The sequence below is a fragment of the Echinops telfairi genome, unplaced genomic scaffold (assembly GCF_000313985.2).
Source record: "Echinops telfairi isolate 266 unplaced genomic scaffold, ASM31398v2 ScPeMD7_7468;HRSCAF=8506_2, whole genome shotgun sequence".
Classification (NCBI taxonomy): Eukaryota; Metazoa; Chordata; class Mammalia; order Afrosoricida; family Tenrecidae; genus Echinops; species Echinops telfairi.
In genome coordinates this window covers 4,294,251-4,354,390 of record NW_022111371.1, presented here as the reverse complement: position 1 = coordinate 4,354,390, position 60,140 = coordinate 4,294,251, and the positions used below count along the sequence as shown (strand labels likewise).

General features: G+C 41.0%; 2 protein-coding genes and 1 pseudogene across 2 annotated transcripts; 2 read left to right on the top strand and 1 right to left on the bottom strand.

Annotated features, from left to right (window-relative positions):
- The first annotated feature begins 23,397 nt into the window (after positions 1-23,397).
- LOC101645223 (melanoma antigen preferentially expressed in tumors-like) lies at positions 23,398-24,858 on the top strand. The gene has a single exon (XM_045284408.1). It carries the CDS (start codon positions 23,398-23,400, stop codon positions 24,856-24,858), a length of 1,461 nt encoding a protein of 486 aa, XP_045140343.1.
- Positions 24,859-41,403: 16,545 nt separating this feature from the next.
- LOC101645536 lies at positions 41,404-46,231 on the bottom strand (annotated as a pseudogene).
- A 2,661-nt stretch (positions 46,232-48,892) lies between these two features.
- On the top strand, positions 48,893-50,359 carry LOC101645855 (melanoma antigen preferentially expressed in tumors-like). Its single transcript, XM_045284407.1, has one exon. It carries the CDS (start codon positions 48,893-48,895, stop codon positions 50,357-50,359), a length of 1,467 nt encoding a protein of 488 aa, XP_045140342.1.
- Positions 50,360-60,140: the final 9,781 nt, after the last annotated feature.

Sequence of the window (60,140 nt, the reverse complement as noted above, 5' to 3'; positions counted from 1 at the left end):
ATGCCAAGGGCTTAAGTGAAGAGCAAATGTTTTGAGAATGATGAGGGTAATGAATGTGCAAATGTGCTATACACCATTGATGTATGTATGGATTGTGATAAGAGTTGTGTGAGCCCTCAATAAAATGATTTAAAAAACAAAATGAATGTGATTTGAATGGTTCTGATTGTTGTATTACACCATACCTACACAATCAAAGCAAATAGGATTGCAACTTGATTAGAGATCATTTAAATAATGTAAAAGTATCATGTAACATTAGACATTGAGTGGTTGCAAAAAGAAATCTTTGAATCTTAAACTCTGAAGAATGGTCCTGCTGATAACTTGATTTTATAGATTGCTGAGGAGTTATCTGGCTTTGAGCTCTTGAGTTGGTGGCAGAGCCCCGCACAAAACATAGTTTATCTGTAATTTCATTATTACTTGCATTCCATGACTTTACTTCCATTGATTTTAGTTCACTTGTTGTTCCCATATAACTGGGTTGGTCCCCTGCCTTCCTTTCTCCCACCTCCCTTTCTCCTGTATCCCCCCAGAACCATTGGTCTTGTTCATCTCCGAATTATTTATCCCTCCTATCTTATCTAGGAAGACATGCAGTTACATTAATAAGTTAAAAAACCTGGCAAAGCCAAATAAAAATAACAAAGGAAGTCAAAACAATAACAGCAGAAAGCAAGAACAAAATAATAACAGAAAGCCACTAACAAAAATGGAAAAGCCTATAAGTAGTTCAAGGCCTGTTTGTTGGCCATAAGATTTTCCACCCACGGAATTTGGCATTTCATGTGTTGCATGAGTCTGAAGAGGCATTTATAAATTAGTATCAGACATAGGGACTTAATGGTGGGCTTATGGACTTGGTCTGGATTGGCAGGGATGTTTCTGCAATGTACAATTGCTCTTTTATATAAAGCTCTCTTATACATATATGAGTGTCTATGAATTTGTTTCTCTAGTCAACCCAGATTAAGACAACAGCTAAATCCCAGCAAGCAGAGAGACATGGGGGAGGGATAGACTATCTTGCTCTTATACAAAATGCTAATGATAAGGTGTCATCAGACTTCAACTTGATTGACAGATTTGACTATGCCTAGCCGGCAGGGTCCAATTAACATAATCCCTAACTACCACAGGTGATGATTTGCATCACATTTTCCAAGAGTGACTCAAGATAGATCACACCCTAATCCTTCCTGTTTTAGGGTGGGTTGTTCTACAGACACAAAACTGGTGTACATACATAATTGTGCACCCAGAAAAAAATTAATCCCAGAAAGTCTTCTCAAACCCATAGGTCAGACACCAGCTGGAGGTGTCTCCTGACTGTGAAGCAGTCAGTTGAAGGGGATCTGGGGGACATAACATCCAATGGGTACAGAATCTCATGGTCGCAGAAGCAGGAAAGCAAGGGGAAAGAGAGAGACCTGTTCTTCATGTGCTCTTATACAGAGGCCACACACAAGGAGACACCATTAGATTGTGACCTGCTGAGGTTCTAGTGGAGTCCAACTTTTAGTAGGTTGACAGAACACCTAACCATTCCATGGGCTTATTAGCATAATGAACTCATGCCAAAATGGGACCTTAACCATGGGCAGAGATGCAAGGGGTACTGTACAAGTATATATACAACAAGTACTATAGTATAGTCCTAAAGGGCCATACTAATTCCCTCCATTGCACACCACCCTTCAAGCTTTTCTAGCCTTTCCATAGTTGAAGGATTAACCTTCCTCTCAATTATCAGTCTTTCAAGTAGGGCAAAGGGTGAGGTTGTGCAGGCACCTGTCATTTAGGTCTGTTGCAGGTATCCATGTGAGCTGGTCAGGTTCTCCAGATACTTGGCTCATTTTGAAATTGGCAGTTAGTTCCAGGTGCTGAAGCTCTTGATGGCTCTCAGTATCATGTTCAGATTTACCCTGCAGCATAATCCATTTACTCATTCCTTTCCCTTCAGCCATATGTTCATCTCTTTCCTTTCATTGACGATTTATTTTCATACAAACGTTTCCATCTTGGAAAAGGACATGAAGCTCAGGACTTGTGTCGGGCTAGGTTGCTGGTCACCAACACCAGACTGGCAAATGTTTCTCAGTCCATTTCAACTCTTGTTGGGTGTGGTCAAAAGGGTAAGAGAAGCACACTTTCTGGACCACTGGGCAATATAGCAATTTTCAGGGTCAATAGGAATTTTGGCAGGTGAGGAAAAAATATCTATCGGCCCCCTTACAAAGACTGGCAGAGAGACTGGGTTCTCTACAGAAGCAAAACCAGTGATGATTGAGTGTATGCCCATAGAAAAATTTACATCAAGAAATGGTTTACATCATTGTAGAAATCACTCCAGGCTATTCATGTCTGTGGGTCAGATGTAAGCTGAAGGCTTCTGGCTCCTGCAAGAAGATTAAGCAGGAAGACCACGGTCTAGTGCAGTGGTTCTCAACCTTCCTAATGCCTTGACCCTTTAATATAGTTCTTCATGTTGTGGTGACCTTGCAACTATATTTTTGTTCCTACTTAATAACTATATTTTGCTACTGTTATGAATTGGACAACCCCTGTGAAAGGGTTGTTTGACCCTCAAAGGGGTCGCGACCCACCAGTTGAGAACCGCTGGTCTGGTGGATGCAAAGCTGAATGAATCTGAGATTGGCCAAATGAATCCAAGGTCAGCAGTCCACTGGTGACTCCTGGGATGGCAGCCTATGATTTAACAGGAGGCCAAGGAACCAGAGGCAAGATCCAAATCTAGCCATAAAATTGTTGGTATCCACACATTGTCTATTTCTAAGGGGAGGCTACACCCTAAATGAAAATTCACTCATTTATATCAAGGCTGTGATCAGATTAAGGAGGAAGCCTAGTGGTTATGAGTTGGGCTGCCAACCATAAGGTCAGCAGTTTGAAGCCAGTCACTGTGTGTGGGGGGGAGTTGAGGTGTTCTATTCCCATAAAGAATTACAGTCTAGAAACCCCAGTGGCAGTTTTACCCTGTCCTAGATGGTCGCTGAGTTGTACTCCATGATGGCAGTGATTTATTGTCCCCCTAACTTCTTGGGTGCTTCACAGATGTCCCGAACTGGGCACCACCCTGAGGCAGGATAGTGGGGGATGGAAGAAAGACAAGACAGACGAAGCTGAAGACAGGTGAAGCCTTTCCCTGATGAGGGAGAAGATTGACCAGCCACTACAGCGAGTTTATTTATACAGGCAAAACAGAAGGAATTTCATTGGCAGTTCAAGAGGAGTGTGAAACAAGAACAGGAAGCATAGCTGAGCTTCTTCAGAACACGGGGCACTGCCTTAGCCATGGAAGTCATCCTCCTGTCCTACTTGTGCGTTGGCCTGCTTTGCCCCCAACACACACATACCAGGGGAAAATCCTGCCTGTCACAGGATGGTTAAGAGTTTCTTTCTCACGGATAACCCCCCCTTCTGGAACCCACAGTGGCATCCTTGGTCTTGTCCTAGGAGCGCAGGGTCCATCAGAGAAACAGCTATTTTAGTTGAGTTGGGAACAGTACAGTTGTACAAGGGTCATTTGCCACCCCTTCTTGCCCAACCACAGTCTGCTCAACACATGGCATTTCCTAGGACCTTTAAGGGGTTGACTAGTTAAAGCCGACTAACGCTCTGGGGTTTTATCTTTTTCTATACACATTTCCTGCCTTTTCATTGATGCCCACATTTATATTTTTCCTTCCCTTTGATTTCCTCGACCAAATGTCATCTCCAAGATGCTTTGAGGCCGTGAGAATTATTGGTTGTTGCTATCCTTGAGGATTCTGATCATCAGATGTTTCCACTGTTTTCCTTACCTTGAGTTGTGACCCATCAGCAAGTGAATATCCCAAAGGCTCCACTCCCACAGCTTTACCAGACTCAGGTCACCACGGTCGACTTCCTTCTCAGTCACATTTCTAGTGCCCTTGGACTTGAGGGGCCCATCCTGTGACAGTATGTCCACCAATGTTCTACATCCCATTTTGGCTCTCAGTACATCTGATGCCTTTGTGTGACCCCGCTGATATACTAAGCAACCATGCTGTGTCTCCCAGCAACACAGGAACCACGAGGGTACCAATCAAATGAATGGATAGTCTATGGGTAAAATTATTTATGTATATAAATTGTTAAAAATCTATAATTAATTGGGAGTTAAGACATATATCTTATTATTACATAGTCCAATCACATCAACCATCATTGTACAATTGTACCAAAATCCGTTTCCAAACATTCTTTTCCTTCCTGGACTGCTTGACACTGTCTTCCTTTTACAACCTCCTCCCATTCCCACCACTGTACCCCATGTCACCCCTGAAACTCTTATTCTTCTTGCTGTCCTTATAGGTTCATTAATCCTGGGTTTCATATACCGAAAAACAGAAAAGCATAGAAAATAACTTTAAGAGGGTGACCCCCAAAGACATAACACCTCTGAGATAAACTCTAATATGAATAAACAAAAAAAGCAAAACAACAATATTACACAAAATGTTGAAAACCAGATCAGGTCCAGTGTGGAGAGGCAGGAATCAACTGGCAATGTTTTAACTATTCAAGTCAAGTTTATCCCTGTGGTCTTCTATACTCTTCTCTACAATTCATTCTGTTTAGTAGCTACTTTCCTCCAATCCCTCAATTATGGATAGAGGGAGATCACCAGAGACTTATTTCCTATGTGGTTCCCAAAAATGTATTTTGGGCTGTCACTGTCATCCATAGAATTATGCAAACAGTATTCTCACAATTTAGACTCTGATACTAATCCCTCCTTGGACCTCAGATTATATGACTTTATAATCCTTCGGTGACTAATGTTGGTGTGCCTCTTCCATGTGGACTTAGATGCCATCTCAACTTAGATGCTGCTTGTTTGGAGACAAGCTTTTAATACCCCAGATGCTTTTGATCTGGAAGCCAAGCCATAGCCTGAAATTGCTAGAAAATTCTGGGGGGAAATTGGAGAAAATATAAGAAAAAGGGTATTTCGATGGAAGATATTGACAACCGCTGTTGTAAAGCTGATTGATGCTGGAGAAAAGCTGAAATTTGACCAGACTCATTTAGAAAGAGTAAGACCAGCACCAGGAAAATGAATTCTAGCTTTTCTAGCTTTAAATGGTGGCTACAGAGGATATGAAGGTATATATCCATGAGAAGATTTTTTCAGCTACTATCATTCTTGAAACTGAACCTTTCATAGGATGCAGAGTTGAAGAGATCCAATATGAAAACATTGCTAAACTGTCCTGAGTTTTAAATTTTTTAACAACATATTAAAATCCAAAGCATCCATTTGGTTTTGTCTAAGTCATTATGAAACTCTACTGTCTAAGTCATTATGAAACTCTACTGTGTTAGGGTTTTCCTTTTGTATAAAATAAATGGATATCATTCAAAATTTTAAAAAAGAAAAGAAAAAAACCCCAGGATGAATAGAGTGGGCATGGATGAAGTTGACCCAAAGTTTCAAATACAACACTACAGGAAGCTCAGGGGAGTAACAAACTTTGGCCAATCTTCCAATGCTAAGTGAGGCCTCAATGGAGTCTGTCCTATTCACCCAAACTGGGAGCTATGATGTAATGAGGGGAATTCCCATTGTTTGATTAACAGCGGTTCTCAACCTGTGGATCGTGACCCCTCTGGGGCTTGAACAACCCTTTCACAGGGTTGTTCACAATTTATAACAGCAGCAAAATTGCAGTTATGAAGTAGCAATGAAAATAATTTTATGGTTAGGGGGATCACCACAACATGGGGACCTGTATTAAAGTGTCACGGCATTTGGAAGGAGGTTGAGAAACACTGAGGTAGAAGAAGGGCGGGGGTGCTGGTGGGAAAGGAGAAAGGTAAAAGAAAGCAAAGCTATGGATACAGGTATAAACATAGGTGTGCACTTATGTAAATATATTAATTCATAAAAACAGAGGCATTGGCATAGGTACATATGTATAAAAATGCAAAATATTGAGGGAGTGGACTGATTTGGGGCCTTTGCTCAGGCCCTCCCTCAATGTAAGAACACTTTGTTCTACAACCTGGAATTCAATGATGCTCACCCTCCCGGTATAATCGCTGAAGATAAAATGCGTGCACAGGCAAATGTGAAGAAAGCTGATGGTTCCTGGCTATCAAAATATATAGCATCTGGGGTCTTAAAGGCTTGAAGTTAAACAAGCAGCTATCTAGAAGAGAAGCAACAAGTCCACATGGAAGAAGCATACCAGCTTGTATTATCACGAGGTGTGAAGGGATCAGGTAACGGGCATCTAAGACCCCAAACCAGCAAACATATTTTTGAGAACCGGGCAGGTCAGAGTAGAGACCCTAAACCCATCTGTAGACAATGAGACATTCCCTCACAGAAGGGTTGCAAGGAAGGGATGAGTCAACCATGGTGAAGTTTAGCACTGGTGATACACACAATATTCCTCTGGCTCCTCAGGCAACCTCACCCTACATTATCATGACTCCAATCTTGCCCTTCACTTCAGGCTAGGCCAGAGCATGTACACAGGTACAGATAACCCCCTCAGGAACAGAAATGGGAGTAGTAATATCAGGAGAGTAGGGGAAAGATGGAAAGAGGAAGGGGGAAGAAACCACATGGGAAGGGAACAGCGGTCCATGTAAGAGATGAAATTTATAATTTATCAAGGGGTCACGAGGGTGGGAGGGAGGGGAGGGTCAAAAGAGGAGCTGATACCAAGAGTTCTAATAGAGTGTAAATTTTTAGAGAATAATGATGGCAACATATACACAAATATGCTTGATACAATTGATGTATGGATTGTTATAAGAGCTGTAAGAACCCCCCAATAAAATGAGCTTAAAAATAATTGATGGGAAGGAGCCTTAACAAAGCCTAAAAAAACCCCATGATTAAAGCATCTAACTTTTATAAAAAATAATAATAAGGTAAATGAATATAGAAAAAAATTGAATATTTAAGCCTACGTTTATCACCCTTCCCTCTAAAGAGCATTCTGACCTTACTTATTCCAAATCAGACTGGTTTGTCTTTTAGCATCCATAGGACTTTCAATAATCTTCGACACTACAATTCAAACGCACCAATCCTTTTGCAGCCTTCTTATTCAATTTCCCAATTTTACATGCGTATGAAACAAAGGAAAATACCACAACTTGGGTCAGTTGTACAGTTGTCCTCAAAGTAACATCCTTGCTTTGCAATACAAAAGGGGACAGCAGATTTACCTGATGCAATGCATCTTTGATCTCATCACTACTGCTTCCATGAGAATTGCTTGCATATCCTAGCGAGACAAAAAACTTGAGAACATCAATCTTTTCTTCATGGACATGTTACATATGGATCTCGTTGCGAGGATTTTGGTCTTTCTTAGATTGAGTTGTAATCCACATTGAAGGCTGATATCCTTAATCTTCATCAGCAAATTCTGTTTGCCTTCCTCACTTTCAATAAGCAAAGTTGTGTCAACTACATATCACAGGTTGTTAACAAGAATACCTCCATTCCTGATGACACATTCTTCTTCATATAATCCATATTCTTTTATTATTTGCTCAGCATACAGATTGAATATGTATGGTGAAAGTCTACAACCCTGATGCACTTCTTTCCTCATTCTAAGCCATGCGGTATTTCTTTGTTCCATTCACACAACTCCCTCTCGATCCATGTGTCAATACCATGTAAGCACAATAAAAGATTCTGGAATTCCCATTCTTCTCAAGGTTATACATAATTTATGATGAATCCACACAGTCAAATTTCTTGGCATAGACAAAAAAACAAAATAAAAGAAACAAACAAAAAACACAAGCAAACCTCTTTCTGGTATTCTCTGCTTTGAGTCAAGGTCCATTTGATATCAGCAATGATAACCATTGTTCCATGTCCTCTGCTAAATCTAAACTTAATCACAGGAAGCCCCCTCTTAATGTACTACTGCAAACTTTGTTGGATGGTCCTCAGCAAAATTGTACTTGCATTTGGTATTAAGGACACCCTTCTATAATTTGAGCATTCTGTTGTGTCACCTTTCTTTGGAATATGGATCTTTTTCAGTCAGTTGATGAAGGAGTTAGTTGTCTTCAAACTATACTGGCATAGACAAGTGTTTCCAGTGCTTCATCAGCTTCTTGGACCATTTTTATTGGTAATTCATCAATTCTTGGAGCCATGGATATGACTAATATTTTCAGGTCAGCTTATATGTCTTAACCATTTGTTCTTGTCTACATGCTCCTCCTGAAATAGTGGAACGCTAACCCGTTCTCTTTGGTATTGTGAATTGGTGTAATCTTTCTATCTTTTGATGACTCCTGCCTCATTCAATATTTTGCTCATAGAATCTTTCCATATTGTCACTCAAGCCTTGAATTTTTTCTTCTTTTAGTTTAAGGTCTGCTGAGCATCTTCTTACACTTTTGTTTCTAATTCTAGGTCTTTACACATTTAAATATATTTTACTCTGTCTTATGTACCTGCCACTTGAAGTTTTCTTTAAAAATGTTTTTCAACAGATTTATTGGCATATAATTCACATATCATACAACTCAATAGTTCAATCACATCAAGAAGAGTTGCACAACCACCAACAAAGCACTTTTAAAACCTTTTCTTCATTCAGGTACTCATTGTTATTAGCTCCCCCTTTCACCTCAACCCTCTGTCATATCCGCAAAGAACCATTAATCCAGTTGTGGTAATAGCATCATTTCACGTCCACTTGATGAATATAATGTACGGGTGGAATCTAGCCTTTCAATCAGGTCAACAAGGTAACATCTGCCAAGAGGATTCTGAGAACCTCATCTTTTTCTCCTGGGAGGAGGACCACACTCTCTGCTTCACATTCCTGTTGACAAGCCATATGGAGCTATGCTGCTGGCAGCCAGAGCCCTGGAGCTGGAGGAACCACATGGAAAGCCACGCCAGCATTGAGTTGCTTCCACCACCATTGGATATTTTCCAGCCACCAAGACTTTCCAGCCACTGGCCTGTGATCTTGGCATCATTGCATGTGTTGAATGAGTCTGAAGAGGAATTTATATATTGGTATAGGACATAGGGGCTAATATCAGACACATGGATTTCATCTGGACTGGCCTGAGATGTTTTCTTAATATACAATTACTCTTTGATATAAATTTATCTCTTACACACATATGAATGACGCTGGAATTCTTTCTCTAGTCAACTCGGTCTAACACCAGTTATGGTGTCTATAGATTTACCTGTTCTGAACTTGATAGGGAAGTTAACAGGAAAAAATTAACAAACAAATAAACTGAAACTAACAACAAAAAGAAAGTGAAAACCCCTAATCACAAAGACAGTAGAAAATCATAAAAGCAACAACAAATTTAAATGGATCATAAGACAGATCCCATAATAGGGTGCTAAATTTTAAGATAACTGCATCTGCAATAATACAACTTACAAGGCATTCAGCATGATGATAAGGCTATTCACATTCCTGATGCATGGTCAGAGGAGATTCACCAGAGGCTTATCCACATGTATTTTCCATTCACTTAAAAAACAAAACAAAATTGAAACAGCTTTAAAATGGGCATGACAAAAGTTAATATATTACATCTTGACTTAATTCTGTGTGCCATAATTGACTTAACAATCCTGTTTCATAACATGGCTACTCACTTTCTTCCACTGTGACTAGAGGGGATTGACTGGAGGCTTTACCAATGAATAGACTTTTCCAATGGGTTTTGGTTTACACTGTCATCAATAGCCTTCGGAAAGCCAGGTGTTCATAATGAATGCTCTGATGGTGTTCCTTCCTTTGATTTGGATAGTATATTTTACAACCCTTGAATCACACAGGATGGAGAGCTTCTTCCATGTGGAATTCGTTGAACCCTCAATTAGGTATCCCCCAGAAGCCAGGTTCAATGTGGCCCATACAGTGCACACTACCGAAGACATTTCCCCGCTAGCATCTCCAAAGCATTTTTAGTCATTTTCACCCCAAAATGGAGTCAGTCCTTCCTCTTTTCCTACCAACAGACATGTATTTTTGTTCTCTCAGATGTGTTTGGTTCCTTTCCCCTCTTCTGACTTGTTTTCCTCATCTGCATCCCTCTTCCCTCTGAAAGGCTGTCTACCTATCACGGGAACTTCATTATAGATTTAAATGCCAGCCACTCATTAGACACGACCCCCTTCAGCTCCTTTGACTATTTGATCCCAGTTGACATTAGGTTCCCTCTGACAAAGTGTGACCTTTAAGGTACTTACCTAGAGCAGATGGTGTATGGTTCGTTGGCACCGGTCAGGCTCTCTACAAGGATGTCTATCTAGCCCCCTGGCCAGCAGACTTGATTTCCTACAAGCCTGAGCTTGTGCTCATTCCGCTGCTTGTTCTTACAGCAGTGGACTCATACAGTATTTGTCATTTTGTGATTGACTAGCTTCATTCACCAAAATGTCTTCCAGATTCTTCCACAAGTTGAGGTGTTCCCTGGTTTCAATGCTTGAAACCTGGTTTCCTGTTTTTTTTTAAAAGGATGACTCTATTCTGTGTATATACCAGAGTTTTTATTACCCAATCTTCTACTAATCTGCATTTAGGCTTCTTCCAGCTTCTTGAAATTGTGAAGTGTGCTGCAATGAACATGGGGAACATGTATTTTTGTGATCTGATTATTACTTCTTTTTGGTATATGCCCAGTAATGGTATTGCTGGGTCATATGATAATTCAGTTGCCATCTGTTTTAGGAATCACCATATCTCCTATAGTGGCTGTGCATATTTACAAGCCTACCAGAAGTGTATGAGTTCTAATTTCACCACATCCTCTCCAGCATTTGTTATTCTCGGTTTTTAAAAATTGGACTACAGTTATTAGTGCTAGATGGTATCTCATGATTGTTTTGACTTGTCTTTCACAGATGGCTACTGAATGGGAGCACTTCCTCATGTGTTTCTTTGTCATTTGATTGTCATCCTTTGTGAATTGTCTGTTCAGGTCCTTTGATTACCTTCTCAGAGGGTTATTAGGTTTTTTTTTTCTTGCTCTAGGCTTGTAGGATACCCTAGATTTTAATGATTAGTCCTTTGTTATGTCATTACTAAATATAATATCCCTACTAGTAGGTTCTCTTTTTACTCTTAATAAAGCCTTTCGATGTACACAACTGTTATTTTTAATAGGTCCTACTCATCTATTTTTGCCTTCCATGGGGTATGTTTCCTTTGTTATCTCTGATCACCTGTGCACTCCCTGAAGTAGGGCACTTAGATTTAACTATTAAAACTCTGTTCTGGGCCCAATGAGCTCTAGAATCCAGGATTCACAGTGTTCTGTGATTGCAGTGGGTCCTGGGTTCCTTTTGGGAGACAGACTGGCTTGAGATATTGCTCTCCCTCTTGGTGATTGCATAATAGGGGTGTAAGGAGGAGGCTAGCACTTTCTGCTGATCCTGCTAAGATAGCAGAGAGGGGAGACCACAGCGTACTCCACTGCATTCTCCATGGCCAAACATAAGTGAGTGAGGTCTAAAAGTATCCCAGAATGCTGTAAGTCTTTGTCCTGCCTAAATTCCTAGAGTTGACCTCAGCTGTAGATCTCTGCACCATCCAGAGGAATTCTAGTCAGGGGACTCTATGTCAGCACCATCTTCCCTGATTTTTTTCTGCAACACATTGTTTGATCTCTTGACTGCTGCTTCCATGAGCATTGATTGTGGACCCCAGCAAGTCAAAATCCTTGAAAACGTCAAGGTTTTCTCCATTTATCATGATGCTACTTAATGGTCCAGTGGCAAGGATTTGGGTCTTCCTTACACTAAGTGGTAATCCATACTGGAGGCACAATCCAGTGGCAAGGATTTGGGTCTTCCTTACACTAAGTGGTAATCCATACTGGAGGCACAATCCTTGATTTTCATTAGAAAGGGCTTCAATTCCTCTTTAATTTAGGGGTCCTAGTGGTGTCGTAGTTACACTTTGGGCTGAGATCTGTATGATCCACATTCAATACACCAGAAGCTCCTCTGGATAAAGACTGGGATTTCTACTCTTCTCAATAGTTATAGCTTCAGAAAACCACAGGGGGTCTCTATGAGTCAACATTGACTAGCTAGAGAATCAGCAAACAAAGTTGTGTCACCTGCTTGCCTCGCGTTGTTAATAAGCCTTCCTCTAGCCCTAATGCTGATCTCTTCACATCCTCCAGCTTCTGTGATGATTTGTTCAGCATATAGATTAAACAAGTATGCAGAGTGGATACAACCCTGATGCCCAGCTTTCCTGATTTTAAGCCATCCAGTATTCCGCTGTTCTTTTTGCACAGTTGTCTCTTGATCCATATACAAGTTATAAATGAGCATAATGAAGTGTTCCAAAATTCCTGCTCTTCTCAGTCATCCACAATTTATTATAGTCCACACAGTTAAATGTCTTTGCATATTCAACAAAATATAAGTAAAAGTCTTTTGCTTTCTCTGCTTTGAGCAAGACTCATCTGACATCAGTAAGGATATTCCTTATTTCATGTCCTCTTAATCTGGTCTGAACATGTGGAAGCTCCCCATCAATGTACTGCTTAAATAGTTGTTGTATGTTCTTCTGCAACATATTGACCATGTGCCATATCAATGCTCCGTTTCTGTGGTTTGAGTATTCTGTGTGTCACCTTTCTTTGGTATGGGCACAAATATGGCTCTCTTCCAGTGAGTTGACCAGGTAGCTGTCTTCCAAATTTCCTGGCATATCCAATGATTGCTTCAGTGCTCTTCATTTTCTGAAACATTTCAGTGACGGTTCTGTCAAATCCTGGAGCCTTGTTTTTAGCCAGTGCATTCTCTGCAGTTTGAATATCTTCATTCAAGCACCATTGGTTCTTGTTCATATGCGACCTTCTGAAAGGGTAGACTGGACTAGTTCTTTTTGTACAGTGGCTCCTTATATTCTTTCCATCTTTTCTTGATTATCCTTGCATCATCCAGTATTTTGGCTATGGAAACTTTCAAATTTGTAATTTGAGACTTCAATTCTTTCTTGAGTCCTTTCAGTTTCAGAGATGTTGAGGAAGTTCTTCCCTTTTGGTTTTCTGGTTCTAGTTCTTTATTTCTTTATAATATTTGGTTTTATCTTCATGGGCTGCCCTTTGAAAATTTCCATTCAACTCCTTGACTTCATCTTTCTTTCACATGCTTTAACTACTCTATGTTTAATTACAAGTTTCAGTCACTTCTGACATCCACTTTGAGCTTTCTTTTCTTTTCTGTCTTTTTAGTGACCTTTTGTTTTTTTCGTGAATGATGGTCTTAATGTTCTCCCAGAACTCAACAGGTCTTCTCTCATGAGTGTTCAACGACTCAAATCTGATTGTGGGAAAGAAATGCAGGGGGAATACACTGAAGGTCAGATGTTGACTCCTGTAGACTTGTTTTAATTTTCTTCAGCTTTATGCTGGGTTTACATGTGAGCGATACATGGTCTGTTCCACAGGCGGCCCTTGGCCTGGTTTCAGCTGCTGATATTGAGCGTCACCAGTGTATCTTCATACAGATTTAGTCCACTGGATGTCTTTTCATTTTATCTGGGCAAGTCCAAACTTTTGTGTCTCAAAAAGGTATTTGGCATTAAGAAGTTGTTGGCTTTGGAAACTTCTATCCTGTGATTTCCAGCTTTATTTCTATCACGAAGTCCATATTTTCCACCTACTGTTCTTTCCTTTGTTTACATCTTTTGTATTCCAATTACCAGTGAATCTTGGAAGCATGTTTGAGCAATTTGTGACTGAAGTTCTTGGTAGATTTCTTCAAGTTTTTCATCACATTTGTGGTTGGTGCATAAAGTTGAGTAATAGTTGTATTTATTAGATCCACATGAAGACAGATAGATACCATCTGTCTCAAATAGCATTGTGCTTCATGATGAATTTAGCAAGATTGTTTTTGATAGTGTATTCCATGCCTTTTGTATTGATTGTGCTATTCCAGGTAGAGTAAATCATATGATTTTCTGATTAAAATGGCCAATAGAATTCCATTTCAGCTCACTAATGCCTAGGATATGAATCTTCATGCATTCCCTTTTATTTTTGACTATTTCTAATCTTTGAAATTTATATTTTGCATATTCTAAGGTAAAGTCATTCGTAGATTTGAGTTGTGTTTCCTCAGCAAAGGAAGATGTGTTAGGCTCCACTCCCATAGGCTTTACTTATATCAACATGATTGACTTCTCTCCCAGAAATCATCTCCTCTTCAATCACATTTTAAGTGTCCTCAGACGTGAGGGGTCCAACAACCAGTAGTAGCTCTGACAATGTCCTATTTCCTTTGTTCGGGCTTCCTATACGTGAACATTCTTCAAAGTCATGCATGAGCTTTTCAACCTCTTCTTTCTCCAAAGTGGGAAGCCAACTTCTTCCTCATTGTCTTTGCTTAGTCTGGAAGGGGTTCTGAAACATGTTCACTCTGGGTGATCCTCCTGGCATGTAAAATACCAGTGACATACCTTTCAGCATCATAGGAACATACAAGCCACCACACTTAGACAAACTGACAAACAAGTGGTGGAGATAAAGGGATTTGATAGCAAAATGCAAAACTGAGTGACTTTGAAGAACACACATTTGTCTCACACTGGTGGATAATGGAATTCAAGTGCAGGACTTGCTGATTGCTCATCAGAGCTCTGATAGATGATCTCATCCATGCCTCTCCCTAGCTTCATGGCAATTAGGTAATCCTTGACATGTTTTATCTCAGTTATTGAATCATCCTAGAGATGCTCTGCCTATTTCTGTGTGTCTTCTCTTTTATAAAGACACTGGTCACATGTAAATAGGACACATTTTATTCCAGAACAATCTCATGCTATCTTAATGAATAACATCATTAAACATGACTTTCCAAGAAGACTAATGTACACACTTAGAGGGATTGCATTGGGTGTTGTAATTCAATCAGTAACAAACGTAGTATTTGAGGAATTAAGGATTCTAGAAAGTACATTGTTTCTCCATTTGACAATGTGATGATTGAAAATGTGTGAGTATTGACTTGGGAAACCTTGGTCATAATGAGCAGTAATGAGGCGATCATTCTCATTGCATTGTGTGACTGCTACACGAGATCTCTTTTAAGTATTGAAAAGCAAAGAAGTTACTTTGAGCACTAAGGTGCTTGAGTTGGACCATAGTATTTTCTCTTTCCTAAAATGCAGGTGAAATATGGAAAATGAATATAGAAGACCAAAGAAGAATGGATGCTTTTGAATTATGGCCCTTGGGGAAAACTTTGAAATATCATAGATTGCAAAAAAGCCTACACAACAAAAAACACATCTGTCTTGGCATATGTGCATCCAAAATGCTGCTTAGAGACAAAGATGGAGAGACTTGGTCTCATGTACAGGGGACATGTTGTCAGGGACATCAGTCTGTACAGAAGGACACCATACTTGGTAAAGTAAAGGGTCAGTGGACAATAGGAAGGTCCTCAATTTGGATTGACACGGTGGCTACAACAATGGGCTCAAAATGAGAGCTTTGAAAATGATGCAGGAGCTATTTTGTTTTGTTGTACATAGGGTCACTTAAGTTTAAACAATAAGAACAAATAGGCAAGCTTTCCGCAGGATGGGCTCTCATATAATGCACTCATCTCCATTGTGAGATCTTCTTGGAACATATAATCCTTTGAAAAGTGAATCCTTGAGGGCATGGTCTGAACCCAATATATTCAGACATTCTTTCTTACTAAGCCACTGAGAGTCTGCTGCTTATTCTGGATCCTGCCTCTGCTTGGGCCTCAGTTGATCAAACAGCTGCCTGCCTTATTTTGGCCCTAAATTTCATTCATTTTTATGATCAATCTATTTGACCTGCTTCTGTTGGATATTTCATTCTGCACCTCTGTTCATCAGGAGAAGCTTCCAGCCTGAAGCCTTACTCAGGGACTTGGAACAGACCAGGCTCCTCACCACCACCTGAACAGGTAAGGAATGTGACAAGAAAGGAATGAAAATGTTTCTGAAGAGCTAAAGAAGGACACCCACCCTTGTCTCTCAGTGTGTGACACTGTGATGGCTTGGTAACATGGGGAAGCAGAGATAAAGAGGAAGGCCCTCTACTACTGAGATTTATGCAGTGGCATCAATTATGGTCTCAAGGATAGGAAAAACTGAGCATGCACAGGACCAGGTAGTGTTTCTCTCTACTGTACATAGGGTTGTACGGCCCAAAAACTGACCCTATGGTCCCTAACCACAACCTTTTTTATTTGTCAGTGTTTGGAAGTATGTGGTAAGTTTCTTTAAGGTAAAAGCTAAGCTATTTTCTCTCTTGATGTATACTTTCTACCCTGTGTCTTCTTATCAGGAAAATTCTTATTAATTTAACGTTTGAATAATATTCCGTGTAATTTTGCACTTTGTATCACATCCCTTAATCGGTACCACTTGTCTGGTACTTGGTCTTACTGTGGTGACTGTGTGTTCCTGTGATGCTGAAAGCAATATCACTGGTATTTTAAATGCCATCTTGGTCGCCCACAGTATGTTTCAGCAGAGCTTCCAGGCTAAGGACAGACAACAAAGAAGGATCAACTTCCCACCTAAGAGAAAATAGCTGCTGAAAAGACCTCCCATACCTGTGAAGCATTTTCAAGCATTGAAAGCCTAAACAAAGGAAGCAGGATATTGCCAGAAATGCTGCTGGTTATTGCACCTCTCTGGTCTGAGGGCACAGAAAATGTGATTGAGCCAATGATTATTTGGAGGGGAGTTGATCGCAGTGACACGAGTAGGGTAAAATCTGTGGGAGTGGAACCTTGCAGATCTTTATTTGCTGATGAGGCATGACTCAAGATCAACAGAAAAGTTGCAAAAATCTGATGATTGTAAGTTAGAATCTAGAAAGTATAATTTGGGAAAATTAGAAGTGGTCAAAAAAGAAATGGAGCCCATTAAGATTGATATCCTAGGCATTAGTTAACTGAAATGCAGTGGTATTAGCAATTTTGAATCAGAAAATCATAGGATTCACTAGACCTGGAGCAGCAAAATCAAGACAAATGGCATGGCATTCACCATCAGAATGAATCTTGTCAAACCCATCATGAAACACAATGCTATGTGTGATCAGACAGTATCTATCGCCCTTCAATGGAATATAAGCAATACAACTATTGTTTACCCTATGTACCAAACACAGCTGTTAGTGATGGTAGAATTTGAGGAATTCTCCCAAGGACTTCAGTCAGAAGTTGATCGAACACACAATCAAGATGCATTGGTAGTTATTGATGATTGGGGGAAAAATAGAGACAAAGTCGGAGCAGCAGTAGTTGGAAAATATGGACTTGATGATAGAAATGAAGCTGGAGATCACATGGTAGAACTATGTAAAGCCCATGATTTGTTCATGGCAAATGCCTTTTTTCAACAAAAGAAAAGGCAACTATATCATGGACTTTTCCAATGAAAGGCACAGAAATTCAATGAAGTACATCTGTGGGAAGATTTGGTGGAGAAGCTCTATCAGCTGCTAAAACCAGCTCGAGCCGAATGTGAAACAGAGCATCAATTGCTTGTATGTTTATCAGGATAAGGCTGAAGAGAATTAAAACCAGTTCAGAGGAGCCAAATGCCAACCTTGAGTCTATCCCCTCTGAATTTGAGCATATCTTAGGAACAGATTCCATGCATTGAACACTCATGACAGAAGACCCGATAAGCTCTAGGGGAACATCAAGATCATCATTCAGGAAGAAAGCAAAAGGTCATTTAAAAAGAGGGAAGAGGGAAAATATTAAAGGATTTAAGGAGAGATTCTGAAACTTGCTATTAATCATCAAGCAAGTGGAAGACAGAGGAAGTCTAGTGGAAGAAGGAACATGCCAAAAGGAAGCTCAGGAAGATAAAGCCAAATATAATGAAATGTTTGAAGAATTAGAATTAGAAAACCAGAGGGAAGAACCCGCTCAACATATCTGAAATTGAAAGTACTAAGAAAAAATTCAAGCCACCAATTGCAATTTTGAAAGTTTCTTTAGGATATTGTATGATACAAGACTAATGAAAAGATTGAGAGAATATAAGGAGTCACTGTACAAAAAGAACAAGTCCACCATTTCAGGAGGTAGCATACAGACAGAAATGAATGATGCTGAAGTAAGAAGTTGAAACTGCACTGTGCATGAGAAACAAGGCTCCAGGATTTGAAGGAAGACCCACTGAAATGTTTCAGAAAACTGAAATAACACTGGAATCAATCAGTCATCTATGTCATGAAATTTAGAAAACAGCTACTTGGCCAACTTATTGGAAGAGATCCACATTTGTGCACTGTCTGCTTTCTTCACATTTACTTATGCACCCATTTTGTCTTCAGTGATTGTGTTGGGCAGGTGAGCGTCACAGAATGCCAGGTTGTTAGAACAAAGTGTTCTTGGATTGAGGGAGGGCTTGAGCAGAGGCCCAAGGTCCATCCACTTAATGTATTGCCATTTAAATATATACATAGGTCAATACCTCTAGTTTTATGAATTAATATATTTACATAAGTGCACACCTATGTTCGTAACATCTCATTCTTAATGACCTTCAGTTTTCCCAGATGCACACTTTGTACATTCAAAGCATCAGTTATTAATTGGTGTTTCCATTTGATATTTCTCCTTTTGGGTCATACCCCACCAGCAAATGCAGGTTCTGACAACTTTACTCCCACAGGTTTTACTGTAGCTCAGTCATTATGGGCAACTGTAATTTGATAAGGCAGCTAACTCTTCACTCATTTTTGAGTGCCTTTTGACCTGAGGAGCTCAGCTGTCATTATCTCTGCCAATGTTTACCTTCCATAAATAAAGTTTTCAATATATGACAATGATTTTCCATGGCTACTTCTGCTGAAGTAGACCACCTTCTTTGTATTCTATTCTTAGTCTGGATGTTCTGTTGGAACCTGTTCACTTTGGGTGACCTTCGGGTACTGGAAATATCAGTGACATGCCTTCAGTATCCCAGCCACACAAAAGACGTCACAGGACAACAAACTGACAGACATGTGGTGCATATCATATATAGGGAAAACAAAGGCCTTAAAAGGACAGGAAAGAAAGTCAAAAACAAAGTGAATGTCAGAAGAGATTCTGACTGAAACTTGATTCTGAATGTAGAGTAGCTAAAACAAATGGAATGAATGATGAAGTAAAAGCTAAAAAAAATTCAGAGGGCAACTCAAGAATAGAGTGTTATTAGGACATGTGCAGAGATCTGGAGTTGAAAAACAAAAAGGAAGAACATGTTCAACATACTTGCTTCCCCAGAAGATTCACCACAGGTGATGGAAACTTACAGTGCTTCCTCAATTATTGGAATTTGGGGTGGCATGTCTACAAATTGTACCTTCCAACAGCAGAGGTGTAGCACATCTTTTCTCTGCGGGACCCTCTCAGTGAGGATGGTGAGGGATTCATTAGGGCCAGCTTACTTGAAGTGTAGGTTTATAAACACCCCCACAAGATTTATTGGCTATTTCTCCCACAACTTGAACCTTACACCTTCTGACTCTTCTGTTAAGCCCACACAGGACCTAACCAAGTTTTCTAGAACTTACATTCCAGGAGTTGGTATCTTTGTTCTCCTGTAATACAACATCATTTTCCTTCCCTGGGATGAACCTAATGGGAAAGCAGGACATCAGGCCCATCCAGTGTAGATTTCAGATGTCCTGTGAGTCCACTCAGCCTCTACAAGATGCCCCAAGGGTAGGCCCATCCCCTTGCCTAGGAGAACTGTGTGGGCAGGCACTTCAGAGCAGTGGTGGCTGAGGCTTCGTGCTGCATCAGGTTCTGGGTTGCAAGGACCAAGAGCTTGGGTGGGTTTCTTTTTTTCATGCTGATGAATCTATTCCAGTAGAATTCTGATCTGTACCCCTAGGGTGGATCTGCTGAGTCCTCAGAGAGAGCCAGAGTGGTTTCAGCACTCCAAGCCCTGGGCTACTCCTTAGCTCCTTTCTGATCACACCCCTCTCTTTAAAATGGCTGTGGACACTGGTCAGTAGCATGTCTGTGGATCAAATGCCAAGCTAGCAGCTTTTCCCTACTTGAGTTAGTATAGTGGCTACTGAAACTAAGATGAGCAGGTCAGATTGAATTGTTTTCAGGACAACAAATGCCAAGATCAGCAAGAAATACAACAAATGTTTACTTACTGACATCCTTGACCACATTACTATGGATTCAGTTGTTGTTGTTAAGTGCTAAGTCATTTCTGACTCATAGGACCCTATTTACAACAGAACCAGTCACTGTCAGATCCAGCACCATCCCTGCAATTGTTGTTATATTCAACCCCATTGTTGAACAAACCGTCTGTCCATCTTGTTGTGGGTCTTACTCTTTTTTTAAGCAGTGTTATTGGCACTTCATCCACATGTCATACAATTCAGTAATTCAATCATATCAAGAAGAGTTGTACAATCATTACCAAAATCAATTTAAGAACATTTTGCTCTTCCTTGTATTCATTCTTATTCATGGAATTATTTCTTTAATTGTGACAAAAACTTATACAACAAATGATTCTCTAATTCAAAATGTCTCCATGTTTGAACCAGTGCCATTTACCATACCCTTCAAGTTGTACAAACATTGATATCTTTACCCAAATTATTCCACCACCGTTAACATCAACTCAATGTCTCCTAAGCAAAAACTCTTCCTGCTGCATCATGGGACCCATTAGTCATTTTTTTGTTTTTTAGTAGTTTTCTTGATATATTATTAACATATCTTACACTTCCAAAGGTAAATTGCTTTTTAAGAGAGTTATGTAAACATCATGAGACTCAATTATAATGCTTTCCCACTCTTGCTTTCCTTGTGTCTTCCAAAATTCCCTCACACTACCCACGTCCCCATAAACCATTGTATCAGTTATTGTCTCTATTGATCCACTCCTTCTGTACTTCAAAAACTGGGAAATAACAAAAGAAACAAGAAAATAATACTATAAAATAAAAGTAAAGAATAAGAATGAAAAGACCACATAAAATATTTACAAAGCTAGAGAAGAAATTTTGGTCATGGAACAAGCAAGAAATATTTAAGCCTAGAGCAAATTTAGGTTAGGTCAAGAGGGAGGTCAACTAACCAAATATACTGTATTGTGCTTTGATCTACCATAAAAAGTTCACAAGAATCTCCATCTGATAACAAAGTGGTTCTAGTCCCTTGCTCGTGGATAGAAGGGTTTTACCAGAGACTTCATCTGACTACAGATGGATTTTGGGCTCCCACTGGATTTTGTTTTCATCTTTGGATCACACGGGATGGTGCGCTTGGTCCTTTACTCATCATACCAGTTATGCTTGAAGCTGAAGAAAATTAAAACAAGCCCATAACAACCAAACTATGACCTTTAGCATATCTCACCTGCATTTAGAGACAATGTGAAGGATAAATCAGATGATTGATCACTAATGAGTAATGATCAGATTCATGTAATATTTCAGCAAGTTGATGAAGCAGTGGATACAGCCACTTGTATTTGCCAAGAAATATAGGAGAAAAGTGCATGTCTAATCTATATGAGATCCAGATTTGTGCCCATTTCAAAGAAAGGTTACACAACAGAGTGTGGAAATTATTGAACATTATTATTAATTTAAGATACAACTATTGTGTTGAGGTTAATTGTAAACTTATTGCAACTGTAGTCAGATTGAGAAGAGGACTTGGCCCCAGGGATATCATTCCTGACATCTGATGGGTCTTGGCTGCCAACTAAGAACACCAGAAAGATGTTTGTGTTTTAGTGACTATACAAAGGCATTCAACTGTGTGGGTCCAAGAAAACTATGAATAGCATTGAGAAGAAAGGGAATTACAACACTTCTCTGTCATCAGGGGGCACTTCAGAATATCATGAGGCCGCTGTTGAACAAACAAGGAAGTGGTTTTGAATGAGGAAAGGTGTGCTTTAGGGTGGTATTTTTTTCATATACTATTTCAATCTGTATGTTGAGCAAATCACCCAAGAAGCTGGGCTATATGAAGAAAAGTGGGGCATCACAATGGGGAAAAGCTTATCAGCAAATTTTGATATGCAAAGGGCACAGCCCCACTTGCTGAAAACCAGGGTACTTGAAGCACTTGTGCATGAAAATCAAAGACTTTAGACTCAGTATGGATTTAACTCAGTGTGAAGAACATGGAAATCTTTATGACTGGACCAATAGACAATTTCAGTATAAAAGGAGATAAATTTGAGGCTACCAAGGATGATTATTTTCTTAAATGAACAATGAACACTGATGGTAGCTTCAGTCAAGAAATCATGAACATATTTCATTGCACAAAAGAACTCTTTAAAGGTAAGATGGGGTTGGGAGGAAAAAAAATGAGCTGATAACAAGGGCTCAAATAGAAAGAAAATGTTTTGAAAATAATGGCAACATATGTATTACAAATGTGCTTGACACATTGGGTGTATATATGGATTGTGATAAGAGTTGTAAGAGCCTCCAATAACATGATTTTTTTAAAAAGAACTCTGGTTTTCAAGAGAAATATTGTCAGTTTGAGGGATAAACTGAACCTGACAAGCCATGATACTTACAAACACTTCATATGCATGTGAAAAATGGACAGTTAGTTAAGGAAGCTCACAGAAGGATCAATGCATCTGAATGAAGATATTAGCAAAAATTAATGAAACTAATGTGGATTTTCAGAAGAGCAAATCAATTTTCTTGGAAGAAGTATAGCCATAAAGCCCAGAGAGTAAAGCCAAAGTTCATTTCAAGCACTTTGGATATGTTATCAGGAGAGACCTGTCCCTGGAAAACAGACATCATGCTTGGTAGAGTAGTGGGTCAGTGAAAAAAAAAAGATGAAATGACATAGTTTGTGGAACAATGGCCCGAAAAAGAACAAAACCAGTGAGGATTGCCCAAGACTTGGTTCTGCACAGGGTTTGGTTCTGTTGAACATAGTGAGTCAGAAGTGACTTCACAGCATCTAACAAGAACAGCTGAATTTACAACAAGGGGAGCAATTATGTGAGTACGTAAAAATGTCAACAAAGGATGTGGCTTGTTCCTTGTAGATCTCTAAATCTGTTTGCCTTGCAGACTGTGAATCAGCAATGTTCAATCTGAGCTGCCCATCGTGGGCTCAATGGTCATGACACCTACGTGAGTCAGGAGAAGCCTCCAGGTTGGCTACTAATCCATGGACATAAGACTTTGCAGCCTCTTCAAGCACCATTTACAAAAGGGAGGTATGTGTCCATAAGGTATATAAAGGTTTCTGAGGAGCCAAGGAGTAACAAAGACCTCGAATAGGTTTAGCTGTCTTCTCTAAGCAGACACAGGTCAGAATTCCTTTGGAGTAGATTCACCAGCATGAGCATCAACAGCCCACCCAGCCTCTTCGACGTTGCCATCCTGAGCCTATTGCGTGATGATACCTCAGCCATCGCTGCTCTGGAGTGCCTGCCCATAAACCTCTTCCCACCCCTGTTCAAGGTGGCCATCACCGGAGGACACTTCAAGACAGTGACAGCAATGGTGGGAGCCTGGCCCTTCCACTTCCTTGCTCTAGGGTCTCTTTTGGTGGCAGAGGAACCTCACCAGGAGATCTTAAAGGCTGCACTGGATGGGCTCGATGTCCTGTTTGGCCAGAAGGTTCGTCCCAGAAGATGGAGACTGCAAGTGCTGGATTTACGGAAAAAAATAGATACCAGCTCCTGGAATGCAGGATCAGGAACATTGGTTAGGTCATCTGTGTACTTCGCAGAAGAGCCAGTGTATGCTCAGCTTAGGCAAAGGAGGCAAAATATGGAGCATTCAAAGTTGGGTGAGAAGCAGCCAATTGTCTCTGTGCAGGTGCTCATAGACATGCGCATCAGGAAATGTGATGAATTCCTCACCTTTCTCATTGAGAGGGTCCGGCAGAGAAAAGGCTTGATGCGCCTCTGCTGTAAGAACCTAGCATTTGTGGACATGCCATCCCAAATATCACTCATTGAAAACATCCTGCAGGCAGTACAACTAGACTTTATCCAGATCTTGACCATAAACTGCACCTGGGATCTGTTCATCCTGGCAAGGATTGCTCCTTATCTGGGCTGCATGTTCAAGCTGAGAAGACTCATTCTCTGTAGAATCACCACGCGTTTCTTTAATTCTGAGGCGGAGGATCGGGAAGTGGAGACCTCACTGGCCCAGTTCGCCGCTCAGTTCTTCCATCTGCATCAGCTCAAGGAGCTCCTCCTGCTCTCTGTTCACTGCCTGGAAGGGCATTTGGATCAAGTGCTCAGCTGCCTGGCAAGCCCTTTGGAGACCCTCTGGATAACTGATTGCTTGATTTCAGACTCTGATTTGACCTATCTCACCGTCTGCTCGAATACCAGCCAACTAAATTCATTTCATTTGAGGGACGTTGTCCTGACTAATGTTAACCCTGAGTTACTTCAAAGTCTGCTGATGAGAGCCTCAACCACCCTCCACTTCCTGGACTGGAGTGGGTGTGGGATCACAGATTCCCAGCTCACTTCTATCCTGCCTTCCTTGGGACACTGTTCCCAGCTCCAATTCTTCAAGTTCTCTGGAAGTCTAGTTTCTATGACTGTCTTAGAGAGGCTACTGAGGTATACCCTCCCACTGTGCAATTTCCAGTGTCTGGAGCTCCCGGTCCCAGTGGAATGTTATGTGGAGAACACAGGTATTCTCCACCAGGACACTCTTGAATTGCATATGGACAAGATACGACAGATCCTGCAGGAGTTAGAGAGGTGTTCCCAGGATGTGAAGAGCTGCTATCATTCCAGCATAGCATACGACTCGATTGTCCTCAATTTTTAGATCTGATGTGATGATTCTTCATGTTGTGATGTTAAATCCTAACATGTGCCTGTGGTCCGTGTCTTCTTTGTGATTTCATGCTTCTGGCCCCTTAGAATACGAAAGAATGAATGTCTCGTTGTTCTAGCCAGCTGCTTGTGGTGTTTCTGTTACAGCAGCACTGGGTAATGAACACAGCCCCTTCCTAGCTGTCACACCAACAGGTTACTTAGCAACCTGGTGTCTCAGCTGCGTCATCTGATAAATGTCTATTAGTATCATGTTCCTCACAGGCTGGTTTTGAGAATTATATGGATGGTGTGAGTTAATTGCTCTTTAGAGAGGATGTGCATATTTCTATGCATCAGTGTTAATTACAACCTGAAAGGAAACTCCTTTGGGGGAAATAGAAGGGTAAAGAAAATCTAGACTGAAAAATGTTTCTTATAAAAATTATTTAATTGTTTGTGGAGTCCTTGTTGCTGATCATCAGAGTAGCATCTTGGAGCTTTGTCCATAATTTATTGTCTAGAGGACAGTGGTTTAGTAGATCTGACAATTTGTGAACAGGTTTGACAACATAATTAACTCCTCTTTCAAAGTTCTAGCCTCCAGATTAGGAGTGGTTAACATGTGAGGCTACAGATTCAAGTTAGCCCAGAGGCTACTGAAAGAAATATCTAGCAATCTGTCTCCAAAAGAGAAGTCTTGGTGATGTAGTAGTTACACATTGTACTGTAATCTGTAAGGTCAGCAGTTGGAAGTCACCAACCATCATCTGCTCCTGGGAGAAAGACAGGATTCTTTAGTCCTATCAAGTTTACAGTCTGAAAAACTCCCAGGAGTTTCTGCATTCTCTTTATCCTATAGGGTCAGTGTGAGTCACCATACTTAATAGAAATAAGTTTGTTTTTGTCATTTTGGTTAATTTTTGGAAATAACCAAAAGCAAATAATCAAAGGCAATGGCCACTGAAAACTTGCGAAGCAGAGATCTGCGCTAGTAGATTGTCAGCATGAGCTGGAGTCATTGTGATGACAACTGGTTCATGTTACTGAATTATTAGTTATTGTTCCTCTTGCTTGTAGAAAATAGGATAATACAATGTGGGAGGATGCTGTATCTTAGTTTCCTTAATGTGTTCTTTCAGAGGTCTTTTGTTCAAATAAAATCCAAGAGAATGAAATCACATTTAACATGTGTTTCCTCTTACTCTTATTCTTTAAGGAGAAAAATATCCCAACCCCGAAGGATTTAAAGGTATATAAATCTTTGTTGCAGTTTTAGATGAGAAATTCCTTGAATGAGGTGTTTTTGTTGCTGTTGATGATGATGATGCTAGGAGCCATTGAGTAGATGCCCACCCAAAGCAATCCCCTGCACACCAAAAAGAAGCACCCCTAGGGAGGAGACGAGCCAGACAGAGTGCGATGTAGCAACGATGAAAAATACAACTTTCCTCTAGTTCCTAAACTCTTCCTCCGCCCACACCCCCCACTATCATGAACCGAATTCAACCTTGCAAGTCTGGCTAGACCAGACGATGTACACTGGTACAGATAGGAACCGGAAACACAGGGAATCCAGGGTGAATGATCCCTTCAGGACCAGTGGTGTGAGTGGCGATGCTGGGAGCGTAGAGGGAGAGTGGGCTGGAAAGGGGGAACCAATTACAAGGATCTACATGTGACCTCCTCCCTGGGGGACGGACAACAGTAAAGTGGGTGAGGGGAGATGTTGGACAGGGCAAGATATGATAAAAATAATAATTTGTAGGTTGTCAAGGGTTCATGAGGAAGTGGGGGAGCAGGGAGGGAGGGGGAAAAAAAGAAGCCAGGGCTTAAGTGGAGAGTGAATGTTTTGGGAATGATGAGGGCAATGAATGTACAAATGTGCTTACACAATTGATGTGTGTATGGATTGTGATAAGAGTTGTATGAGCCCCTAATAAAATGATTTTTCAAAAAGCAAGAGAAAAAAGAAAGCAGATGTTTTGAGAACGATGAGGGCAACGGGTGTACGGATGTGCTTGACAATGGATGGATTGTGATGGGAGTTGTATGAGCCCCCAATAAAATGATTTTAAAAAGAAAAAAATTAATGAAAGAAAAAAGAAACACCCCTAGGCCCACGGTCATTCTCATAATTGTTATGTCAGAGGCCATTTTTACAGCCACGGTGTTCCATTTTTAGACCGAGTGCAATGACAGGATACTGCCTTGCAACTCCTTCAAACATAGCAATCCACTTGGAGTTATTAAAAATGATAAATGTGAAATAATCACATTTGTCCTGAGCCTGATACCTGACAAGCACCCATCTGAATGCTTTACCTTTATGAACTCATGCAAACTCCCATGAAGATGAGGAATTGGCTCATTCACTCTTCAAAACTCAGTCTTCCATTTATTGCCGACTCATAACAACCCTACGGGGCAAGGTAGAACTACCTCTGAATTTCTGAAACGTTAACTCTTTTATAGAGGTAGACAGCCCTGTCTTTTCCTGCAGTGTCTAGTAGTTTTGAACTACTGACTGTGCAGATCACGGCCAACCTTGTAACCACTGGACTCTTGGAGCTCCATTTTCTCCCTTCATCTTTCACATAATATTTTTTAATGCCAAATCTATTATCTCACACACTCCACCTTCCTCCAGCTTTCTTTTCTTTCCTCCCTCCTTCCATCCTCGTTCACTTTTCTTCATTCTGTGTCATCTTTCTTCCTTCAGCTAAGGAAGAGTTGGAAGATACCCTTACTTGAGTCCTCCCTATTATCTGTTTGAAACTGACCATTTTCTTAACATCTTGAGTTTGGTGTCTCTACTTCAAAAATGAGAATCATTGTTATGTCAAGAAATTGCGGAGGATTAAAATGGGTTTATGCACAATACAACTGAATTGCGGTGCTGGAGAAAAATATTGAAAGTACTATGAACTACCACAGGGGCAAACAAGTCTGCCTTTAAAGAAGTAGGCAAGTGTGCTCCTTAGAGGCAAGGCTGAGAAAGACTGAGTCCTACATACTTCATACATGTTGTGAGGAGAGGCTGCTTCCTGAAGCAGGACATCGTGCTTGGTAAAGTGGAGAGGCATCCCAAAAGAAGACTGTGAATGAGATGGATTGACACAGGGGCTTCAACAATCAACGCATGCAGAGGTATAATTATGAGGCTTTTGCAGGGCCGGGTAGTGTTTACATCTGATGCATATAGGGTCGCTATGAATTGGAACCAACACAAAGGCACTAGCAGCAACAACAATTAAATGGCTAGAACAGCTTCTCTTTGTGACGTAAGTGACGTTAGCTGGTATTAATCATGCTAGTACTCACAACTGCTTTTTCAGGTTCTCCTTGGTCAGTCTAGAGAGCATTCAACTCTGTGATGCTGAGTTTTCAAAAGAACTCTCAGGAGTAAGTTCTTAACTAAGACGCGTATTTCAATACAGGTCTCCACGTGGACATTTATCATTGCTTAAGTAATGATGTAGCATGCAAGCAGTGGGAAGTGGAAGTTCCTAGCTTTCAGGTCATCATCACTTTGCAGAGGATTATTTCATGTTACAGGTTATCAGATACATCAGGTAGATCCTCATGGAATGGTGGAGCAAAGATGTTCAATTCCATTTGTTTACTTTTCTTTTTTTTGGGGGGGGGGCCAATTAATTTTTAATTAATTAAATTTTTTTTGATAGAGTAATTTTTTTAAAACATTTTATTAGGAGCTCATACAACTGTTATCCCAATCCATACACACATCAATTGTGTAAAGCGCATTTTCACATCGTTTCTCAAAACATTTTCTCTCCATTTAAACCCCCGACATTAGGTCCTCATTTTCCCCCTCCCTCCCCTCTCCCCACTCCCGCATGAGCCCTTGATAGTTTATAAATGGGTATTTTGTCATATCTTGCCCTGTCCGACGTCTCCCTTCATTCACTTTTCGGTTGTCTGTACCCCAGGGAGGAGGTCACACACAGTTCCATGTAATCGGTTCCCTCTTTCCTACCCATTCTCCCTTTACCCTCCCTGTTTTGCCACTGCCCTCCCAACTTTCATTAAAACAGCTCAAGTAATTTTGCAAACTCACAAGCATATTCAAGTACTGTAGAAGGATTTTCTCTTTCCTGAGTGGGACAATGCACCAAGTTCTTCCTTTCTAATTTCACGTTCCACAGTATTGATTTCACATTAGAAAGGATGGAGCCAAGAAGCTGGATCTATACAATGGATACAACAAGGAGCACAGGAACCCTTGTGAGACTGGTGCAGGGGGCAGTGTCTTGTTCTATTGGTTCTGTGACGCACAGGGTCTCTATGGGTCTGAACCACTAAATGGCACCTACAAGCAGTAACAACTGTCTCAATGAGGCTTCCTAAAAGTCACTTTTTGGATCCCAAATTCTTCCGAACAACATTGATTTTACCCAGATACATTTGACCTTCCAATTAATTGAGATGAGTGTATATTGAGCTATCCTGGTGATACGGAATGGCTTTTTCTTTTTCATTACTGCTAATGTACCCCCAAATGAGGCACACTGATGTACCTTTGAATTCAACTAACAAATAACCATTTGTCCATTTCTCTTAGAAAAATCAACGTGCTGCATCAATTTTCCTTTGCTTTGTAGTCTCCCGTTGTAGGGTGTCCTAACGCTTAAATTTTAAGAACTATTCAGAGAGTGTGGCCTGAGGTGCTAACTTTACGTTGATTGCTTTTCTAATCCTACATCTTGGATTTGAAACATATTCGACATTGATAGCATTCACCCATGAGGTCTTCACTGTGCTGAGATTTGCAACTTCCTTTTGGTCATGAATGCACAGATAAAGTTGGATTGGTGTCAATGCCTGTGTCAGTGGAGACAAAGACAAAGCAACAACATTGTCGTGATGAAGAAAAAGAAAGCAAAACATTGTCGTCAATCATTGGAAGCAAGGTCATCAACTTCTCAAGGAATCATCTCACTGCATCTTATCTCATCATCACTGGATCACAGTAGTTTCACCACAGTGTTAATAGTTTTACAACATGTACACTCCCATCTTGCATGGTACTGATTGTCTTCGTAAGTCACCACCATACAGACACACAGGCCTCAGGCAGCTGTTGAGAAAGCTATCTGTCCTGCCACGTAAAAGTATGTGTCCAATCCATCCTGTCATAGACATTCCTTACTTGTCCCTTAAAATTGATATTATTCAATTAATATAAATTTATGTTGCTATGAAAAAAGCTCCTATGTTTTTGAGGTTTGAATCCAGCCTCTGGTTGTTTGGCATCCCTCACCATAACTTTAACTCTTATCTTCCCCATCTCTGGTCTAGGACAATAAAATAGGAAGTCTGCTAATTGGACCAGAGTTAAGCCTATTTCAAAAAGAACTCATCCAACAAATGTAGAAATTGTTGAAAAATTACTTTAATATTATATGACAGTGAACTCTGAAAACCATTGCATCAGTTTATTGACATGGAGCCACAGAAATTCAACCTGGGTTGAGAAGAGGACACGGTAGAAAAGTGTTCATTGATGACATCAAATGGATCCTGGCTGAAAACAGGATACCATAAAGGGTTTTACTTGTGTTTTATTGATTATCCAAAAGCATTAGACTATGTGCACCATAACTAGCTCTGGGAAGTCTTGATAAGAATAGGATCATCACAATAGTGAAATGTGTTCATGCAGAACCTGTACATGGATCAGGAGGCAGCTTGTGAACAGAACAAGTAGATGCTGCATGTTTTACAATCAAGACAGGTATACATCAGGGTTGTAACCTCTCATCATACCTATGACACCTGTATGTGGAGCAAATAATCTGAAAAGCTAGGCTTTATGAAGAAGTGTGGCATCATGATTGGAGGAAGGCTCATTAACAGCCTTCAGTATACAGAGAATTTGTTTAATGAAAACCAAAAGGACTTGACTTTGTAGTACAACTACAGACATCATTATGAATGAAACCTCAATATAAATAAAAGAAAAATATACACAATTATAATTTTGGCAATGAATATTGAAAGACTCATGGACTGTCAGAAGAATGATCAAATCTTAGCACAGCCAAAAGGTGGTTTAAAGGCACAGAGATTAAGTCTTCATCTCATGGACTTTGCACATGTTACATGCACTTGTTATCTGGAAAAGGACATCATGCTTGCTAAAGTAAAGAGTCAGCAAAATAGGGGAAGACTCTGAACAAGATGACTTGCAACAGTGGCTTCAAACAAATTTTAAAAATTTAAAATGTGAGCTCAGCACAGTATTGAGCAGTATTTCTTTCCCTTAAATGCAGGCTCACTATGATTCAGAGCCTACCTGAGAGTGCGTCACACCAAAAATAATGACAATGTCATCTAATTCCAATGAGGGAGCAAGTCAAATCATTTCTATGTACATGATGAAGCTTGCTCACTCTGCAAGTGGGGTCTATACCTGACACCTATCTATGTGGTCTCCAAGGGAGGAATGAAGCAAAAACCTACTCAGAGGGCAGGTTATTTATCTGAGCAGCTTGGGGTGCTGACCAGGGGTTGGGGTCAGGGGATAGCTGCTGAATAGTTCGGTCTATCCAGAATGCCAGCTAGAAGTGGCTTCTGGGTCCTGAGGCTTTATCCTTTGTCTCAGGTCCAAACTCCCTGTCTGTGCTTTCTCAAAATTCTTTTACATTTTCTGCTTGCATTGTTATCTGCCACCCAAACAAGCTAAAAATTCCTCAGTGGCCTTGCTCTGTGGGTGTCATGAAGTTGGGGGTGGGGGCAGTGTCTTGCACAGCTGTAACTCAGGGAAGGAAAATTAGTTTTGCTGATTGGGGCTGGAGCTTCTCAACCTTCTGTGGAAAATTGGTCACTATTTAGGCCATTCTAGGTTGTCCTGTAGAGGCAATGCTGTCCCTACTACTGGGAAATAGGTCTGCTAGGGTGTCTGAACAGAGCTCCTTTGGTTTGGGCTGAGCCAAGCCTATTTGTACTTCTATCCACCCCAGACTGGTCTGATCGAGATATGTTTCTGTAGCTCATGCTGTCATCCACCTTAGCTACCTCCTGAACCTGAATAAATCAGTCTAGAGATTTGGGTGTCTGTGCTTGGCCTACTGGTGTTGAGGGCCTATGACAAAGGGAAGCCTTTTGGCAGATGCTGCTACTTTTATGTTAATAAGTTTATGTCTACTTAGCTTTAGGCTGAAAATCTTGTGGTCAGGTTGTGTAGGACATTGCTCTCTGTGACTCCTCTGCCCCGTGTCTCGGTCTTAATTTTTTTGCTGATTGTGCTAAACATGGTATCCCAATAATGTGTCAAGTGTATGAGATGAATTCTCACTCTTGTGGCTTGTAAAGAGCATTCTGGCTGTACTCCCTCCGTCCAAGACTGATTTGTTTGCTCTTCTGACAGTTCACAGTAGTTTCAATGCTCTTTGCTATTAGCTTGATTCAAATGCATAAATTCTTCTGATGTCACTCTTATTAATTTCACCTAGGATAAGGAGTTACACAGACATCAGTACTATTCCAATCACATTTTAGCATCAATTGATGCTGCAAGTCCATGATTTGATCTAGCCACTGAACGGTTTATTGCAATTCTGCCACCTTTCCTTCAAGTTCATCATCTATCTTTGCCTGTGTGGCCCTTAGTTAGGGTGAGTCGGATTGTCAGTTTTACATAAAATGTTCAGTTTTTATAGATTCCTGCAGCGCTTCTCCCACAATAGCAGCAGTGGTGGCAATCGCTATGACTCCAATGATGGCTGAAATGATCATTCCACGGATCAACAAGGTCTTCTTAACATCTCTGACATTATCTGTGACACTAAGGATGTCTCTAGACTGCTCTCCCATTTGCAGTCCATCTGCACCAGCATCCATACCCCCAGGTAGCTCTTTATGATGAGGACGCTGTCTTTAGAGGGATTTATAAGCAAAGCATGATTAAGGCCAGTATACACTACAATTAGAGCATGTGGCAATAAGCATAGTCTAATCTTTCAAGATGTTTCCAACATTGAGCATATAGGGCAGCTTTACACAGAAACTATGTACCATGTCTCCTTTTATGTTAATTGTACATATATTATAGAACCAGACTGACCAATAGTACTAAAGCTTCCTTTATATCCTGTGTGATAGGTAGGTTCATTGTGCCAACATGGCCAATGAACACATGTGGGATTAACTGTAGGGAGGAGAGATAAATGGCTTGGTGAGCCTCGCCCTTCTTGTCTCTTGCTCTTTGATCATCAGACCAGTGTACGGCTGTCTTGCTTGTTCTGTGCCTCCATTTGCAAGCTACATTACCTGTGGGACCCCTAACCCATGGACTGTGTCGCTGTAAGTTGAGGTTCCTTCAAGACCTGCTTCTCCACACTACTGGAATATACATCTGTTGAGCTGGGGACTGTCAGACCCTGTCATCTGGCTGACTGTTGGTGACCTGCCTTGCTGTTTGCTGCCTGTGACCAGATAGCCTGAATTGCTCTACAGAGGACTACGCAGCGGCCCTCAAGACTTGAAGGAGTGTCAATGTATAAGCTGTCTCACGGAAGTGAGTTGCACCAAGCCATTTGTACTGCTTTGTAGATTAATTAACTGTTTATTTCTTATGTTAAATATCTATCTATATAAATATATATATAAAATTATTAGTGTCCTGGTTTTGTTTCTCTAGATAACCCTGTCTAATATATCCTGTTAAATGTTTGGTGGTGAGAGGTATTGTCCAAGGGTCTCACTATTCGGGTCCTGTTTTGGGTTTTAACAACTGAGGATACCATACCATTAGTGGTGACCCAGTGAAGACAATACTATTAGAGGTTTCGTGCCATTTGCAAGTATGAACATAGTCACATGGTGTAAAATTAGATTGGTCAGAGAAATTTGTTAGAAATTTTCCATGAGGCCCCAGTCAATGATCATGACAGTTATTTCTTCATACTTTTCCATGTGGCCATTGACATTTGAGCCATTTGAGTTTTGTGGCTTCAAAATGCCAGTAACTCATGATTTCACAGGTTTCCACATCTCCTAGCCTCTAAGGTAGTGGAGTTCTCATGTTCTATAAATGCATCGTCTGTTATCAAGTAGAAGCCATGCTCAGTGTTATTCAACATTAGCCAGTTATTCCAAGCTTGTGTTTTCATGGTTCAACATCTAGGTCAGGCAGCCATGCATAAAGGTAAAACCTCAAATCCCAAGGTAAAGTTAAATCTCCTGCCTTCTTCCTTGGGGTACCTGGCTACCCCATTTCCCCCAAACCCTGGGGTCCGCAAAGAATCATTTACAAACGTGACAGGGCTGGTTTGAGTCAAATCTACAATTTCCAGCAGGGGCAGATGGGGAACATAAGCCCAATAAGCAAGATTAGCACCTACTTCAGTGGTGACGGATATAACTGCAACCGTTGCTAGAAACATACTTTTGGGGGTCATCAGTCTTCCAGTGCTCTCTGCTGTTGCCTGTGCTCTGTGCTTCATCAGTTTCACCTGTCCCAGGTTGGAGCGGGGTAGTTGGTGAATACCCAGCACTTTTTCTTCACAGTGGGGTTTCTTTCTTATAGAGAGGGTTGCCATCTCTTTGGTAAGAATAGTGTTTGAACAGAATGTAAGGGTTAAGACAGGGATAGATAGGCAAGACAGCTGAGTGGAGTGATGGCTCTACGATCTTGAACAAGTATGTAGCTGCTATTGGGCTTTATGACTGGAACAATGGGTGTGTTGTAGGGAGAGTGGGCAGAACCTAACAGGCCTGCTTTGAGGAGTTTAGAGATTATGGGTTTAAGGCCCTTCAGGTGTTCAAAGCTATAGGGTATTGAGGAACATTAGGAGTTTTTGAGGGGTCTTTTAGTCTGATGTAAACAGGTTGGTGGTGAATAGCAATGTAATGTTGGGTGATAGCCCAAACACGTGGGTGAGTTAGAGCAGGTGGTAAAGTGAGGGAATTGGTGGTGGTGGTGGTGGTGGTGGTGGTGGTGGTAGGCAGGCGCTAGAGTTACTTTAAGGAGAGATGGAGGCAGAAAGAGTGTCTGGTGTGGCTTGCAACAGAAGCAACAAGTTTGGAGATAGGGAGGCCCTAGGTAAATGAAAAGTTACTACTGTTTTGAATTTAGTAAGACTATCTCTGCCCAATAGGGGTACAAGGCATTTGGGGATGACTTGAAATTGGTGTGCGAATTGTATATTGTAAAGGCTACATAAGAATGGCCTTGACATGAGATGTTATGAGAGTATAACTGAGACTTCCACTGCAAATTGTACATTGTAAAGGCTACACAGAGTGGCCTTGTCATGAGGTATTGTAAGACTATAACTGAGACGTCCACAATAGTGATGGGTGCTAGTGATGTTTGCCCTGAATGTTCAGGTACTATGGAATAAGTGGCCCCTGTGTTTAAAAGGAAAGAAATAGAAGATGATCTTACTCTGGCCTCGTGGTGGGTGATCGTGGGTGCTCTCAACTGTGGATGCCATCAATACTCCATGGCCAAGCCTTGAAGCCCTGCCAAAGAAGCATCTTGAGGTGGTTTCTCTGGAGGTGTTATGGAAGAGACTATCCTTCCTGCCCTCTGTCAAAAGGGCAATTAACTCCTCAGTGCCTTCCTTGTTTGCAGTGTGGGCAAGACTTCATTGGGGATGAGGATCGGGACATTCTTGTGCCCAATGTCCTATCTGGGAACATTTAAAGCAGGGCCTGGGTGGCTTACCCGTTCATGGCCCAGGAGTTATTGGTCTGGATCCACCCATATTACTCTGAAGGGTATTAGCCAGCATCTGCAGGACCAGAGGGGAGGCCAGGAGGCCAATAAATCCAAGAGAGTGGTTGTTGTCCCAGTGCTGCACCCTCCTGAGTTTCTGCACCAAATGATGGATTAACACTAGCTGAAACACGGGTATCAAGTAACATGCTTTATTGGGAATCGCAGTCTCTTGGCTACTCCGAAGATGGGAAGAGCTGCCCCAACACAAAGGAAGCACTCACAGATATACTCTCAGGGGTGGAAACAAGTAACTAGGGCTGCAGAGTACCAGGTAGCCTCCTGTTGGCAAGTTTGAATGAAGAGGGTTGACATGGCTTTTGATATGCGTGGGAAGGTGTTGGATATGGAGAGAGTTTATGAGCAAGAAGCATTGGAAGGAGACCCTTGGAATGGCTAGATGCCATCGTACACTCAGCGAGACCTATTAATATCCTCTCACAGGGATTAGTGTCTCCTGACAACCTGTCCAAAGTAATTAAGACAAACTCTGTTCATCATTGCTTCTATGGAGTATTCTAGCTGTGCTTTTTCCAAAACAGATCTGGCTATTTTTCTGGAAGTCCATGCTACTTTAAATGTTCTTTGTCAATGCCATAATTCAAATAGATCAATTCTTCTTCGGTCTTTCTAATTCATATAAAGTGGTTGAAAATACCATGGCTTGGTTCACGAGGACCTTAGTTCTCATGTTCTTAAACACCTTAAAGAGTTCGTATGCAGCAGATTTGCCTAAAGCAGTAAGTCATTTCAGTTTTGAACTGCTACCACCATCTGCAGTGATTGTGAATCCAGGCAAAATGAAATCCTCCATCACTTAAATCTTGTCTTTGCTAAACACGATATTGTCTTTGTGCACAGTTGTGAGGATTTTGGTTTTCCTTACATTGCATGTTAATCCTTATTGATGGCTGTCATCCTTGATCTTCCTCAGCAGGTTGTTCAACTTTTCAGGGCTGTATCATATCCACATGTCAGGTTTTTAATGGGCTTTCCTCCAATTCTAATGCCCATTTCTTCGTAATGTCCAGCTTCTTGGATTATTTTCCGATCATACAGATTGAATCAGTACGGTGAAAGAAAACAACCCTGATACACCCCTTTCCGTCTTTTACAATAAAGAGCCCTACTTGGTCTCTCACAAGACTGCAGTTCCACTGGAATACAAAGAAGGGTTCTGGAATTCTAATTCTTTTTCATGTGATCCATAATTTGCAATGATCCACACAGTTGAATGCCTTTGCATGGTCCATGAAACACAAGGAACATCTTTCAGCGATTCTTTGTTTTTAGACAAGGTACATTTGACATCTGCAATATCGCTCATGCCACTTTACTGAATCTGGGCCAGTTTCTTGTTGTTCCCTGTGGATGTACAGGTGTGATCATTTTAAAATGATCTCCCAGACATATTTTACTAGCATGGGATATTAGTGATACTGTTTCACAATTTCCCGTGTGAAGCAGATAATTATTCTGTCTCTTCTAGGCAACTTTTGTTCAGTTTCTTCTCTTAGTGCTCAGTCCAATTCTTTATCCTTTCCTATTAAACTCAGTGTTCCACAGTCACCATCTGTATTATTTCATTTGCTCTCCCTCGTTGGTGGGTAGAAATTCTCCATAGCTATCACCCTAGTCCACTGCCATGTAGAAAATCCTTTTGATTTCTTGAGTGTTGCTTCCATGAGCAATGATTATGGATCCAAGTAAAACAAAGTTCTTGACAATGTTCTTTACTCCTCTATAATGATGTTACTTACTGGTGCAATGTGTAGATTCTTTTAATGTTGCAGTGTAATTCATGTTCAAGCCTATGTCGTCTTTGTTTTTTATCAGAAAGTGTTTCTCACCCTTTTTCTTTCATTTGCATAGTATAGTTAGCTGATGACTCTTCCTTCAATCCTTATGCAATGTGCATTTTTTTATACATGCTACTTCTCAAATTACTTAGCATACAGATTGAGTAAATCATGTGGAAGGATACAATCCTTGTGCACTTTTTCTGATTTTAAAACCATTTATTATCTCTTCAATTTACTCAAACCATGGCCTCTTGGTCTATGAGCAGATTCCACATGAGTACAATGAAATGTTCAGGAATTCCCATTCTTTGCTATGTGATCTATAGTCTTTAACAATCCACACAGTCTAATTGCAGAGTCTATACAACACAAATAAACCTATTCCTAATATTCTCTGCTTCAACCAAGATCCCTCTGACATCAGCAATGATATTCCTCTATTCACATCCTGGGCTTTTTCATAGCTTCTGAAGGGTCTCAACAACCTTTGACTTGTCTTGGTAGATGCATCTTGGCTGTTTTCCCTAGGTTTGTTTAGTCGTAATATCTTCTCCCTAATAAGGACACCATTCACAGAGCATTAGGACCCATTCAATTTCAGTGTTCCCAATCATCTGTCTGTCTTACTTTGGTGGCTTCTCTATATGCTGATACATACTAAATTTGTATGTATCAATGTTAACTTAAACCTTGAAGGGAAACTCCTTTGGGGAGATATAAGTGAAAGAAAATTTCATATTTAAAGAAAAAGTTTTCTGATGAAATATATCTAATTGTGGAGTCCGAGTTGCTTTAATTTTTTGTTTAGAGGGCAGTGATTGAGTGGATGTGACCATTTATGAACAGGTCTGACAACATACTTAACTCTCCTTTTGGAGCTCAGGCCTCGAGGTTACGATTTTTCAACATGTTAGGCCCTAGATTCAAGTTAGGTGTGTTTTCTTCTGTTGGTTCTGTTATTCATAGGGTCTCTATTAGTGTGAATGAACCAAATAGAACCTTTAGAACTGTCTCAATGAGGCCTCATAAAAGCCACTTTTCATGATCCCAAATTCTGCTGAAGAACATTGTTTATATCCAGATGCTTTTGATCCCCCAATTCATTGAGATTAGCATATTTCAATCTGTATTGATGCTACAGAATGGCTTGTTTACATTACTGCTAAGGTACCTACTGCCCAAAACAAGGTACACAGGTTTGCTATGAGTTCAACTACAAAATAACCATTTGTCCATTTCTCTTGGAAAAATTGACCTGCTGCATAAATTTTTCCTTTGCAGTCACCTATTTTAGGTGTCCCAAAATTTATATTTTAATAACTATCAAGAGAGTGCCACCATGCTGTGAGCATTTCACTTTGATTGCTGTCCTAATCCTACATCTTGGATTTGGAACATATTCAACATTGGCATCATCACAGCAAGCTAATTATCCTTATATCAAAATCTTCCTTACTGAACATGCCACAGAGAGTAGGGTCACAACCTAAATTTGACCCTGGAACCGAAGACCTTTGCTCAAGAAACAAAATGTTATCAAAATATATCACCCGAGGAACTTAATAAGGAAGACTGAAGACTTGATGCACTTGAAGCGTGGGGCTAATGAAGAGCCGTGAAGTGCCATTGGTGCTCAAAGGACACACAAATCTGTCTTGGAAGGTGTGTGCCAGAGTGCTCCGTAGATGCAATGAGGGGGAGACATTGTCTTATATATTTTGGACATATTTTCAGGAGAGACCGGTCCTTGGAGATAGACATCATGCTTGATAAAGTGGAGGGGCAAGTATTAAGCATGAGATAGCATTATACGATTTTTGAAATATTGTGAGAAGTATCAAAATTCAAGGCATGAAGATGAGAAATGAGGGCAGACTGTTGGACAAAGGCTGCTGACAAACTTACTCAAGGCAGAGTTGCCACAAAACTTCCAGATGTGAGAAAACCCTGCAGCATCTACGAGTCACAATACATTAATGTGCAATGAATTGAGTTATATTGGTATGTCTTTCTGGTGCTCCGGTGAGACTCTCTGGTTCCTCAAAGTGCTCCGTGACTCTGGAATCCAGAACCTCCCCAGACAACCAGGGTTGTCCCTGAGTGCTGCCTGTGCGCAAGGATCATTTCAAAGACCCCACCCCCACCCCCTCCGCAAAACAAACTTAAGTGCCACCTAGTCCATCTCGACTCATGGGGATCTTTTTTTTGTTTTTAAATCATTTTATTAGGGGCTCATACAACTCTTGTCACAATCCATACACACATCAATTGTGTAAAGCGCATTTGTACATTCATTGCCCTCATCATTCTCAAAACATTTCCTCTCCATTTCACCCCCCTCCCCGCTCCTCCCTCCCTCGTGAGCCCTTGATAGTTTATAAATTGTTATTTTGTCATATCTTGCCCTGTCCGACATCTCCCTTCACCCACTTTTCTGGTGTCCATCCCCCAGGGAGGTGGCCACATATAGTTCCTTGTAATCCGTTCCCTCTTTCCTACCTACTCTCCCTCTACTCTCCCTGTATGGCCACTCACACCACTGGTCCTGTAGGACTCATCCGCCCTGGATTCCCTGTATTTTCAGTTCCTATATGTACCAGTGTACATCCTCTGGTCTGGCAAGGCTTGCAAGGTAGAATTCGTGTCATGATAGTGGGAGTGGGGAGGAAACATTTAGGAACTAGAGGAAAGTTGTATTTTTCATCGTTGTTACATTGCACCCTGACTGGCTTGTCTCCTCCCTGAGACCCCTCTGCAAGGGGATCTCCAGTGGTCATGGTGATCCTTATAGGACAGAATAGAACTATCCCTGTGCACTTCTGAGGATGCAGCTTTTTAAGGAATTAGAAAGCCTAGTCTTTCTCTCCAGGAGGTGCTGTTGGTTTTGAACTGCTGACCTTGCCCAACACATCACCACCAAACCTCCAGGTGCCTGAATAGGTTATGAGACATCAATAACTGCCTCCTGTCTGTTTCCTGTTTCTGCGTAGGTGGAAAGTGTGGAAGAGTAAATGGTCACCTCTCTGGAGTGGCAGGGTGTGGTGGCAGTGGTGGTAGACCCTTTTGGGGAAGAATGACAGAGTGATGAGTCTCCCGATATTGTCCAGCTTGAGTTCAGTCATTTCCTGTCCCTCTTGCTTCCATGAGTCCGTGAATCTACTTTTCTCAGCAACCCTTTTGAGCTCATGTGAGCTGATTTTTTCTTCTTTTCAAATCTAAGAACTTGAGTTGTACATAAACATGCAAACCATTATCCACTAGATAGTTGGCATAGTTTTCAATCAGTGACCTGTGTGGGCACCCCCAAGTGGACATAATAGGTTGTAGTTCCTACTCTAGGTTCCCACTGCCCAGCTTTCAGTTTATTGTATTGTGGGGCACAGGTGTGGCAGGATGCTGAAAGTTATGTCACCAGTATTTCAGACCAGTGGGGTCACCCTTGTGGGAGAGGTTTCAGCAGGACTTTCAGTAAAAAGAAATTTGGAAGAAAAGCTGTCACAGTACTTTTGAGAATTAGACAATGATAACCTTAGTGTCCCAGAAGAATAGTGTCCATCTCATTTTTTGCATACATTATCCGGATGGACAAATTGCTAGAAGAGGCCATCATGATTGGTGCAGTACAGGGCCTAGGAGGCTGGAGAAGACCCTTGGTAGATGGACTAGCACAACAGCTGCAGGGTACAGTCAAATTTACTGTAGGCAGAGTTGCCACGACCTTGTACATGGTCCTGGGCATACCAATGGCATAATGATAGTGCAGGGCACAGCAACACTTTGTTCTCTTTGCACACATAATGCCTTATAGAAGGATTCTCACAAAGCTGCGTCCTAGCTGGGAAAGTTTAAGGATGCTCCAAAGATCCAACTTTTCCAAACTGCTGTACCAGTTCATCATCTCGTAACATCAAGTCTTCCTTCCCTCGGTACCTTCCCGCCCCACCGTAGCTCTGGGTTCTGGGTTTCTCTGCAGTGTTGCACTGAAGTCACAAAACCTCAGGGCAGTGGCTCAAGTAGTTGCGGGGGCTGACAAGTCCCAGATCTGTTGGTCAAGAGACACTGTGGAGTTGTCCTTTGCATAGGCCTGCGTGGGTAACTTGTCGTTTTCCTCAAAATGCTCTCGGGATTCTTTCACGCCTTTGTTTCCGGAAAGGGATTTTGTTTTTATGATGTGTCCTGCTGATTTTCCTGTGTGGTCTCTCAAGTTTGGGTTTCGTTCGGCTTCTTGAATGCATATCTTCTCATCTTTCATAAAGTTAGGGAAGTTTTCTTCCACCAGTACATGATTTTCTCATTGTTTTTGTCTATTCCTGTTTTGGAATTTTCATCACACATGCAATATCCTTGTTGGGGTACTATATAATGCTCAGGTTTTCATCGGCTCCTTCATCTTTCAATGGTAGTTTTCCTCGCTTGTACTTTTAGCTGGTCAGCATTGAGAGATGTTTTTCAAGCTCACTAATTTGGCCTTCCATTCTGCCTTTTACTTTCTGCATGTTCTATTTGTTTCAGACTTCTTTTATGACACAGCATGATTTTCTTTTGGAGCCTATTCTGATGGTGGGCTTTTTCCCCTTCACATTTTTGAATGTATATCTTCTTGCATATCCACTGAGTCCAGGGAAGTTTTATTTAATAAGAAATCTCGGACAATTTTCTTTTTGTCCCATCTTGTTTTGGAATCACAATCACATGCACGCTGTTCCTTTGATAGCATCTCATATAATTCCTCATCTTTGGCGGATTTGTTGGTTTTTCCTGACTGTGCTTGTAGGAAATCACCACTGTGAGAGTTACCTTCAAATTCACTAGTTAACCTGCCATGGATTCAGTCAACTTTACTCTCTCAGTGCATTGTCTAGTATAAATCTTTTGAAATTCCTTTTGCTGTTTTTAGATGGTTTCTAACTTTTAACTGCTTTTATCAATTAGTTATTATATTGTTTTTGAAATCTTACAAAACTTTTTGTGTTCTTTCTTTATTTTGTCTGTAGCATTTTTGATCTTTCCATTCATGAAGAAGTCCAGATATCATTCTTTTGTATTCCTCATTGGAGTTTCCACTGTCAGTTATTCAAGACAAAGGTTTTTGCACTCTGAATTTTTCAGTTACATGTTTGAGTCTCTCTGTCTTGATTTCTTCTATGTTAATGGAAGTTATATATTGTCTCTAAAATATTGACCGATTTGTATTTAATTGATGATTGAATGGTGGTGATACAGGAGGCACTCATCAGATGACTACTGGTTGGTGTGATAGAGAATCTAAGTGTGCACACTTCTCTGGTTTCTGTTCATACAGCAGTGTTGAGTGTGGGGTTGGCTGAAATTATCTATCAATATGCAGGTAGTACAGAAGTGGTGAGTGGCCCTCATCCAGTGAATATGTTTGGGTCATAAGTAAATGGGTACTGTCTCCCACTAGGTGAGACCAGAAAAAAAGGCAATAAACAAATAACAGGAAATAGAAAATCAGGAGGCAGAAAGTAGGTAAGAAAAGAGAAATTTAATAACTGAAAAAGAAAAAAAATGAAATCAAAAACAAGGGCAGGAAAAATACAATTAACAATACTAGGGAGAATGAAACGAATCATGGATATTAAATTAAGGAAATAAAAAAGAATAAATAAAGGCATGGAAACAATAAAGGAGAAAGAGAAGAAATAAGGAAAACAGAGATAAAGGGTAAAAAAGAGGAAACAAAAAAGAAAAACCTGTCAGTGGAGTAGGAATCAAAAGAGGAGAAAATCATGGACAACAGGGTACCTCTGCCTACCAAGGGATTTACCACGCAGGGGTGCTGAGGAGGAAATCCTGGTCTTGGTGGGATTTCCTGCTGCACTAGGTATTGTCTCACTTCAGAGATCTGATCTGGAAGGAATGTGTACAGGTTCAGGTGGTAACTGAATTCATGGTGCTTGTTCCTAGCAAAGACCTCTTTGGAGGCAAGCAGACAGCTGGCAGAAAGGTGGATGGTTATGGAAAGAGTTACTGATCAGCCAGGATGGTCCAGGACAGCCCATTACCGTGGTTCTGCACAGTCTGCTGTTCTGGGGAGGTGGAGCTCATTTCCCTCCAGAGGAGAGGCTAGTGTACCAGAGTCCCAATCCAGGAGGCTACTTCTCTGATATCTGGAATAACAGGGGATATGCTAATGGATGAGCGAAACTTGGCTCTATGTGGATGACATTAAGTGGAACTGACCACTCCTATGATAACTAGGAGAGTGTGGAGAAAGTGGGAGCAACCCAAATTTCTCATTGCCGCCACAAGATTGGGAACTTGTTCTGGTCCTGACAAAGCAGAGCTGGTTACCAAGGCCATGTCTCTATGGGCAGTTGCTTGCACAAGTGCAAGATGGCTGTGCCACTTCTGACCAGCACCTATCTATTTCCTCTCTGGCTGTCTTTGTCCAACTGCGTGTCCTGGTCAGTATTCAATCCATTTCTCTCTCATTTACTATGAATCTCAAGGTTCCAGATTTATCATCCATCTCTGTTTCATTTGGTATGCCCTGTCCTGTCAGAGAGAACCCTGATGGTGTAGTGGTTCCAAGATGGGGCTAACCATTAGATCAGCAGTTGGAAACCACCAGCCCATCCAAGGGAGAAAGATGGTGTTTTTGCTCCTGTAAAGAGTCAAAGTCTCAGAAACTTACAGCAGCAGTTTTATCCTGTCCGATATGGTCACGATAAGTCAAAATCAACCCAAAGGCGGTGAGCTCTTTGCAGAGGGTTAGTGTAGCAGTTCTAACTTGTTCAACATCTTGCCAGAAGTCTCTTTGATCTTTAAGGTGCTGCATGCATGAGCATTGATTGTGAATCCAACTGAAAGGAAGTCATTGATAACTTCAGTACTTTTTACTTTAATTATGCTGTTAGACACCCGTCTAATTTATTCTTTTTGTGCTGAGGTATAAACCACAATGCAGGCTGTGTTGTCTTTGTCCTTCCCAAGTAAATACTTCAAGCAACCTTTCCATTCAGCAAGAGAGGTTGTGTCATCTGCAGAGCTCAGGCTGTTGATCTCTCCTTCTCTGAACGTCATACAGCATTATTTTCCACACAGCCCAGTTTGTCAGATTATGTGCTCAGCATATTGATCGAACAAGCTTTGTGAAGGAATCCAACACCGCAGCGTACTTTTCCTGAATTTAAATCATCAAGCCAATACCTCTTGGTCTATGTACAGATTCCACATGCGCACATTAAAACCAAAACTGTACTCACTGCCCTTGAGTCAATGCTGACTCACAACAACCTCCTATGGGTTTCTGAGATTGTAACTGTTTATAGGAGTAGAAAGACCAGTTTTCTTCAGAGGGGGATGCTGATGATCTTGAACTGATGCGCACGAGGATTACCTGCCAACACATAAATTACACCACCAGGGCTCGTGAATGCCCATTCTTCCCAAAGATAGAATCACATCGTGAAATACCTTTGAAGAGTCAATAAAACACAACTAAGTATCTGCCTGTTATTCTCTACTTTCAGCCATGATCCATGTGACTTCAGCAATGACATTCTTCCTACCTTGTCCAGGTCTCTGCTTCTCTCCTAGCTTCTGGTGGGGCACAACACTCTTGTTAATCTTTATTTTAGTAGGTGTATCTTCATATGACTATCCTTCCGAGGTCTCTTTATGCATTAATACCTTTTTTCATAAAGTCATCACTCATAGACGATTAGCACCCATTCTATTCTAGTATCCTCCACTCATCTGTCAGCCTGTGGGACTGTGGTGGCTTACCTGGACTGTAATGCTGGAAGCTACATCACCAGTGTTTCAAATATCAGCAAGATCACCCGTGCTGATCAGGTTTCAAAAGAGCTTTCACAAGAAGTACAGATGAGAAGAAAGAGGTGATCCAATTCTTAAAAAAATTATCAACTAAATACCTAATGAACACTAGTGCCAGCAGACAAGTCCCTCATGTTGGAAGAGCTGCTGCTTCAAAATAGTCAACCTTAATGAGCTTTGGAGAGCTGCCTCTGATGAGGGGTATTGATTCCAAAGGAACAGAACCAGATACAAACATCCATTAGTAATAAGTGCGAAGGAAGTGAAGTATCCTTTTAGGAAAATCAGAGGTTGTCCAAATGAATTGTTTTGCATAAAAGCTAATAACAGCTGCTCCTTACCATTTATAGTTAAGGACTTTAACTGGCGCTCTTCTTCAACTTCTGTTTCTTCACCATTCTCAACAATTCTCTTGGTTGTGATTTTTCTGCCATTAATTATTTTAGTAGAAGTTGATAGAGATTTGAAGTTGCCCAGGCCACTACCACCAAATGAAGTAGAAGAGAGTGAAGTAAGACCACCCTGTATCAAAAGCAGGAAACCCACTGAAGGTAGAGAAAAAGGATCCTGCGCCTTGGGTTCAGCTTCCACGAGGGCCTCTGTGATTCCCCAAAAAGTCCTCAAATGGGCCTTCAAAAAAGTCAAATGGGTCCCTTCCACCAAAAAATTCCCTGAAGACCTCATCTGGATTACGGAATGTGAAGCCAAACTCAAGTGGACTGTCAAAATGACTTCCACCTCCACCGTTCAATCCTTCTTTGCCATATTTGTCATAGATGTCCCGTTTTTTTAGCATCTGATAACACCTCATATGCCTCAACTACTTGATTGAACTTCCTCTCTGCTTCCTCCTTATTCTCAGGATTTTTATCAGGATGCCACTTCAGTGCCAACTTACGATATGCTTTTTTTCATATCCTCGGGTGAAGCATGCCTCTGCACACCTAGAACTTCATAGTAATCCACCATGTTTTAACAGATTGTTGGAACAAGTCCCAAGGAGGTTGGCAGCCAGCAGTAGGGAGGAGGAGAAGCTGGGCAGAGGGGCCCATGGTCTCCTCTCAAGTCTGGCACGGCTGTTGCTGGCGGAGGCGGTGACTGCGATTCCTCGCACTTTCTTTCCTCCCTTTCTCCCTTACTATAAATGGTTAAGGAGCAGCTGCTATGCTTGGATAACAAGTAATTCAACGCATGCATTTAACAGAAATGTTAAACTCTTACAAGCACTATTTGAGGATAAACAAGAACTTTTTTTGAAGATTTCAAACCAACTATACTTTCAGTATAACTGTACCTAATCTAAAGTATTTATAAACAGCTCATCGGAGCACCTATTTGTCATAGACTTTTGAGTTTAGTGTTGGGACCACATTAATAGGACCATTTTTTTGTCTTTAAAATTGCTGTACATTTATGTATGCACTTTGCTTTATTATTATTATTATTAAACTTAATTCTTGGTGAACAATGATTCTTTAGTAGAGTTAGGAGAAAATTGTGTATTAACACCAGCATGGATCCTGCTTTTTTTCCAGTTTGTCTGAAATGTGATTCTAGTAGTTTCAGTCTGCTGTGACGTTAACATTGCCAGGATGAATCTCTGACAAAAATAATTTAATTTTTCTCCCCAGTATTGAGTAGTGAAAGATAATAATACTTTAATGGTGATACATTTCTGGTTTAATATAAATGAAGGATGTTTTCTAGTTGTACATAAATGCTGGAAGCTTAGAAAGTTTGAACATTATTTAAATATGTAATGTTAAGCTTAGGTTTAACAGCAAAGCTGATAAAATGGGTCTTTGTCATTTGCTTAAAAAATAACAAAGGCTGATGTGTTTGGTGCATTCAAAAAAAACTAATAACAGGCGTTAGTGAGCTGACATGGATTAGTCTTAAATCAGATAATCATATAATTTATAAATCCAGGAATGACACATAAAAGGAATGGTGTTGCCTTCCTTTTCAAAGAGAACCTCTCAGTATCTACCTTGGAATACCATGCTGTCTGTGATAGGATAATATCAATATTCCTATAAGGAGACTTAGTTTGTATAAATATTCAAATTTCCCCCATGTTTTAAAAACCAATGTATTTTTAATAATTACTTTATTGGTAGCTCTAACAAATATTGTAATGTTCCATAGTTCAATCACATCAAACAGTATTGTACAACTGCTACCACAATGAGTTTCAAAACATTGTCTTTCTTTTTGAGCTCCTTGATATCAGCTCCCCTTTATCTCCTCACATCCCCACTCTATTCCCCAGGATATAATCCTTTTTTCCTATAATAGTTTTTCTGCCATATCTCACACAATCCAATATATCCATTCACATACAATTCTGTTGTTCAATCCCGTCAAGTGGGTTATACAGTCAACAATGCTGTCCGCTCCCTACTGCACCCTTCCTCCCTCTCTTCTTGCAATATTATTCCAACTTATGCACCAACCAGATCCAGCCATCTAGAGGATTGTTAAGTTGTTTAACTTCTTGAATGCAAAAATTATCTAAAATGCAGACCCTTGTCTAATTCATAATAAACACTTAAAAACAAAATAAAATAAAGGAGAGTGGGGCATAAGAACTGGAGGAAGAATTATTAGCAACCTGACCTATGCAGAGCAAACAACTTTGCTTGCTGTAAATAAGGAGGACTTGGAGGACTTGCTGGTGGCAGTCAAAAACTGCAACCTTCAGTTTGAATTGCAACTCAATTTCAAGAAAAGTCAAATCCTCCCAATTGGACCAGTAAATAGACAACCACATGATACCTGGAGAAAAAAAATGAAGTTGTGAAAGATCTTACTTTGCTTGAATCCACAATCAATGGTGATGGAAGTAGCAGTCAAGAAATCAAATTATGGATTGCATGGGGAAACCTTGCTGTGGAAGACTTCTTTCAAGTTTGGAAGAGCAAGGATGTCAATTTGAAGATTAAGTTGCACAAGACCCAAGACACGGTATTTTCAAACACCCCATATGCTTGTGAAAACAGGACAAGGATTGAAGGATATCAGAAGAAATGACACATTTGATTTAAGATGATGGTGAAGAATTTTAAAACTACCATGGACCGTCTCAGAAGATCAAAGAAAGTTACCTTAAAAGAAGTACAAGAATGCTTCTTAGAAGTGAGCATGGTGAAGCTTCATCTCAGGCAGTTTGAACATGTTATCAGGAGAGACCAGTTCCGGATAAAGGACATCATGGTTGGTAAAGTACAGGGTTAGGGAAAGAGATAAAACACTACCCAGGATGGACTGGCAGTTTGTGCCAACAATGGGCTCAAACCTAACAACAATTGTGAGGATGGAGTGGGGCCAAAAGTGTTTGGTCTGTTGCACTTGTGAGTCAGAACTAACTCAAGGGCACACAACACAAACAACCACTCAATCCAGAACAAGGTGAGTAAGCTAGTGAGTAAGTCAACATTGACCTCTGCATCTATGTGATAAAAGAGAAGGCTCCAGCCTGATGTATGACCCAGGGTCTTGGGAGTTAATAGCCTCTACAATCACCTTTTGAAAAGGGGAGGAGCAGGACCAAAACAGATTATAAACGTTTCTGAGCAGCGAAAGAGGCACTGAAATCTTGAAGTACGAGGATTGCCATCTCAGTTCCCTCCGTGGTCCGAGCTGATCCACACAGCCATCACAGATCAGAAGGCCTTCAGCGCAGATTCATCGGCATGAATACCCACAACGCCCCCATGCTCCTCGACCTTGCAATCCAGAATATTGTACGTGATGAAGACTTAGTCATCCCTATTCTGGAATGGCTGCCTGAGCATATCTTTCTGCCTCTACTAGAGGTAGCCGTCACAGGGAGACACTACAAGACACTGAGGGCAATCATAGGAGACTGGCCTTACCCCTACCTCTCCCTGAGAGTCCTAAGGGGAGTTGAGAAGCCTCACCAGGACATCTTAAAGGCTTTACTGGATGGCGTCGATGACCTGTTTCTCCAGAAGATTCACCCCAAGAGATCAAAACTACAAGTATTGGATTTACGGGAGAACACAGTAACCAACGCCTGGTATGGAGGATCAGGAAGCATGGCTGGGTCATCTGCATGCTCTGTAAAGGAGTTAGTGGACGCTCATCACAGAAGAAAGAGACAAAAAGTGGGAGAGTCCATGTTGGAGGAGAGGCAGCTCTTTGACCCCTTGGTTGTGCTCATAGATGGGCTTATTGAGAACGGCGGCCCTGATGAATCCCTCACCTACCTCATTGAGAGGGTCCAACAGAGAGAAGACATACTGCACCTCTGCTGTAGCAGGCTGGAGCTTGTGAACGTGCCACGTAATTTTTTTCTCATTGAGAAAATGATGGAGACCTTACAGCTGGACTTTATCGAAGAGTTGGTGATGAAATCTACCTGGGAAGTGGACATCCTGGGAAGTTTTGCCCCTTACCTGGGCCAGATGGTTAATCTGAGAAAACTGACACTCTCTAGAGCCATCATGCATTTTTGGTTGCCTCAGGATGATGAGCAAGAGGCAGAGAACCTCTTTGTCCAATTCACCTCCCAGTTTGCGCAGCTGCAACAGCTCAAAGAACTCACCGTGGAGTACGTCCACTGCCTGCATGGTCGCTGGGAACAGGTGCTCAAGTACCTAAAGAACCCCTTGGAATTCCTCTGCATAACTAGTTTACCACTTTTAACATCTGATAGCAACTATCTTTCCATGTGCCCCAGCACCAGCCACCTAAAATCCCTGCATTTGAAGGACATCATCCAGACAACTTTAGATCCTGAGCTGCTACATGTTCTGCTGATGAGATCCTCAGCCACCCTGCAGGACCTAGACTTGAGTGGATGTAGGTTCAGCAACAACTTCTTTTTTTCCATCCTACCCGTCCTAGGCCAGTGCTCCCAGCTCCAATCCTTCAGCTTCTATGGAAACTCGCTGTCTATGGCTGACCTGGGAACACTATTGAGGCGCATCCTCCTGCTGCACAAACTTACCTTCCTGGAGCTTCCAGTGCCTTTTGATTGTTACCTGGACAACACAGATTCTCCCCATCAGCGGACTCTTCAATTGCACATGGACAAGCTAAGAGATATAGTGCTGGAGTCAGGCAGACAGCCCAAGGAGATGGCCAGCCATAGAGACTCAGATAGAGAGCATGACTCAATAGCCGTCCGTTTGTAGGTCTGATGTGATGCTCCTCAATGGTATAATGTGAAATCCTAGCACTTGTGGGCCATCAAGATCCTGTTGGTGATTCGGGGCATCTATCCCCTTAGAAGGTGAATGAATAAATTTCTAATTGTTCTAGCCCTCTGCCTATGGTATTTCTGTTGTAGCAGTGGTATTTCTGTTGTAGCAGTGCTTGGTAACAAACACTGCCCTTTCTTAGCTACGATACCAACAGGTCACTTTACATTCTGGCGTCTCAGTTACAGACATCTGATAAATCTGATAAATGTCTACTGGTGTCACCTTCCTCACAGGGTGGCTGTGGAGGGAGAGAGTGAACTGCTCGCTGCAGATGGCAGTGCCTTTAAATATATGTATTTAACAGGCAGGTAAAAAATTGTAGATGTGTTGATATGAGAGACAATTCTTGTTTGGGGAATGGAAAGGAGATGAAACTTCTGGATCGACAGGGAAAGGGTCTTCTTAAAAAGACACTAACTTGTCTGTGGGATCTTTGGTGATGATCATTGGAGCAGCTCCTAGGAGCTGTGTGTCTAATTTAATGGATATTATGCTGAGTGGCTTCCTGGAAGTGGCAATTTGTGAAGTCAGCTGACAATGTAATTTAATGCTCTTTGGAAGTTCCTGCCTCCAGGCCACAAATGGTTGACAAGGGGGCATTGGTTCATGTTAGCCCAGGGGCTGCTGAAAGACATGACTGGCTATCTGATTTTTCAAGACCAGCCACTAAAAACCTTCTGTAACACAGATCTTCTTGACCAACCGGGGCTCTCCTTGAGTTACAGGCAACTTGATGGCAAGGGGTTTACTGTCTGTTTACAAGGTTATTGCATTTATTAGCTTTCCTCCTTGTTAACCCACGAAAGGATAGTAAGTTGGTTGGGGTGCGGGTAGGGGGGGGCGTAGCTGTGTTTATGCTTCCTTTCCTCGTTTTCTGCTTGCTTCCTGGCACTTTGGCGAGGAGACAAGCAGAGAAAATGATTAAACTGCATCTAGCCTAGATGAGTCCTCGAGGCTTAGTGGTTATACGTGGGGCTAATTGCAATGTTAGCAGTTCCAAACCAAGAATTACTCCATGAGAGAAAGACGGGGCTTTCTATTCCCTTAATTGGTAAAAAAAAAAAAATCTCTGCAATTCCATGGCAGCTCTTACCTGCCATATAGGGTCCCTATGATTCAGTATCAAATCGATGGCAATGAGTTACTTGACATCAAAATACTCACAGCCATAGTAGAGTCACTACGAACTCATAGCCACCCTAGAAGGCAGGGATCACTGCCCATGTAAGTTTCTGAGACTATAACTCCTTATGGGAGTAGACAGCCCCTTCTTTCTCCAGCAGAGCAGCTTTCAAACTGCTGACCTTGAAGTTAGTAGCCCAAGTAACCACCAACCCAACAAAACTCCTGGAGTTGAGTTGTGAGCCATAGTTGCAGCCGCTGTGTCGATCTATTGTATTAGATAGAGTGGAATCAGAGGGAGGGTACCAAGTGGCAAAGACCATCAGACATAACTGCCTATAGCTTAGCTACTATACCTTAGTAGTAATAATAAGCATACAAAATGGATCACTAATGTTTATCCTAAGAACCCTGCTGGCATAGTAGGTTAAGCCTCGGGATGTTAACAGCAAGTTCAGCACTTTGAGACCCTCAACTGCTCCACAGGAGGAAGATGAGACTTTCCGCTCCTGTAAGAAGTTCCCGTCTGGGAAGCCACAGTGGCCATGCTCCCCTGTCCTGCAGGGTCACGATGAGTGGGGCTCAGCTTGATGGCAGAGAGGATTTTCATCCTGAACTTGATATTTTACAGGCCCTCGTCTGAATGCATTATCTTTTTTTAAAATTAAGAAATCATGTTATTTCAGGCTTTTATAGTTTTTATAACAATCCATACATCCATTGTGTCAAACACATTTGGAATACATTTGGAGTACATTACCTTTGTGAACTCAGTAAATGCCACGTGGAGATGAACAACTTGCTTTTTCTCCCTTCAATTCCACACAATATTTTCTTAATGCCAGATTTCTTTTCCCCTACATTTATTCTTTCTTCTTATTTTTTTAACAATAGGGGGCTTTTACATCTCTTATCACAATCCACACCTTCATCCAGTGTGTCAAGCACATTTGGACATATGCCGCCATCATCATTTTCAAAGCATTTTCTTCCCACTTGAGCCCCTGATCTTGCCTCCTGGCCTCTTCCCTACTTCTCTTTTCTCTATCTCACTTTCTTTGTCATCTTCCTTGCTTTAGCTAGCACACTCACTGCCACCGCATCAACGCTGACTCATAGAGACTGCCCTGTGGATTTCTGAAACTGTAACTAACTGTTTGCTGGAGTAGAAAGCCCTGTCTTTCTCCCGAGGAGTTGCTGGTGGTTTTGAACTGCATACTATTCAGATCGCAGCCCAAAGCTTTACCACTACACCAAAAGGGCTTCTTTTTCAGCTAAGGTAGAGTTGAAAGAATCATTTTCCCTGATTCTTTCACCGCCTAAATGTGTGATATTATCCTTTAAGTTAACTTCCTGAGCCTCAGTGTGTCTGCCTATAAAATGAGAGTCCCTGTTGTGTCAAGGAATTGTGGAGGATTAAACGAGACTATGCAGGTAGACTAGGTTACCATAGATGTGTTCTGTGAAAACCAGTCCCTTTTGCTCCGTCCTCACACTATGTTCATAGAGTCATTAATGAAGCTTCAACTCATTACTTGTCTCACCAAGCAATCCCTTGGTGGGAGTGTACTGAGACGGCGCTCCTTCTTGTGCCCTGAAGGCTGAGAGTGGGCTCTCACTTATTTCAGGATGGCAGGGAGTCTGGTGGCAACGGTCAAGTGCTTGACTGCTAACCACACACTAAGCAGCTTGAACCCACCAGCTGCTTTGGGGGAAAAGATATGGCCAAATGTTTCTGAAAAGATTTACAAACTTTGGAAGCTAAGGGCAGTTCTACTCTGGCCCGTAGCTTTACCATGAGTCAAAATTAACCCTAGGCATGTCTCCAGGACAGAGATCAGCAAACTTTGGCAATGGAAGTGCCAAACCTGTCCCTCACAACAAGTTCAAAAGTATTCTGGAGTCATAAATACATTTTTACAAACAAATGAAATCACCATTAAACAATAAGTAACATTGTTTGATGTTTTCAATTTTACTTCAGCACCACAAGTACAAACTGAAAGAGCCGCTCACACTCTTGAGCATCAGTCTGCTGACTTCTGCTCTAGACAAAGCTTCCCGGGAGCTCAATGCAGAGTTAATCCAACTGGGGACTCTGTTAATGGATCTGGAGCTTTCATTGTCAAGAGGGGTATGAATTTTGAGTCACTACTATGTCACACCGATTCGGATTTTAATTTGGGGATGAATTTTCAATGCCTCCTATATTAATCACCCCTGTAAAGGCACCCTAAGATGATAGTTTTCAATTTCTCTATGCTGTAGGACAGAGAAGCTGTACTGGGAATGGACCATTGCTATTACAACTGCTCACTGCCCCGAGAGAAGCATGTAGTCCATTTATGGCATGAAAATGGCCAAGTAAAACCCACATAATGTTTTTAATAATAGTTTCGTTGGCATGTACTTTACATATCATCTAATTTATTCATGCAATCATATCAAGATGATTTCATCAATTATCACCACAATCAATTTCAGAACCATTTTTTCTTATATTCATTGTTGCTAGCTCTCCAGTTCCACTCCTGCTGTTTCCTATTCAGTCACTGTCTCTATAGATCAAACTATCCTAGATTTCATATATGAAAAATTAGAGAAGAAGGCAAATAAAGAAACAAATGAAAAACCAAACAATAATAACTAGAAAAAACATAGACAATTTTCAATCAAAAAGAAAGCAGAAAATATTAAAAAGAGAAACAATTTAAAATGAGTGAAATGGAAGATAAGTGACCTGGCATTACATTTTAACATTAACTATATCTGCTGTAATCGACCTTACAATGCTCACCGTCCAAAAGCAAGGCTATTCACATCTTCCCACTATGGTCAGAAAGACGTCATCAGAGGTTGAATCCATGTTGGGGGGTCCTTCAAATTGATTTGGGATTCCACTGTTTCCAGAGACTTGCAAACCAGGTGTTCACAATTTAAACTCTGATACCATTCTCTCCATCACAGTTGGGTTTCATTAAACAATCCTTCCATCATACAGATTGTTGCCCTTCTTCCATGTTGTTTTATTGTTACCTTCAACTACATTGCAAAGAAATGATGAAAAAGTTAAAGATTGGTTAAAAAAAACAAAAAACACCCTCAAAGTTACTGCCATCACATTGATTTGACAGGCAAGCATCCTATAGTAATTAGTAAAACTGCCCATTAGGGTTTTTGAGACTGTAAATATTTACAGGAATATAAAACCTCACATTTCTCCCATGGAGAGGCCAATAATTTTGAATTGTTGATCTTGAAATTCATAGCCCTATCATAAGGCACTAGGACAACAGGGCTCCTTTTCTTAGGCTGATTGAAAAGTGAAAACTCTTAATGAGAAGAAGTCCTTGGCAGCCCCATCTCCTATTTAGAAGTCTTAAGTGCAATACTAAGATAGTATTTCTTTCTTAGAATTCTTTTCCATGTCCAAAAAGATTGCAAGCTCACATAACAAACATTCTGCTATGAAGATATTTGTATAGAATACGTGCAGATGCTTTGAGTCCTGAGAGGCTTAGAGGAGCTCTTTGCAGGGAATGCAGCCATGCCTCATTTCATTGTACGTTTCCAGTGCTGAGTTGGTTACAAATTGAATTTTGGGGGTGACGCTGTATTGAGCAAATCTATTGTTGCCCCTTATCCAGTATCATGAGCTCACTAACTCTGTGTCAAATTTGGGTCATTCTCATACTATTCGGAACTTTTTCACATTGCTAGATGACAATACTGTGTGAACATAACTCTAAGAGGCACTAGGAATCTGATAGGTTTCCCTATCTACTTTATTATGATATTTGTTATATCCCCTGGTGGGGAACCAGCAGACAAATTCTACAAGGTATGCCACACTCCTAATTCTAAGATCCTGAAGTCAAGAATTCCACTGCATCCAACTTCAAGTACTTTCTAAAATCCATAAGCACACAAGTTGGATAAGACCCAGAAACCCTAACAAATCTGTCTTGGAAGAAGTACAAACAGAATGCTCCTTAGAGGCACAAGGGGCATGACACTGTCTCATGTGCTTCAGACATGTAACCAGGAGAGCCCAGTCTGGAAAAGACATCCTGCTTGTAAAATAAAAGGTCAGCACAAAAGAAGAACCCACACAGCTGATCAGTTAACACAGTGGCTCTCACGTGGACTCACGCACAACAATGATTGTGAGGATGGCGCTGGGCTGGGCAGTGTTTCAGTCTACTGTCCACAAGGATACTATGACGCCTAACAATTGCAAGACATTGGAGAGTGAATTAAATCAATAGGACAACTGCCAGGTCTTTAGCCAGTTCTGTGTATATTCTCTCTTATTGCCCAGAGGACATAAACTAGCCCGTGTTTCAAAAATGAAATCAACAAAAAAAAAATTGAGGTTCTGGAATGTTAATGCCACCACATACACTGGGAAAGTTAAGTTGAAGTTTTGAATCAGACTATTCCCTTGATCATGACTCTTCACATCGTGTAAGCAACTTTGGTGGTACAATGGTTATAGTTCAGCTGCTAACCCAAAGGTGTGGTTCACACTTGTCAGCAGCTCTGTGGAAGAAAAGACCAGGAGATCAAATCCTGTAAACATTACAGCCCAGCCATCCCTTTGAGGCAGCTCTACCCTATGAGTCAGAAGCAGATGCAGCATTTTCCTCCACAGTTTACCTCATACCCAAACCAAACTCACTGCCCTACAGTTGAATCTAATTCAGGGTACAATTTCCCCAGTGGTTCCTGAGAGTGTACCTCTTTATGGGAATAGAAAGCCTCCTCTTTCTCTCTCAGGGAGGCGGTGGTTTTAAACTGCTAATCATACGTGCAGTTAGCCACTCAACATGTAAGAACTTCACAGGGATCTCCCAGATGGTGTATAATTAACCAGTTCTCTAGCTGTTTTCCTCCTGATAACTTATTTCCTTTGTGCCATTTCCTGCTGGAAAATGTGCCCCAACAGAAAGCCAATGTTGGGTACAACCAAATCTTCCTTGGCAGCCATGTGCAGGAATGACAGTCACCACCTACAGTAGACCCTCTAACAAAAGAATTTGCATCAAGGAACACCTTGCCAGAAAGATGTCACTAGACCAACTTGGACAACATCAAACCAGTAGTCAGACACATTCCTTCATGGTCAAGACATAGTCATGATTCCCTCAAGCAAAAGAGCTAAACAGAACACTTTAAGGTGATGTTCAAGAAGACAAAGTAGAGTGCTATAACGAAATCTATCTGCAGAAGACTGGTGTTACAAAGCTAAAAAGGAAGAACATACTTAGCATATCCCATGCTGAAAGGACCTGGTGAAAAAAATCAAACTGGGAATTACAATATTGAAGGTTTCCATGGGAAAAATATTGAATGATGCAGGAATTGTCAAAAGCAGATAGATGGAATATACAGTCACTGTACAAAAATAAAAAAAGAAGTGGTCAGTGTGCAACCATTGTAAAGAGGAGCAAAAAATGAAGGAAGGCTATTGACCTTTGAGCTGCGTTAAAGGTATTAGCAAAGAATACATCTTCAGTAATTGATGGAATACAAGTTGAAATATTTCAACAAGATGAAGCATTGGAAGCACTCACATATAAAGAAATTTAAATGACAATCTTTCTGGAAATCAAATAGAACATATTCATACTTGTGCCCATATCAAAGTGTTGAGAAATCACCATCATCACAATAGTTCCTATGTTGCAGCCCATTTTTTAAGCCATTAGATCAATCCATCTCCTCTTATCTCTGTTCACCTGCTTTCCCAAGCATTGCGATGATGGTGGCGGACTGGCAGTGTTTTGTTCTGTTGTACATAGGGTCACTATTGATTGGAACCAACTTGATGGCACCTAATAATAACAGCGAGAGTTCACCATCTTGAAGTATTAGAAAGCCTAGCCTCTGTGCCTGTGTTCATGGTCCAATTTTAGAATAAGTTGACTAATATATTAATAGGCGATTAAGAGTAGGGGAGTATTTTGAGTCATTGAATTGCCTCTGTCCACTTCTTGCTTTGGATTATAGGGATGTGCTTCCTGGCTCTTATATTGCCTATGAAGGCAATATAATGGAGTTGTTTTCAATCCAGTCAATGTTTTCCGCAGAAGCTGTGATGGTATAGTTGGTTTTTCATTGGGTTCCAAACCCCAAGATTAGCAACCGGAAACCAGCAGCTACTCTATGAGAGAAAGATGAGGCTTTCTATTCCTGATAGAAATACCATGTCAGAAGCACCCCTTGTCTTATGGGGTTGCTATATATGAGAATTAATTCAATAGCAGAGTTTGTTTTTTGCCTTAATGTTTTTAGAACATAATTTCAGTTCTGGAAATGGACTGTTGCTTCTACAACACTTTCTTCTCTGGGAAAAGGAATTGCTTATTTTGTTTACATGGAAGTGGCCACATAAAATAAGGGGTGTTTTGTTTTTCTTGAATTACATGCAAAACAATTGGGACAAAGTTAAGGATTTATGGTGTTTAAATTAGGCAGAGAAAGTATCCTTTGTAAATCCAGAGTGTTCTTTAGGGCAAAGATGGTAATGCTTCTTCTTACAATCTTTGGACATGTTGTCAGGAGTGACTATTCCCTGGAAAAGGACATCACGCTCGGTAACATAGAGGGACAGCAAAATAGAGGAAGGCGCTCAAGGAGATGGATTGACAGTGGCCACAACAATGGGATGAAGCCTTGGGAAATTATGAAGATGGCCCAGGACTGGGCAGTGTTTTTTCCCTGTGGTGCACACCGTCGCTATAGTTCAGGACCAATTTGATGGCACCTAACAGCATCAACACTTGCAAAGATTTACAGTCTCAAAATCCCACAGGTGCAGTTTTTCTCAGTCCTATAGGGTTGCTTTGAGTCATAATCGATAGCGTTGAGATTTTGTTGTTGTTGTTTTCCTTAGGTTGCATCAAATCAGAACCAGGCCAGATGAAACCCTTGACTACTTCAGTGTTTCCTTTGTTTGAGCTGTGAGCCCTTTGGTTATCATTACATTCAGTTGTAATCCACATCGACAGTTCCAGTACTTGATCTTCATGAGTACGTGCTCCCAGTGCTCCTCGCTTTCAGCACGCCGGATGCTGTCATCTGCACATAGCAGGTTGTTCATAAGTCTTCTTCCCACCGGGATACCACATTCTTCTTCATGTAGTTCAGCTTCTCTGATGATTTGCTCTGTCGGCAGATGGAGTAAGTATGTTGAAGAATACAACCTTTTCCTGATTTTAAATCATACAGTATTCCCTTGTTCTGTTTGCACAACTGCCTCTCAGTCCATCTATAAGTGCCTCATGAGCACTATGAAGTGTTCTGGAATATTACCACCCTTCTCATGGTTACCCATAGTTTGTTATGATCCCCACAGTTCAATGTCTTTGTGTCATCAGTAAAACGCAAGTAAATATATTTTTGTCATTCCCTGCTTTGTCAAGTGACATCAGCAACAATATCTCTGGTTTTAGGTCCTCTTCTAAGTCTGACTTGAATCCTAGAAACTCCCTGTAATTGCACTGCTGTAACTCTTGTTGGATGATCTTCAGCAGAATTTTACTCACATGCGGTATCAATGATATTGCTCTATAATTCACACATTCTGTGGAGTCACCTTTCTTTGGAAAGGACACAAATATGGATATCTTCCATTCAGTTGGCCAGTACAATATGGTAGAACATATTGTAAACATAACCTTTACGTGTACTGGGAATCAAAGGGGTCATGTGTTCTCTTTGTATTGTGGCAGTAACTTTGTTGAGGTGGCAGGCAACCAAACACCATTATATTTGATGTAAGCATGTGCTTTTAGATCACAGAGCTCTAAAGACAAGTGCCCCAGCTATGTCTGACACTCCATAAAATTCCAATTAATTGGAACAAGGGAAGTTGTGGTGGGGAAGACATTATTCCCTGGTCCCCTGCAGTTGCTTTCTTGGTTCATACACCTTATCCATACACCTTATCTCTCATTACTCTGAGCAAATATGCTAACATGTGTTTCAAAGATGAAATCAAAGCAAAACTTGAAGTTCCAGGATGTTGGCTTTTCCACAATCTCTGAACAATTTTGGACTTTGTATCCTAACCCAGTCTGTTGACATAGGATCTTCGTATGTCCATTAGATGACATGTTCCTTAGGGGTCTGTAGGAAAGCCCTCGTGTCACTGTATGTCAGGCATTCAGCTATCAACCCTGTGGTCAGTGGTTCAAGCCCTCCAGTTGCTTCTTGGGAAAAATGAGGCTACTTGCTCCTATAAAGATCTACAGTCTTGAAACCCTCCGTGGGGTTGCTATGAGTTGAAATAGACCCAATGACCATTAGTGGGAGTAGCACAATGTTCAAAGCAGTCAGTTGTTAATTAATAGGTTGGTGGTTCAAGCCCACCAGCAGCTCAGAGGGAGAAAAGATCTGGTGATCTGAAACCTTAAAAATTAAAACATGGCCATTGAGTCAAATCTCTTCCCCAAGCAGGTGTAACTCAGTAAGGCTTAAGAAGCAAGGGGAGAGGGACAGATATGACAGGAAAGGGCAAAGCTGTATTTTGGTTGATCAAGGAAGGGGAAAGCTGAGACTAGAGTCTCCAAAGCAAGCCCCCCCC

Bases quoted from the DNA above. Each gene is read 5' to 3' on its own strand.
- LOC101645855 (XM_045284407.1), top strand. From the start codon at position 48,893: ATGAATACCCACAACGCCCCCATGCTCCTCGACCTTGCAATCCAGAAT.
- LOC101645223 (XM_045284408.1), top strand. From the start codon at position 23,398: ATGAGCATCAACAGCCCACCCAGCCTCTTCGACGTTGCCATCCTGAGC.